The following is a 70,830-nucleotide window of genomic DNA, read 5'->3' as shown; positions in this document are numbered from 1 at the left end:
AATTAGGGTTTGTGTATTTGGTGCTAATTGTTACCTCTATGGTTGTGTCTCTTAATTAGCATTAATAGGTGTTACCAGTTGTGTTCCAACATCTAATTTCACTTTTAACAACAACAACTGCACGGATTTAGACCAAAGGTTCCTTCACATTTAAAGCTCCTCTGAGGATATGAGGTTAATGTTAATTGCCATGTTAATTAATGTATTAATTGCTCCTAGAATCCTTTTTTTTTTTTCTAACAGCACTTTTGTTCCGTAGTGATATGACTGGGCTGTTTGCTTTGAAATATTTCAGGTTTATTCAGAGAAATGTCTTGAGATAAAAAGACATTTCACTGTCTTTTTATACCCTTTTATATCAGGATATTTCCTCTAAAAAGGCATTAGTGGTTCCCACTGCTAACAAAAACACAGCATTATGAACGTTCTTAAATTGTGCAGAGTAAAATGATTCACAAAGTTCTGCTTCAAATTAAATTCAACCTATAAAAACACACAAAACCTTATCCGAACATTAGCTTAAACTTCTAGTTGTATCAATATTGCCTTCCTCCTGAAGCAGTTGCCCAAATCTGACAATAATGAAAGAACAGCACAGAGTTCTGCGGATAAAGCAACATTTTACATACTAAAGTTAATGTGTAAAGTTACAAGGCAAAAATGAGTTTATTCATGTATGCTTTAAACTAAAGTTTGATTTTAGAACAAAAAAAAAAGTTTTACTTATTAATATTTAAACCTAAGACACAACAAATGTACCAACTTGTCAAACTTGTTTGGATGTGTAGCACAGAAAGATACATCAGTTTTGTTCAGTTGTCAGTTCGTCGTCTTTTGGACAGTCGAAGTCTCTCGCTGTTGAGAAAATGTTCGATCTTAGAGATCTGAGCTCTGAAAGCAGACTGCTGGGTTTCCCTCTCCTGGGAACAGGACAGATCCCACTCCGACTCCGGCCCTGTAACTAGAGATGAGCTCTGAGCTTTGCTACACCTGGTATGAAGAGAAATTACAGAGTCACTTACAGTAAACACATTACAGAAAATTTGAGAAAAAAAAGTATGTACAGGATACATAGAACCATATTTATTTACAGAGCTTTGAAATCGAATTCCTTCCTCTTGAATTTTTCACATTTGCCCCTTTCCCATCATAAACTTTCATGTATTTTATTGTGCTGCACAGCAACACAAAGTGGTGAATAATTGTGAAGTGGAATTAAAATGATGCAAGGTTATTACACTATTTTATAAATAAACTGTTACACATCTAAATAGTTAAAATAATTTACATTTGGATAAAAACAACTCTGAGAATCTTTCACAAACATACTTACTCCAGGTTGGTCTGCAGTGAACCTTTGCTGCTTGCGTTAGAGGAGAGGGTCAGTGGAAAAGAACTGACGGACAAAGAAAGTGTTTTGTCCTGTCAAAAAGACGACAAAACAAACCATAAATCAAACACTTTTACCTTTTGGCATCTTTTCCTCAAATCATGTCTGTAAAATTGATGCGGTAGTTAGAGGTTTGATTCATTCTCAGAGGAAATGCAACACTAACTCAAACATAGATGTGAATCAAGAATCAAGCAGCAGCAAATGACATGTAAGAGGATCCAAGTGAGAGTAGCCAGGCTCAGACTGAACTCTGGTTGATGCTCCCAACGTTTCGAGTTTGCATGTAAAAAAAAAAAAAGAAGACTTTGCTTGTCACTGTTATTTATTAAACTTTTTTTTTCCCCCTCAGTGCTGTATTGACTGCCAGCGCCTGGATTTGATCAAATCGAGAATGACAGAGCAGAGTTGGTGACAAAGGAAAACGAGGATGAAAAAGAGGAGAACAACGAGCGGGTGGAAAGTGAGTGAGAGACAAATGATGAAGTGAGAGGAAGAGGGAAAGTGCAACAGATAAAGATGGAGTAAGTGAGAAAGAAGGGGTACCCGAGGATCATTAGCTAGGTTTTCTTCCACAGGTCATTCGTTCTGTCTGTCTGGCTGTTTGAGAATGTCTGTAAGGTCATTTAAGTTCTTTCACTCAACACCTGACTCAGCAGGATCCCCCAAAAAGAAACACTGTCTGAGCATTTCGTCTGGCCTGGGCACATACACAAATTTGCTCCTATATTTAAAGATTGTGAAAAGAAATGTTAAAAAGTCATTTTTGGGTCAGCGGAAGGCTCAGAGTGGAAGAACGAGAAGTACCCTTAAGGCATTTTACATATTTCTAGTTCATATATTCTCCTCTGAGGCTTTCATGTAAAAACGTTGCACATTCCTTTCCTGTTCAACGTCAAATTAATGTCCTTTCCTTTGGACAAGTACCTCTATAGCTTAAAATGAAACATTGCAATGATGATTTATAATACACAGAATATACAATATTTTGTTTTGTTGTTTTAATATAGAAAAGTTTCAATAAAGAAGCACCGAGTGGAAAACTAAGTCCATCCAACGAGTCAGCAGATTCTTGGATCATTTATTGCCGTTATGTCTCCCAGCGGTCTTTTTCTGAATGACTTTGTCAGTCCTCCACTCTTTACAGTGTTGTTTTGGTTTACTGATGTTAGCAAGCACTAATATCTGCACCAGAAACTTTTATCACTTAACAAGCCAACAGACTCAAAGAATCTTAAGCTTCTTCCTTGGCATTGTCACAACATACCTGTACTATTGGGGATCAGTTAATCAATTGATTTGTTTTGCAGTATATGGGTGTCATTTACTTTAGCGGATTCTGGTTTTTAAAGGCTGATTTTGCATCTTGGCCTTTTTTAATTAAAATGTTGAGTTGCTTTATCTCATTTGCTCCGTTACGTCTCAGTTGAATCTTCTTTCATAACAATTTACCGTTTCTGCTGGTTCCTCTCTGCAGGTTTCTTCCCTCTGTTGACCCGTCAAAGAGGATGTAGCTCCAGAAACACTCAATAGATCTGATGCTCTCAATATAAGCAAGGGGGCTTTAAAAAAAAGACAAGAATGTCAGAAAAACAATCATTATAGCACAGGGTAAATTATATGCAGTAGATGTACGACAGCGTATCATGAGTCATACAAGGATGAAAGGATTTCAACCATCACCTTTGTTGTGCCTGCTTTCGTTGAACATGGGTATAGTGCCGGGGGAATGTCCTGTGCTATCTGGTCGGGACACATCGGGAACCTGGAAAATCAGAGCTTCATGAACGCCACAGGAACCCCAGGCGTTACATACGTTTTATTTTTCGGCAGCATTTATACTTAATACATTTGAGGAAATCTGTGGTTTCTGTCTTTGTTTCTGTTTTGCTTCATGGCACCTTGTTGGTGGAAAGTGGTGCCCTCGTCTAATTTCTAATAAAACCTCTAAAATGTGCTGCTTCGGGTTTCTGTCTGCATGACTATGCGACTTATTCTCGTTTTTAAAGTTAGAATTATTAAACTAAGCTTTCTGAAATTTTTTGGTTGTCACTTGTAAAAAATTTTGACTAATTGTTATACAATGTAATATCTAGAAAGGTTTTGAACTTGCGTTCTAAAAACTTGCCTTTAGAATACAGATATCTTATTTTTTTAACTGTGTTATACCTGGTTTAACTGCAGCAGGCCGGATCCGTCTGACTTTGGTCGTTTCCTCTGAGCTGCCCCCCAGTCAAACAGAGACCTGCAGGGCTTTCTGCTCATCAGGGACAAATCAGAGGAAGCACCAGGTCTCTTCTGGTGAAGCTGCGAATGGTCAAGGTCTGGACATCCATTATTGTCATGACTTGGCCGAACAGAGAGATTCAGATCGCCTTTGTCTTGGGTTATTCCTTTAAGTCCAGAATCCTTCGGCGTGTTGGTTTTTGTTTCCTCCTGAATGTTTTCCCTTGAAACATCTGGTAGAAGGATAGCCTCCATGGATACATCCTTTAAACAGGATGTTGACGAAGGTGTATGCACAGTTTCACATGCGTTTACGTTTGGCCGAATCTGCTTCCTCTTTTGTGCATCGTCTTCATCATTAGCCACAGCAGACGTCAGCCGCACACTCTCCTTCGCTGAAATTTCCGGTGGTGGTTCTCTCATTAACTCAGACTCGCTACTAACGGGTGCATCGGTATTTTCGTCTGTTTGAATCATATCGGCGTTGACGTGTGGAGAAATACGTCTTCCGGTTTCAGTTTGGTTTGTTTGGCACACCTGCATGTTATGTTCTTGCTTTAACTCGCCAGCAGGATTCGTCTGGGAGGCGCATTCAGCGGGAAAAGGACCCGATGTTTCCCTGGATGGGTTCTCATCTTCTGGAATCTGGCAAAGTGAGATCGACTGAGCTTCAGGACATGAAGTCTGATCCGTTGTGGTTAAGATATGTAGCTCATCTTCAGCACTGATGCTGTGTTCATCTGAAGTCACTTTGTGTTCATTTGTGCTGACAGTAAATTCATTGTTTACATTTCCGTCCTTCTCTGTGGTTTTTAGAGAAACACTTTCTGTGTAGTTAAGGGGTTCACAGACGGTTGACGGCAGCTCAGTATCCATGAAGTCATTGACCTGCCCGCCGAGGCTCGCTTCAGTCATATCAGCAGTTGTGAGAGCTGGTATCTGTGTTTCTGGACTTTCTGATGCATGCTTTGCCGACTCTCCTCTCTCTTTCACTCCATCTGTTACTTCTCGCTCACCTCTAGCTCTCGTTTCTGGGTTACTGGTCCTCTCTGTCGCCTTTGCTGACCCTTCAGCATCCCTGTGCATATCTGTACTATCTGCCATTTGAACTGGGGTTGTTCTTTTTTCTGCAGCATTTCTTTCACTTTTCACATTTTCTTGAAGCACTTTTTCCTCCTGCTCTGTATTGTTACCTTTTTGCTATCCTCCCCTCTCTCATGCATCTTATTCTTTCCTCTTTTGTTCTTTTCATATGTTTCATATTCAAATAACTCTGTAGATCCATTCAGTAAAGCGCACTCAGGGTTTGATGTACCGACACAGGTAGATTTACTCAGCAAACTCTGATCAAGTCCAATTAAGTCCCTTGTACCAGCGGTTTCTGTGGTTTTTTCAGAGTTATCAGGGATGCTGCTTGTGAAATATGATGACTGTTTAATCATTTCTTGCTGATGATTCATCTCGTCTTGACCTGGGGAGGAAAGGTACAGATGTTGACAAAATATGCTGTTTTAACTGCAGTGTACTCAAAAATCGTTTCATCATGAACCGATGGCATTTTTGGCCTGAAGATAAATAAATTTAAGGTTCTCAAAATGGAACCAAAAACTATCCTTATCTCCTGTTTATATTCAGAAGGCTGACCTCCATTTGCTCCAGTAGCAGCAAGCTTTGAAGCTGTTCCTGTGTCCTTCAGACAATCCTGGATTTTGGCCTGAGAGGAAGCAGCGCACTGCAGACTGTCGAGGTCAGGCAGCTGAGAGCTGGAGTCTGGACCCTTAGCAGTTTCCTCAGCTCTGAATCTTTCCAAGACTGAGCTGAAAGGACTGAGCTGGGTCGCAACAAGAGGACTCTGACTGTTGTCTTTCATCTGTGAAAGAAAAATAGTCACTTAAATTCAATGAACTGATGAAATAAACTGTTAAAACCTTCAAAAACTAACGGGATTTCACACATATAGTTTATTTTAGACAGTTTAATCCTAGAACGGTCAACTTTTAATAGAAATATTGAGAACCTCAAGTTGGCCATGCAGGTCAAACATATTGCAGTGCATTAGATTAACATCAAATATAGTCTATTTTATACAATTAGAAAGACAAAAATTGCAAATCATTCAAATTGTTTTCTTTAAATAAGATTTTTTCTTTTTTTTGCCTGAATTGGAATACCATATTACTTAAGTGAAAACGTGATGATTTGTAGCACTGGATGCATCTGCAGCTAAACATGTTTCTAACATCAACATGTGAAAAACATGTGAAAAGCTCAGCCCTTTTTGTCAACACAGCTAATCTGTTGAGTATTTTTTAGATGAACCAATTAATAATTGGAAAGCAAAAGATGACAAAACTGGTAAATCTGAGACTTTTTGTGTGTAACAGAATTTGAACCATGCAGGTGAAGCTAAAACTACCTGAGGAGTTCTGGTTGGGACACATTTACAAAGAAGTTTGTTTTTTTTTTTTTTAAATCAATCAATCAAATTTTATTTGTATAGCAAATTTCAGCAGCAAGGCATTTCAAAGTGCTTTACATCATAAACACAAAAAAATACAAAGTCATGTAACATAGAATCAACAATCAAAACATTACATTAATGCATTATATATATATACACTGCTCAAAAAAATAAAGGGAACACTCAAATAACACATCCTAGATCTGAATGAATGAAATATTCTCATTGAATACTTTGTTCTGTACAAAGTTGAATGTGCTGACAACAAAATCACACAAAAATCACCAATGGAAATCAAATATATTAACCAATGGAGGCCTGGATTTGGAGCCACACACAAAATTAAAGTGAAATGTTCCCTTTATATATATATATATATATATATATATATATATATATATATATATTTATTTTTTATTTTTTTATTTTTTTGCCAAGTTCTGGCTTAATTACTACTCTGAAAATGTTTGCCTACACTCCCGCTAACAAATGATCAATTACTAAAGTAGTTGACGATTATTTCAATAATCAAATCAATTCATCACGATTAATCTGATTAATTATTTCAGCCACAGAAGTAGGTAAAGAGCATTGATTACCTGTGGTTTCCCAGCTTGCCGTACTTGTGAGCTGGCCTGCAAAATCAGGTCTGCGCATTTCAGCTCAAGGCCTTCATGAGCTTCTTTCAAGGCTTGAATGTCTGACTGCTCATTCTTAATTTGATTCAGTAATGTTTCTCTCTGTGTGATCACAAAAACAAAGAAAACACAAGACTGAAAAGTTTTTGCTCTGAAAAAAAAAAAAAACTTAGTCTTTACATCACCTTCACTAAAGCGTAGTCTCTGTTTTACCTCTTTGTCCCAGCTTGTCTTGGAAGCAGCGTAGTTCTCCATCAGTTCAGCCACTTTGTCTTCCATTGTCTTTCTATTCTCTCGCATCACTTCGCGTTCTTGCTTAAGGGCCTGCCGTAAAATTAATTGCCCATAAGATTTCAATGCAATACTAAATTTTTATGAGTTTATTTAACGCGAACAGAAGGTTTTAAACAGGGCCAAGAGAGAGAGAGAGAGAAAGAAAGAGATGGCACTGCTTGCTAATACAAATCAGGTGTCTTGTGTCATTTTAATAATGATTTTAATAAATTAATGAGAGAGAGAATTAAAATGGAGGGAGGTGGGGTGGCACAGAGCAAAGGAAAGAGAACAATAAACTGCAGAGTCATAAATGGAGAAAAACATACTATCATTCAGCTGCGGGGGGGATTTGATTCACAAATGTGCATGTTGTGATATACTGCACCATATTCAGCAAATTTATGAGATGGAACAGAGACTGGCATTTATTCATGCCTTTGTACAAGTGTTTTCATAGTAATTTAAACAGATCCTGAAGAATGTTTTCCTTGTGCAGCACTTAAGAAGGTGCAGGGTTTCCAAGAAGGGATGAATTTGATTGAGTCAAAAATAAAAACATACACCCCCAGGGTTCTTATGCAATGCAAAGAAACGACGAGCAAATAGGAGCACGTTTTTTATCTGTGCTGATAATTTTTTTATGTTCAACAAATGCTTGTAACAAGATGATAAATCCTGAATTGTGCTAAAAATTTAACGAGTCGTCACTCATTCTGGAAAGTTATATTTTTGTTTTTACTCAATAGCCCTGGACATCCTCTTTTGTTTCATCAGCAAATTGCAACATATTTCAATAGTTAATTCTCTTCTGTTTTTACATTATTCAGAAACTACATTTTTATTGATTGGATTGACTCTGCTATGTGCATTTTAGACAATCTTGAGAATAATTAGACTCGGAGTACAAAACAATTTTAACTCTCTGAAAGTCGATTGTAATTTGGCGCTCATGCAGCAGACCAGTGATGGAAATAGAAACTTTTCTATTTGCAAGGAACGGGCACATCTGAAAGGACACCAGAGGGCAAAGTAGTGGGACAATGAGTTGAGTAATGTGTGACAAGTATTTGCTGAAGCATCCAACTGTTAATAAAATTAGTGAATAAAAGTCACAAGGTGAATCTGCAATTGTCAGGAATCTCTTACAGAGCTCTAATGTTTTCAGCGTGAGGGAAACTTGTGTGACTAAATGTTAAAGTTGCAAAAGAAAAATCAGAAAAACTGAAAAAGTCTGACCTTGAACATTTGTGTTTGACTCTCTAGCTCCTGTTCGAGTCTCCTTACAGTCTGTGTCTGACTCAACAACAGCTGCTGGTTGTGCTGCAGGGCCCTCATCAACTTCTAAACACAGATTCACAGAAAAAAATAAGAGCATCTTTGGAACAGTCATTCTTTTCTTGGAAACCAAAGATCTTGTGAGACTCGAGATGAACTATGAAATGCTCCGTTTTGTGTTTCATCCTAAGTTCAAACATCCTTTAAGCTATTCAGTCTCAGGGGGTCATAGTCTATTTTATTTTCCTTTTAACATTCTTTATATGTTAAGAGAAGCCTAAGAGGTCAGCATAAGTAGCAATCTAGTTATTAGTATAGTGAAAACCATTTATTTTTCTTCTCCTACATAGCCAATTTAGTAGATTTTTTAAGCCGTTTTCAGCATTGCTCGACTGTACAGCTTAACGAAATCCACAAAAGTCACTGGCACAGTGACATTACCAAGTTCCTCTATTCCACTCAAGCTTTGCCCTGAATGGTACAGAGAATTTATATTAATACAATAAAGTCCACGTGATAAAACATGAAATTTCAATTTTATACTATTTTATAGGAAATGTGATTCTGTGCATTTTTCCATTAAATTTTCAAAACATTTTACAATTCTTCTAAACAAAAAATAAAAAAAGTTTGTCATGTTTCTTCTTCCTTACCTGCTTTTCTGCTCGTTCAGCAACATTCTCCTCCCTGAGTTTCTTGTTCATTTCAAACTCCTAAAAAAAAAAAACAAACATAAATTTGTTCAACCTTCCAAATGCCCAAAGACACTGCTTTGGGACTTATTTAAGATCCCTGTTTTACTGATGCCCATGTTACCATGTGGACTTTTTGTTGCAGCTCCTGTATGTGCTGTTCCCTCCCTAAAGGACTCTGGGTCTTCTTATGTCTGACTGAGTTCATCTTTTCCTTTATGAGCTTGTTACTGACTTCCTCCAACTCCTGAGAAAGAATCAGACAAAATGCAAAAACATTCAGACTTAAGACTTGTTGCAAAGTCAACATTTCAAAGTAATCAGGTTGGCATCTTTAGGAAAACAGCAGTTGGGTTATAAAACTAAAATGACCTTCAAATTTAAAACGGATTGAATTTATGTAGCACTTTCCCAGTCATTTTGACCACCCAAACCATTTTACACTAGAGCCACATTCACCCATTCGCGCACACATTTATGTGCGCCTATCAATACGCAGATTGATAGGCAACTTGGAAAGTTTTCATGGGAACATCGGCAGGTGACAGGAAGAAGCAGGAATGAAATCTACAACCCTCCGATTGACGACAACTCCCCCCCCACTGAGTCACAGTCAAATGTAATTTGTCTCGTCTTCATACCTTCTTAAGTGAATCAATGATTCCTTCTTGTTTTTCTCTGGCAGAAGTCAACTTGTTATTTATCTTCATGGCCTCATCAACTTTAGGAAGAATACATGTTAGATTGCCATCAAACATGACATAAGTATGAAGTCTGACAACACTGAAGTAGGACAAGTAGAAGAGACAATAAAGGTTATCATTTAGTCCCAGAGATTGTAAAAGTACTTCATCGTTTTCCAGATCCTAAGCTGCCTTGTGGGCTTATGTGTATTACAGCCAGAACTAATATCAGAGGACATAACTTGTCCAAACACAAAGATATACCATGAAAGCATGAGCAGGATTTTTAAAGGGCAGGGAACTGATATGATACATCGGTCTTATCTGGTGTCAGCAGAGAGGGAATTCTTTCTCGGCTTACGTGTGTTAAACATAGCTGCCAAAAAAGAGTGCATTTTTCATTTTTCACAGGTTATCAAAATAACCCCAAAGGGGCATTTAGACAAACCTGACAATGACCTCTGCTTGTAGCTTAAATTGTAAAATAATGATGTAGATTTGGTGCAAAAGATTGAGAGTCAGAAAACTTGTACGTGAACCAATGTGCTGTTGCAATACCACACGAGCCAAACAAAACTCCATCTTCAGTTTGAAGATCATTTTCAGCACTTTATCAAACAGCAGAAGAACGTAGCAGCAACACAGAGACAAGTTCAAGCGCTGAACTTGATCTGATTGTTTAGAGCTAACTTAGCCTGCATTGTACAGCCTGATTTATATAACATGTATAATACACATCCCCTGTGTGTTAATCATGAAAAATGTTTTAGAAAATGTTTAAAAATATTTATATATTCATATTTACTGTCCACAAGGGCCTGTGTGCTGCAATTCTTAGATGTCTCCCTGGTCCAACACATCTCAATTAAACTACCTAAATTACCTCTGATGTGCAGTCAAGTTCTCCAGAGTGCTACTACAAGAGTATTTGACTCATGTATGTTGATGCAGAGACACATAAAATAGATGCAGGACATTGATCCTAGAGAACTGTGATTACCCACTCCTGGTCTAGAACGTTTTCCCTCTAACTTTTCAAAAACGAAAAAGCCCAAGGATTTAGAAAATGTTGGAATTGCCATTTTAAAAAGCAAAGTAAAGCACACACATTTATAAACTAATACGCAGATTGATAAGCAACTTGAAATGAATTGCATTTTGAGTAGTATGAAGACCAAACAGTTCAATAATATAATTTACAGATGTCACTTCAATAAGAATATCAATGCTCTTTTGCATCTATTTTTTTTTTTTTTTAATCTAGTCATACATTACCATTCTGCTCCAGTTGGTCATGAGCCTGCTTGACCATAGCGAATTGTTTGGAAAGAGCACTGAATCTTTTCTCCACCTCTGCCAGCTGCTTCAGGTGGCTGTCCTTTGTGCGACTCTGCAGGGCTAGCTTCTGTTCCTGTGGAGGAGTCGCAGTTACAATGAACCAGAGAGGGGAAAAAATGTTTCAATGCGGACACATAATCGGCAACAGCAGGTTAATCACTGAAAACACTGGAAGCAGCTTTCTGATAAAACTATGCACCAAATAAAATAGTGGTAAAGATGTATTTTTATTCATCTTTATTTGAGAGTTTATTCTTCCCATTACTATTCTTTTATTCTTGTTTTTGCTATCCGGGTCATAAGGAAAGATGGAAACCTGACACACGGTATTTGAATGAAATTTCAGCATCACACCTGTGATCTAAACAGCTTCCAAAGACATTCACTATGACTACAGGATTACAGTGATAGGCTTATTTGACATTCCAGTTAAATGTATGTCTTCATTGTTGCTTTAAAAGAGTGGAGGATCTGGCAGGCAACAAGTCATCCACGTCAAAAGGTGAAAATCAGTTCACACAATTCAGCAAACAAATCAACTATGCACCCACATCAAAGCATGCTAAAGACCTGAACAGTGCTGCAGTGCATGCTTCATTGCCAAAGACATGATTTCATTAAACCTGTGATCCTGAAGCTGATGAAGGCAGCGGTTCCACTTTACTAAATGCCATCAAGAAAATTCTTCACAAATAACGAAATCCCCAAGATGTACTCGGAGGTCAAAGCTCGTGTGCAGAAGCAAGGGGCGGAAGGGAGTGTAGTTTTCCGCAACAGCTGATTTGTGGACTAGCAGTGGTGGCGGTGGAGAACCATACATTAGCCTCACAGCGCGTTTCCTCTCTCTGGAGAGGGAACTGAAGTCCTTCACTTAAGTATCTGCTCTGCCTCCTCAAACCCTCAGTCGGTTGTGACAGATGGCTGCTTGTACTTTATTCCTGTTAAAGGGGAGTTTTTTCTCCTTGCTGTCTCTACACGCTTGCTGTAAAGTCGGTGAATTTGACGCGAGTCCTTGTCTACTGCCGCTACGTTGTCCAGGAGAGTGAATGCTGCAAGTCAAGGGTGCAACCAGTTGGGCTTCCTTAGACAGACATTTTTTTTAAACTACTTTGAATAATTAACTGTTTGATAACTAGGATCAACCGGAATTGAAATTGTATTTTTGCAAATTTTGCAAATTTCCTCAAAATGACATTATTGTGAAAAGGCACTATATAAATAAACTAAAATGAACTTAATTAATTTTAGAATCATTTCAGTTTTTCGTCAGTTTCTGTTATTACCTTCTTCTAGGCCGTAACAAAAGTGCTCACAGAAAAAGCGTGTGTCTGTGGAAAAAAGTATTTTTAAAGGCAGGCATGAAGAAATGTGGAAAACGTGTCCTGAATTCTGTCAGACAGAGACACACAGATTACAACAGAAGAAGAAGCAGTCAAATATTTAAGATGACCCCTGTTTAATGGAGCTAGTGGCCGAGTGTTTCAGAAGCATGAAAGAATCAACTCTGCTCATGCTTCGCGGCACTTTATTGCTCTTCAAACTGCTGCTATAGTTTGATTGTCTATATCAAGCTGATTTTTTTCCCCACCTTCCTCATTTTACCTCCCTTCACTTTCATCCCTCTCTCCAATCAACCAGCTCTCCTGAACTCCCTCTGAATCTGCTGCCAAGAAGGTTAAACTGAGCGAAGACCAGTTATAAAATATTTTAATAGAGATATTTCCTCTGCTGTGGTGGCAGTTCAAAGAGTCACACACTCCCAGTCTGTTACTTGTGATGAGCTCTTCCCTCTCAACCAGTGCCTCCTTAGCGCCAGTCCCTCGTCTTCCTCGTTTAATTCTCCTCCCTCCCAAGAATCACCTGTCAACAGATTGTATAAATGGAGGATCCCTCCTTACCAGCTCACTCGATTTCTTCTCCAAGTTGTATTTCAGCAACTGTGTAAAAAAAAAAAAAAAAAAAAGAGGGGGGGGGCATTAAATGACACTTTCTTTTTTCTTTTAAACCAAAAAGTAAGGATGACACAATTTTACAGAATAATTTTTCAGAGTAAAACAAAGGAAAAAGAAACTAGTTAAATTGCTTTTGTGACAAATATTCTCCAGTGTCTAATAAAGCTGAATTAAGTCTTAGGCTTATTTATTTCCAAAAGAGAAAACAAACACCCCAAAAAATACAATAATTTTAATTTGGAGGTTTAAAGTGAGACAGGAATGTATGAGACAAGAATCAAATCACTAAGCCTCAGAAATTGTTAATATCCAGTTTCATCCTTCCTCAATGTTTAGTTTAGTTAAGGCATTGAAACTACTTGAAGAATTTCAGGAAACCTCAGAAGCGGAGTTTAAACATTGCTATTTTTTTTTCCCTCAACCTGGCACGCTCATTTGAAAGTACAAAACGAGTTGAGAGTTACGGGAGGCATGGTGGATTAATGCATCGCAGTTACACGCCGATTCACAGGAACTTTAAATGACCACCTGGTGAATTTCTATAGAATTAAGACTTCAGAGTGCATCTTTATACTGATGCTGGGCTGCAGGAGAGATTCATCCTAACTGTAGATTTTATCTGTACTGATGTTTTTACTCCAGTGAAAGTACTGCTGACTCGGTGCTCTTGTCCCCATATTTTTTAAATGTTTACATTTTTAAACCCTTTTAAATCTGCACCAGTGTCAGCTTGAAATTAGTTTAAAATTTGACTATGAATAAAATAAAAACAATGCTAATTTCGATTAAACTGAAACACTCACACGTGGTAAAGTTACATCATGTTTAAAGCACCTTCATTCCCGATTGTTATTCATGTGAAAATGTCTTAAATTAAAGAAATTTATCACACCAAGGCACACTAATGAACTTCATTTAAACCAAACACCACCTGCATTGTCTCCCAGATGGAATATCAAAAGCAGACTCTATTGTCTATGTAACAAAGCTGGGTTGTTAAAGTGCAGCCGGCCATGTGGACAGCGGTATATCACCACTGTGTTGTCAAGCCTGCAGACAAACTGCCCTCAAGTCAGACCTTTGTCCTCGACTCTGATCAAGCATGACTTTTTTTTTTTAATCTACCGTACTTGTCCTGTTGAGTGCCTTAATATGAATATGTTTTATTAATTTATAAATAAAAGGGGGAAAAGGAAGCATAAAGGCTTTTGCTTTTAGAAGAAAAACAGAGAAAAAGAAGAGACTGAATGTTGAACTTCTCAATACCTGCAATGACTTCAGCTCTTCCTTTAAATTGTTAATCTCCTTGTCCTTTAACTCTGCACTGACCTGGTATTTCCCCTGAAATGTGATATTATTATTGTGAGTGTCAAAATCAGCAATAAATACCAAAGCACGGCATGGAAGAATCCCCTCCAAGGGCCAAGACTTTGTGCCTGACACAAGTGAATTTACTACTCCACTTTAGCATTAACTGAATGAAATGCACTTTTCTCCCAAAATGTTTCAGAGAAGAAATAAGCTCGTCATACCTTCTCCTCCTCAGTGTGTTGTAATTTGACTTGAAACTACAAGGAGGAAGATAAATTATATTTAGGATTTATGAATTAATACTGTGATTAAAAAGCTTTGTTCGGATTTTAAAATAAAACACACCCTTTTTTTCACAGAGTCGAGTGAGTCGGTGTGCTGCTTTGACATGGTTTCTATTTTATGTTGAAGGGATTCCTGTTGCACAACGAAAAAAAAAAAAAGGGCTGGAGTTTCATTCATAAATCATTCATGGATCATTACATATCATTCAAGATGTACAACTGAGTTGTTCTAAAAGCCGACTGTGCAAAGAGGTTTGTTACTGTAAGCTGTACCTTTTCCCACTCCAGCTCCTGTTTCTCCAGCGCAAGCTTACTGATCTCATCCTCAAAGCGCGTCTCTGCATTCTAAAACATGACAAGTGATAATCTCACTAAAACCGACACCAAGAAAACTTGTTTAGAAAAACAAATGTCCTAGGCTCAAGATATTTTCTCCACAAAAAAAAAGAAAGAAAAAGAGGAAACTTCATTATATCTCTGATGTCACATTACTTACCGACCTCTGGTTAGTTTGTCCAATTTAATGGATTGCACTTTGAATGTGACAAGACATAGTGGCCAAAATCCCTAAACAAAGGCCAAATGTAATCTCAGACAGACTTAACGTTTTGTCACTTAAAAGCTGAAAGTCAGCAGTATCCAAACCTTTTCATCCGGAGGGCCGAAACTGGAAAATCTAAACTATTCACAGGCCACAAAATTCATTAAATTTAAAATGCCCATGCTTTAATAAAGACAATGAGACTGACGTTCATTGTCTTTATTAAGGCTGAATTTCGACAACACATACACGTTAAAGTACTGTCAAAGTCCAGCTAAAAATGCTATTGTAATCATATTATTCAGCAATAGCAACACATCTTTTCCCCATATTGTGCAGCGCTAATGTGGGAAACGGGTGTTTTTACATTTACCGTTTTGGTGCTGCTGATATTCCAGCATAAGTAATATCCGATACAGAGCCTCTGAACATGACATGCACTCATCACTGGCATCCACATATCCACTGTCTGTGCAGTTTGCAGCAGTCATTCACACTATGAACTCTGAACGGTTCACAGAGCCACATAGGACAAAGAACCAAGCACATACAAACATGCAGACCTAAGAACAATTTATTGAAACCAATTAACCTAACAGTCATGTTTTTGGATTGCGGGAAGAAGCCGCAGTACCTGGAGAGAAGAGAAGAACATGCAAACTCCATGCAGAAAGACCCCAGGCCAGGATTTGAAACTAACTGCACCATCATGCAGCACTCAAAGGCATACATGTTGACTTAATATTAGGCTTTAAATGAGCAAGAATTGGGTGCGTAAATTTGAATTTGCTGTGTTTTTTTATTCATCCATGCATTAAAAAAACAAAAACACTAACCGTTTCCCCTCTTACCATTAAAGGAAGGATATTATGATACTCATGCCCCCTAAAAACGGTATAAAAACTTCACACTGGCTCTGTAGATAAGAGCATCTCAAATGGAAACACTTTCTAAACCAGATCACCGGTTAGTAAATTTAAATGGGGATTAACACTCGGTGACTGCAGTCCAAGCAAAGTGTAAAATAAATAAACGCGTTCTCTCCCATTCTTTGGGTTAATAACTCTGGAGTTGAGCCACAACTGCAAACTGCTTTAAGTTTCTCTGGTTCAGTCCACCGTATCTTTTTGTAGAAGCCCCCTGTGAGAGCGGAGCATTAAAGGGGAGGTTATATTTGTGGAACGCCATCCCTATCCTCCCTCTTCCTTAGGAGAAGGCAGGTAAAAGTCAACAGCTCTCTCTGTGTATGCAGTACTTTTTATGAGCATGTGGGAGCTGGTTGGCTCTGTGAATTTATTTTATAAGTTCCTATTAAAGTATGCTACCAGCATGGCACTGCATTAAAAAAAAAAACAATAAGAAAGCATAGAATATAAAGCTGATATTTTTTGGGGGGCTGGGGAATAATTACAGCGAGAGGGTGTTTAAAAAAATAAGGCTGTAAAAACAAACTGAAAGGTTTTATTAAGCTTTGGAAACCTCATGAATCAAATTGTGATCTTTAAATATTTTTTTATTTTCCCAAATGATATCATGTATATTAAATTTATTCCTTCTGCTTAGGTTTTATTCAAAGAGAAAATCTTAAGAGCAGTTGACACCAACTGTACAAAAGTCAACACCAATGTCCATCTACATCATGATCTGCTTTATGAATCTTTTTTTGTTGTTATTTAATTGCTGTTACGAATGGTAGGTTTTAAGTAGGCAATAAAACCGTCAAAGCTATTGTATAAATTTGCATGGGAGCTTAAAAATGTGATAAATTTAAAGTTCAGTTGAAAGTAATTACAAAATTTATCCTTAAATTCCCCAGGATCACAGCATAGTTTTCATTTTAATCCAAATTTTCTGAAAAAAAAAAAAAAAAAATTCTAAATTTATTGTTGTCACAAACGGCCACCATTGAAACCAAATCCACATGTGTTTTTTTTTTGTTTTTTTCAAATTTGAAGCAGTGAGAGAGCAGTGTGCTGCACTCAGAAACTCCCTGGAATTTGACCTGCTCAGGAATGTCCAGCAGTGTTGTGTCACCCTCTTGATTCCTAACCCCTCCGCTCCGAACAGCACCACTGCAAAGTGTTATTTTGCCTGAGGATGATGAGATGCGATAATGTTTTTGTCAGAGTTAACAGGACAATAACAATAAAATCCAAATGGCAACAAATGACCAACATCCCATTTTTGCTCCTTTAAGCTTTAAGTACTCTCATGTTGAAAGTGCTTGCCAAAGGGGCAGCGGGAAGATTTATTTATGTTTCAAACAAGCAAGTTTACTCTATACTCAGTTGTCACAAGGGCTAAATGGCTTGTGTGACCCCAATCTTGTTTTCAAATGTATGTAACCCAGCTGGGCTCGTCCTTGATAGCCGGAAGCACTTGCTTGAGCAATAATATGAAACCACTTTCCTCAATATCTTAATGAAATCTCACAGCTATGATCGGCAAACAGCACACCACAGGCGTCGCACTATCATTCATCAATAGGAATTTTAACTGTAGAATTAAAAGAATCAGGCCAAAGAGGAGTGTCCTTGCTTTATTGCAATTACATAAGACATCTATCATTATCCATCAGGCTTGTCGCAGATTGTTATGTAGTGAAAAGTAGTTGACCAATGAGATTTAAAGCTTTTCTCCTAGTAGGTCAGTAAAAGGTTCAGTGACTACATTACCCTTCGAATGTGCAGCTCTTCAATGACGTCCTGGAGGCCAGTTTTAAACTCCAACAGCTGGAGTAAAATGGGTGTGCCGCTTTCTGTCTGACCGTGAGAGCTGGACAGAAAAAGCTTCTGTTCCAATGCAGGGTCTTCAACCTGCATCAGAAAAACAAATACAGTTTTATGGTCAGAAATATTCACTACAATGGTGAACAGCTCTCCTGCTTTTTGAAGCTCATCCTTACAGAGCTGCAAAAATAAAAATAACTGATAAAGTGTATTGTAGCACACTGAAAGTTAGATGGAAGGAAAACTTCAACAAGCAACATGGATAATCACAGTGTTGTGACGATTTCAAAGGTAGAGGGATATTCATCACAGGGTGTGGACTTGAGATGGAGTGAAATCTTGAAAAGCAACAACAAAGACGTATTTAGGATATTTGAAACAATGTCCTGAATATACTCCTGGTGCTGGGCTAAGGACTGTTGCTGAGTGGTTCAGAGTACTGCAGTGATGCTTTTCCTTTGGAAATCAAGTTCTTGGAGTATGGAAGAAGACTGGATAACCTCAAAACCCAAGTCGCTTCAGGTCCAGGCCATTTCATCTGCTCATGACATATGAAATGGCACAATGTGATGCAAAGTCTTTTTTTTTTTTTCATTTTGTCTGATCGATCAATATGTCAGTCAGTCAAGATTGATTGACTTTATTGTCTGTCCTAAAGGTGGCAGGGTTTAACAGGGCTCCATATTAAAAACACATACATCCAAGATTAAAAAAAATTTAAAAAACAAGTGACAATATTATTCACATTCATACAAAAAATAATAATAATTAAAACAATTCTACAAAGATAATGTAGTGGCCTTGTTTGGTAAGGTTACTGCAGAAAGGACAAATAATATAACACCTTAAGGTTTATGGGAGGGGTCCTCTCATCCAGGTCTTGAGGGCCAGTGTCCTACAACTTTTAGATGCGTCTCTAATCCAGCACACCTGAATCAAATGGCTGAATTACCTCCTCAGCATGCAGTCAAGTTCTCCAGATCTTTGCTAATGATCTCATTATTTTATTCAGGTGTGTTGAAGCAGGGACACATCTAAAATCAGTCCTGGAGGTCTGGATTTGAAGATCCCCCGCTTAAAGAAAACCATCAAAAAAACTTGAAAATAGTGCAAAGAAATGTAAATAGAAACAGATTCCAGAGAATAAGCATCATAAAATAATTGCAGCAGAGATTAAAAAACTAGTATTTTTTTCTTATCTTTTTCTGAATTGGGAAAGAAAACAATTACGATATTAAACAATTATGATATTTATCTTGAAAAGAGGCGACTTACAGCAGAAAAGGAGAGGGCTGTCTCAGACTCTGCTTTAGAATCCATTGAGAGTTGCTTCAGGGCAGGCAAATATCCCTCCGGGTCACTTTCTGCCTGTTAGCCGAGATTGAAAAACATTTTGCTGAAAAAGGTTAATAGAATAGGCATTTTAATAAGCACTAGCACTCTCCTTTTTAACACAGTAGTTTATAATTACTCCCTGATCTGTAATTTTTACTGCTAAATGATTTTTGTGGGAATAATGGCGTGACACATTATTGCCTCATAATGCTCATTGGTCACTATAATCTGACGTAATGTCTTTGAAATGACCATTAAAGGCTTCTTTCTTTGTTTTACACCACTTCCACTCCAGTGAGGAGATAACATCCTGATTTGTCGTCTAGGTTAAAATGAACCTGCCCATTGACACTAATAGGGGTCAGAGTAATAACACTGGATCGACAAATTGCACTGTCAATGCTTTTTAAATTATCTAGGTTATTTAATTCAACCTGTGCACGGTCCTCTGCAACTACTTCCATCACCTGCGAATTCACAAAACAATGAGTGACACAAACAAACACTCTTTACACACACAGACACACACCAAGTGGAAAAAAAATAATATTTAAGTGGGAGGTCTCCACTAACCACTGGTTTCTTAATAGAACAGACCTTTTTTTCCCCTCACATTTAACCTTTGCCAGTATCAATCGTGCTGTGGAATTAAATGATCCCTGATAGAACTGGATACTATCATAAAAAGACACTGTGACCCTAGGCTAAGGAGTGACTTTGAAAGGGATGGTGTGAAATGTTTCTGATGTGCACGGCGCGCACATGAATGGGTTTGTTAGCGTGACCACTCGAGTAAGAAACAATGTCTTTATTTGCTTTTCTGTGATTCACTTGAGCAGGTATTAACCAATTTCTACCAAGCCATAAAGACATATCAAAGGAAGTTCCAGTCATTAAACTGGAACATTTCTACAAAGAAACATAATGTTTAAAACAAAACCTTGAAGTAACTTTTGCTCCAACTCCTCTGTGCTCCAGCAAGATAAAGAAGACTCTTTGATACAATAATACCATAAAATCAGACCACAAAAAACAACAATAACAGTAATCCAGTAATGCAACACTGTACAACCTAGTTGTCTTTCCTCAAATAATAATAAAATGGATAACTATTTGTATTTTTTAAACTATATTTGGTGTAAAGGTCTAGATCAGGGGTCTACAATTCCAGACCTAAAGGGCTGGAGTCCTGCAACTTTTAGACATGTCTGAGATTTCAAAACAAATCTCAGGAGACACATCTAAAATCTACATGACACCAATCCTCAAGGCCTGGATTTGAGGATCCCTGGTCTTCTTATTCTTGTATTTTTACAGCGTTTGGCAAACAACTTAATGTGAAGGATCCCTGGTCTAGATAATTTGAGTCTTATGCTGCATCCTAGTTATACTCAGAACTGGGAAATTTTGATTTACCCAACTAGCCCACGTACAATTTGTAAGTTAAACTTTACATTTCACTAAGGCCGCACTTCGCATCAACCATAATAAGATGTGACGGAAACGTGTTTATTTTACAAGAGTGTGTCTAAAGTCAATGTTACATCAAGAGCCAGCAACCTTAAAATCCTTAAAATTTTCCTCCTGGTCAAAATACAGTTACTTTGAGTCATTTATATAACGTTGACGTACTGAAATTACGGCTAATTTTCTCTTAATAGAAACAGTGAGTCAGAGTTACCCAAACTGTTGATAACGTCACGAACCAGAGTACATTAGGTAAAAATGTCGATGTTTTTTTTTTTTTACCTTAAACAGTTTCCGTTATCACATTGATATACAGAAACATGATACACCAGAGGCTAATATAGCTAAAACGGGATTTTAGCCACTCACGGTGTTCTTCCAGTTTGTTACCTATCACTGGCATTCCCTCGATTAATGCGCATGCGTACCGCTGCAATATTGCGCGTGGAGCTGTTTCAACATTAAATGTAACCAACCATTCTGTAATAAATTTTTTACAAATAAAGATAATGAAAAATTGATATTTATAATTTATTAGATTACAAAAATACATATTTAAAACCTTGTGCGTGTTTATTTCCAGTTTAAAATATTTTTATTTTCAAAATGTACTTTTAATCTACGTGTGTCATACTTTACCTTTAATATATGTTCTTGAAAAAAAAAAATTAGTTTTTCAAATTTCCGTCCTTTATCTTGCGAAGACACATCGAGAGAAATAGCAGTGACATAAACAACATAATTTAATACATGACAGTAATTGCTTTTAAAGTTTTATTTGTTCTGTTTGTGAAATATTGACAGGCAGTTTACATGTGATACAGTATGATTTAAAAAAAATACAAAAAGAAATACAGAGTAAATGCGACTTTTCCAAATAATTGTACACAAATGTATGTTTTATCTCCTCCGAGCATCAGCATTTGCTTTTTATTGTTCCCATGAAATCCATAAGAGTTGACTAAGAACTCAAGACATCAGAAGAAAGCTTCCAAAAATTTCCAAACAAATCTCAAGAATGAAGAGGTTCACTGACCTAGTTCAAAGTTCAGTGTGAGCTTGATAACTGCTGCCACCAAGTGGCTAAATGTAAGTTTGCTCCTCAGCTACACCCTACATTTTCTTGTGCTATAATCTTATTTTTAAGTAAGCCTTCCTCTTTCTGCCACCAACAGAAAATACATGGCTATTTTAATTTTATGTAAATAAGAGATATCTGTACACATTTTAGGAAATCAAGATGTACTTAAATATACTCCATGACCTGTTTTAATCAGCGACATTAACACAAAATTTCAAAAGTCACATTTCTCAGGTTGTTTTGCGACACGGATGAAAGATAGGCTTTTCCAAAACTGGAACTGGCAATTTTTACAGAACGCGCTCTTTGTCCATTTCTATAAAGAAAATGTACAATGTATGTATGTAGTAATGTATTTTATTTACTCAATATAAAAGGTTTTTGAGTACTGTACTAACTTTAAAGAAATAGAGTTCTCAGTAATGTCTGTATGAAAAATGACACGTTTGACGTTTTAGTCAGATATTTTCAATGTTTTTTTTTTCCTGCTCTCCTCCTTTTTGAATTTAGTTTCAGAGGGCTCGACTGTTACGTCACAGTAGCTCCGCCCATCACAGGAAGTGTCCGGGTTGTTAGCGGATTGTTGTTAGCTGATGGGGGACAAAAAAGCCGAGCTGCGACGTAACTAAACCCGAGTTTTCCGTGTGGGAAACACAACCTTGCCTTTGTTGGAGACCTCCCACGACTGTGAGGAAGGTGTAAATAAATCTGAGGTAGCCATAGTGAAGCTATGTGTGAGCTGTGAGGGAGAAGCTGTGTCATACAGGGCTTTGTTGTTGTTGTGGGCTTAGAGTCGAGCTGCTAACTTAAGAAGTTGGGCTCTGCAGATAAGGCATCTCTTAACGCTGATCTTTGAAGGTAAATGTCATAGATAGGACTGCAGAAACAGATTCTTAAAAAAAAAAGCCTTGAGCTGGTTACTCGTGTCATTTCCAGCTCTTTAGCAAACCGATGATTCTTCCTCATCCCATGTGGATTACGTCATCAAAACAAACCTCCACATCTTCCTCAGATTGTATCGTGTTGTCCTCAGCACTCAAAACAGAGTCATCGTCATTGTTTTCATTTGGTTGGCTGTGAGCACCCATTAGGGGTTTTTAAAAAAAAAAATCTGCAGCTTGACGTGTCTGTGTCGCCTGTTATCCTGCAGAATCCAGCATGCCAAACGAGTCAGACCACTTACAGCGCGAAGGAGACAAGGAGTTAAAGGATGTATCTGAGGAGACTGCGGGGCAGCAGGTCAGGCCCAGCACGCCGAGCCCCCACAGAGAGAACACGCTGCAAGGTGAAGAAAGCATTATGTACAATCGTATTCAATAACTGAATAGAATCGTTAATTTATCTCACTATTCACATGATAGCCTTTATTTCTGATAATTTATTTTCTTTTGAATGTGCTGCTGGTTTTTACTTCATTTTAATGGAATAGTTTTATCTTGTATACTCTTACTATTTTCCATTAGTACCATAATTAACATTTTTATCATTAAAAATGTATATCAAGGTTTGTATACCTTCATATTTACTTGTATTTGTGTTCAAGTACTTTTTCCAAAGTTATTTATTGTCTATTGTCTTGGCTTTTTTAATCTTCCTCTTATAAATTTCAGAAAAAAATATGTCAGTTGATGCCTTTTATTAGTTTTTCAGGGATTCCTTGCTGGTAAAGAGAAAAAAATATCTTTCCTTCATTACAGTCCTGCTGCCATCTATTGTGGATCAACAGATTCAGATGATTTTTATTTTTTTATTTTTTTGGGGGGGAGGGGGGATTTTAACCTGTTTTTTAAAAATGTTTATTTTATTTTTTTTTAGATTGTTTTTATATGTATTTGTTTACATTTTGCTTTGGGTAATATAAAACAAGCCACTGCTAAAGAAGCTGGCTGTTTCACAGATTGCTCAATGCAAACATCGTAATGGGAAATTGAGTAGATGAATAGTGGATGTGTAGTAGAAAAATATAGACACTAATAGACTGAGAAGATTGTGAAGCTATACCTATTCAAGAGCTTGGGGGAGATTCACAAGACAATTCAGTGAAGCTGTTGCGTTGTACCTCTCTTGAACCAGAGACAATGCCAGAAGCATCTTATCCGGGAGAATGAAAAAAGGACTCGACTGTTTCTCAGTCATCAATAGTCAAACGAAAATGTATTTCACATTTGATTTGGAAACCTAGGTCACACATTCTGGAGGATGAGTGAAGAAGTACAGGATCCAAGCTGTTTCAGGTCTTGTATGAAGTTTCAGCAGTTAGTGATGATCTGGTGATGATCTGCCACTGTGGGTCTACTGTGTTACATGAAGGCTAGTGCAACCATGTATCCGGAAACTCTAGGGTACTTTATGATTTCTTCTACTGAAACGTGTTTTGCAGATGCTGATTTTATGTGCCATCATGATCTGGCACCTGCCCACATTGCTGAAAGTACCAGTACCTGCTCCAGTGATGATTTCACTGAGGTTGATCTAGCAACAAAGTGATCTAAGCCCAACAGAAAACTTCACCTTTTACATTGAAGTGTAAAAAGTGAATGAATGTGGACCTTCACTTTTTAGTGCTAGCAAAATACTATTATTATAAAATTAGATGGTACTCAAATCAAAAGATTACACTTTGGAGTTTATGCTTATAACAGTTTATGCAAAAAGTGGATGCATGAAACCTTCCGATATTAACTCTGTACATTTGTGTGGAAGTTGGATATGGTGCTGTCTCTGCAGAGGAGTCTATATGCTTTTTTTGGTCTTCCGCTTAACATTTCTGTAATGTAATGAATCTGTTTTCCTTTTCTTACAGCCAGCCCACCCAGGTTGGTTTCTGTTGAGGAGCTGATGGAGACAGCTAAGGGGGTAACAAACATGGCATTAGCTCATGAAATCATGGTCAACAAGGACTTTCAAGTAAAGCCCACAGAGCTTCCTGAAGGAAGGTATGGGTTAAAAGTTTGACAGTCTTCTGGACGTTTGCCTTTTGTTTAGATTTATTTGCTGGTACAGTATGAAGAAAACTACTCTTTGTCCTGGCACAGTTTGGAGCACAGAGTGAAGGAGATTATGCGCAAAGTATTTTGGGATCGTTTGGAAGCTCAGCTGAACGAGGATCCGCCTTCATACGAACATGCCATCAAACTCCTGGGAGAGATTAAAGAGGTGAGAATTGATCAGATCAAGGATGCATTATAACGCTCTTTAACACTTGATTGTTTATTATCTGTGTTTGTTTGTGATATTTTTCTTATTATCTGTCTGTTCAAAGAGTGTAGTCAGTAACTGACCAGTTTCGGAACATTTTTTTCTAGTTTGTTGATCCAGCTTACTCAGGCCAGAACATGTGTTCTACAAAGGCAGCAAATGCTGAAGTAAAAACTTTCAAATACTATGAAAGTATGAAAAAATAGTTTTCAAGGCTCCTATTAAATGGCAAGAAGCAAGGGCTACATACAGCTATTCACAAATACTAGGTTACTCATTGCTGCAAGTCTGGCTTCAAAAAGCTAATTCTGGTACACTTTCCCAAGTTGCGCTTTAGAAAAAGGAATTGGACGATGAGATCAACAAAACTTGGCTTTGTTTGAGTGACAACTACCTCCTTCATACAAATTCATCATCAGCTCTCCCTTTTTAGCACATATGGTTTATACATGACAATGTCAAAATGATATCTGTTACTGATCTCCTCCTTAGATTTAACGTTCCTTTCTCTTTCCAACCTTCCATCCAGACGCTCCTGTCCTTTTTGCTGCCGGGCCATGGGCGCCTGTGCTCCCGCATCGAAGAGGTTCTGGATCTGCCACTAATCCAGCAGCAGGCTGAAAATGGAGCTCTCAATATCGGCCAGCTGTCCCAGTTTGTCGTTGAGATGATGGGTTCTCTGTGCGCCCCCTGCAGAGATGAGGACGTCAAGAAACTGAGGCAGATCACTGAGATTGTTCCTCTGCTGAAGTGAGCCATGCACACACTATTATTGGCTCTGCACTGGTCAAGCTTCGGTTTATTTTTAGACCCTGTAATTTAATCAGCGTGCAAGTCTGCTCGTTGCGAAGGGATGTTCCCTTGGTTAAATGGCAGCGTAGATATGAACACAAATCATGAACATGCACATGTAGCTAGAGATTATTGACCGCCTTAATTCTGCGCTGCGAAATCAGAGTTAGTTGTTTTGTTTTTACAACAGTGTACATGTTCTGCCTCCACTCAGGGCTATTTTCTCTGTGCTGGACCTGATGAAGGTGGACATGGCTAACTTTGCACTGAAGAGCATCAAGCCGCATCTCATGCAGCTGTCTGTAGAGTATGAGAGGAACAAGTTTCAGGAGTTTCTGGAGAAACAACCAAGTAAGGAATGGTACCTTTACAAAACTCCTTTAGGTCGTAGCACATCTGTAATTGTGTTACCAAGTCTTTGCTGCTGCGAAGAATAAAAATGTCCTTTCCTGTTTAGATGCATTAGACTACACAAAGAAGTGGCTTGAGGAGACGGTGAAATCCCTGAGAGAAACGGAGAGCTGTGCCTCTGCCTCCAGTGACCCCCCACTTCACCCACTAAATGTTCATAATCATGCATACATTCGCCTGCTCAGGTGGGACCACGCTTCAGACCCTTTCCCAGAGGTAAATGCTCTGTGCTTCCAGTCTTTGCTCGCAAGTTTGGCTGAATTTTTATGTTTTTATTCTTTGCTCACCAAGGGAACCCCTTTTTTTCTCTCCAGACAGTGCTGATGGACCAAGTTCGGTTCTTAGAGATGCAGCAGGAGGCCAAGTGGTTAGTTCTGCTCTCCTCTGTGCTTCTGATTGTCTACACTACCACAGGAGAAGCCATCTCAGGCTTGCCAGGACTGATGGAGACTCTTAAAAACACTGTCAGTGCCATGCTCACAGAAATGCACATGCCGTGAGTACAAGTACTTACTCTGGAGATTCTCCGATGTGCAATGTTTTCAAGTAAACAATAGGCTTTAACGTCTCAGCAGCTTTTAAGTTTTTGTGTTGTAATAAGATCAGCTGTTTATAAACTCACCAAACCAGTTCCAAACTTTGAATTTCTGTGGGATTTAGCTTGACCTCTGTGGGATACATTTGTCTTCATTTGACTTGTTTTGAACTCCATATGCTTATGCACACACATTTTTTCCCCCACATTTTGTAATGATACAGCCACACACTTCGGTGTCTTTTATTTAGTTTGTGGGATAGAACAGCACAAAGGAATGAATAGTTGTAAAGTGGAAGGAAAGCAGATTGAGAAGTATTTTTAAAATAAAGCTTAAAAGTGTGACTTTTTATGTATCTAGCAACTTTGCACATCCAGAGACTCAGTTTTGCCCATTCGTCAGGACAACTTTTCCAGAATAAATGCTATTTTAGTTTCGCCTTTGAAGTTGTTAATGCTTGTCTTGGTACATGTGATTTGGGGATTAATGTATATCCCTACTTTCATAGGGACTGTATTTTTCTTGCACAAATCCCACACTGAAGAAATTAAATTGCCATCTTTTTCTTTCATTTTGACACACCTATCTTTTGAAGGTAAACCAAAGCTAATCCAGAGAAAGCTCTGATAAGTCTTAACTTCTGTAACTATGGGAACTGGATTTACATACCTTTACTCTCTGTAGTCTGAGTTTGTAATTTAGAGAAGGTGGGTTTTGGTTGTTTTTTTGTTTTATTGAGCTTGGAGTCGCCTTCTCAGTTATTCCAGACGGCGGAACTGCAGGCAACGAGGTTGAACTGTGTATCTTTTAGATAATCGAGACTGTAGAAAATCATTTACACAAAAGGTGAATTTTTTTTTTAAATGTTTATTGCTGTGGTCTTTTTTGGTGCTTTTTGTGTGTGCATGTAAACCATTTTGACCACTGCAAAGATATGTGCCAGAAAGCAGAATAAAATTATGAAGGGATTCTGTTCGTATTTCATTTATATGTAAAAAGGAAACAAACAGGTTCTTAACAGCAGTAATTACTTTCTGAATGTTTTACAGTGATTATCACCTTTCCGAGAAGCACGTAACTTTTTCGGCTGTGATTGGACAAGATTTTAAAGTCTATTTTGTTGCTTTTTCAGGTCATTTAGTATGCAGGAGGCCCTAGCAACCATAGGGGAGAAGCTGTGTGTTGAGCTGAGTCACTGTTTAAGCCAGCATGGCTTCTCCTCATTCTCAGCTGAGAGCAAGAGCGCTCTTAAGGGGCAGATCTCAGCCATCATCCAGCCAGACAACACAGTCCGTAAGCTGATGGGTACGGAGGCGCTCCTGGTTTCGTGTCTCTATTTGCTGATTTATGCTGCTTTTTTGCTGTGACCAAAGATCCCTCCTTCTCCCCCACCCAGACTCTCGGATTCAGAGCTACCTAATGGCTGCCCTGGAGTCCAGTCAACACAAGACGCCGCCTCCTCTCCCCGGAGGCCTGGCGCCGGTCAGCAGAGAACTAAAAGAGCTCTCGATCCGCTTCAGTCGCCTGGTCAACTACAACAAGCTGGTCTTCTCTCCGTTCTACCAGAAGATCCTGCAGAATATACTGACACCGGGGGAGAGCTCCGGCACAGAGACATAAACCCCCACAGATACGGAGGAATATCAGAGTGAAGAGTGGTCTGTGGTTTCTTTTTTCCCTCATTAGCAACGGTTTGGATGTAGAGATAAACGTTTAGGAGGCTGATCTTTAAGCTGGGAGGCAAGCCAGCCCTGCTGAGCGAGCACCTTCAACTGACTTGATTAAAACAACAACCATTTCACTTACATGTACTAACGCAGTGTTGTTTCTTCACTGAAATATCAGACCTCATAAGTGTCACATTTGCAGTACCTATGTGTACATTAATTTATTAAGCATAGCTGCCAGGAATGGATAACTTAACTCAGTATTGCAGTTGCCGTCACCGGGAACAGTACGACATATACATCTGTACAAAATTATTCACCTCTCTTGAATTGTTACACGCTTAGTCTCTTTGTAACCACACACTTGAAAACGGTACATTGGAATTTTCTTTGATAGACAAACACAAATTAGTGCGTATTTGGGAAGTGCAAGTGAAAGGATATGTGGTATTACCATTTTAAGCAAATACTTGAAAAGTGTGGAATGCGTTAAGACCATTTGTTCGAATGCTTTCTAAATATTCCGTCTACTGGGGTATGTTTGTTGCAGGTAGCATGTAGAGAATAAAAGTTTTCTGCTAATTCTTTGCAAAATAGCTAAAAATCAGACAAACTGGTGTTGAAAATTGATGTCAACATCAATTTTCAATTAGTGCAGTGTGTAACGAGTTTTCTTCCAATATTGCCCTGTATGTATTTTCATCCATGAGCTGTCTTTGTGGAATAACAACATCAGCCGAGCATGATGCTTCCACCGCCATGTTTTACAGTATTTTGAGAGTAATATTTAGCTTACACGCAAATGTGAAATGGAAGTTTTTATGGCTTTTTTTTAACTACAGCTTTCTTCTTTCCACACTTCCATAAAGTTCCAGGTTTGTTGTTTGAGAACATTGTATACTGTATATGTATTTAAATGTTAAAAATTATCAATATCTGAGTTACTTACTTCTTTGTACTTTTTTGGATCTCTCTAAGATACGTTAGTCGACCTTTACAGATAAATAAATGTAAAAGGAATAGCAGAGACTCAATGGTCCAATAAATAAACTGTAAGCCAGATGATCTTAAAAATTATATTTAAGAACATAAAAATTCCACATATAGTCTTGCCTAAAGTTTTTGTGTCTGGAGGCTGGAAGGCTTCCATCAAGATCTCCAAGTACAGAAACTATAATCTCCTCAAAATATAAAGGGTGGGAGTGAGTCTATTGACTCCTCAATTTATTCAGAGAACAAGTTTTAATGTTTTTAAATGACAACAAAGCAAAGGATGGATATAGACTCAATCCAATTCATTGAAGGGAACTATGGAATTAAGGGCCAATTGTGGTTTTCAGTATTACTCAGTTTTAGTTCCAATTTAATTATATTCACTCATTGTTAACTTATTGTTGATATTTTCAGATGTTCAGCATATTTTCCTGACAGTCTGACAGTTATTTATGTTTATGTTTGAGTCTAAAATGTATTTGTATCAATTTACCACATTTTTCTGTTTGCTGCTGTTCTCATACATCACACACTGATTATTTTTGACTCATTTGTCTTAAGGTGGAAATTGGATGTTCCAATAAAGCGTAGCTTGCCCTCACATTAATAAGTCTCTCTCTTTTTTAATATCCTTATAAATCCTTCATCTGCCAGAGATATCATCCTTAATATAATACACTGGAAGATAACTGTTTCTAACACCAACAAAATTAAAATTGTAATAAAGGATGGAGTTGCGTAATACGTTCAAGTTGTTTGCATGTAACGCACCTGTGGGCCGGCAGATGGAGCCAGAGCTCCAATTTAAAATCGTTTAAAAAACAAAAACTTCCAAAATGCTCCTTTTGTTACTTTTACTTTTAAGTTTTAACTGCAGTGAAAAAGTATTGTCAGTTTTTATTGCATATTACCTTAAATCAGTTTGCTCATAAGCAATAATATAAGAAGAGCCCATGCATGATGCCATAAAATGCATAAGAATGGATGTGAGCCAAATTTGTTTCATAATTCTGCATGTGTACTATCCCATCCTGAACTGGCTCCATTATAAATTGTCTCTGATTATCTTTTAAACAGCAGCTTTGCCAATAAACCAGAGGAGTTGGAACTTTTTTATGCCATATTTTTTTCATTAATGCCTATACTATTAATGGTTTTGCTGTAATGCCTCCAAAAGAAATTGGATGACCAAAAGGATTGTACTTTTATTTGGGGAAAAAGTGATTGAGAAGATTGTGCAATGTATAGATGTGCATAATTTCAATAGGCCCATGTTATTAGTCATTGCTACTCATTATTTGTGCACTCATTTGTTGTGGTAATTGTTTTCCCACAACACCCTTATAGTATTCGCTGAAAATTAATCCAGATATGATTAGAAATTGTTTTAGATTCTGTTTTGCTTAAACCCTAATCAAGTTCTAAGTCACAAAGATGATATAGAATGAACTCCTGAAGTGTGAACCTATCTTTAAAAGTTGTTTAACATCAGCCCAGAAACCAAGGCAATTCCCAGGAGGAAAAAATCCCATCTGTCTATGCCTTTGTAAGGATAAGTAGGTTTAGAAAATGGAAATGAGACAAATATTGGGCTATTTGGCCCACAAATGTGAAAAATGTTTGAAGAAGTCAAGATAATTCTTTCATGAGCAGGGACACTGTAACAACTGTCAAACATGATGTTTGTAGTCTCATCAAATGAACTGTTTATTGCTGTTGGTGCATTATTAAAAGTGGTGAGAATAATAAATTCTTACACAAAACAGCTAGATGGTTACAGTCTGACATCAGTGTGTTTCAAAATAACAATGAGCCCAAGCACAAATTAGAACAAGTTATAATTTTAAGACTTTTCAATATTAGAAAATGTCAGATTTTTCTCATGAAAATGTCTGATATTATTATGTGAATGTTTTTTTTTCTTAATCTGAAATATCTAACATTGATATTCTGTAGCTACAAAATGTGAGCATAAATAGAGCAAATAATAATAATAATAATAATAATAATAATAAACTTCTCTAACACAGAAACAAAAATTAAAACAAACCGTTTTATGCCTTTAAATCCAAATATCAATATCATGTTATATATGCTGTTTTAAAAGCACTCAGCTAACTACTGACTATTGAGTATTGAGGTAATTTTAGTGCATGGCTATATACTTCTGTCTTTATCTATCACGCTCTGTGAATTAGATACAAATGGAATATTAAAACAGGTGCATTTATTTTTTGGTTTCTAAAACGCCATACAAATTGCTAGTAGTGGTATAATTTCACTCGAAGCAAGAATGCCTCCAAAATGATTAGAAACCCACAATTAATATGACAGCCTGTATGTAAACTTATGACTGCAGTTAGCTCATGGAAGTTTAGAAATGTTTTGACTCGCCGTCAGTGTGACTCACAGCACTTTTACTCCTCCTCCTCCCCTCCCCAACATTCCACACATGCGGAGAAGCAACAAGCTACCGAACCAGCAGCAACAAGCTAGCCGCCAGCAGCTAACTCGGTCGGGGGGACGAGGCGTGTTAACATGCAAAAGTTTAGAAACTTCGATATTCGCCTCGACTAGACACGATATTAACGTTTAGTGAGACCCAAGACGGCCCTCTAAAACATGGACCATAGTTCGTTTTTGTAAATGCTGTTGTTTTTGCGTGGCTTGGAGCTTCAAATGTGCGAAAAGTCGCTCGGTGTGTCCTCCTCCTCGTCGTTGAACAAGATGGCAGCAGCAACAGCAGCACCGTTACAGAGTTTGGCTGTGGTGCGGGTGTTCGTTGCTAGCCTGCTCTTTGACACTTTGAGTGATGCGATTTTCTGGTCTTACTGAAGGTATGTGGTTCTATCTCTTTAAAACTATAGCCGAATACACTTTCCGTATTATATTTGTTGATGGGAACCGTTGTTTTAAGGTCCGTAGGACTTCGCTCGTAGCTAGCTTGTTTGCCAACTTCAGTGTTATCTTTTCATAGACCGTTACCATTGAAGGTTAACCAGTTTACTCAAAACGGTTTCTTTTAATTCAAGTAAGTGCTAATTTCTTGAGTTATATTTTAGCTATTGTTTGCTTGTAGTTGTGTGTATTTTTTAAATGTTAAAAATACTTTAAGTAATTGCTAAACAGAAAGTAAAATGGGCTTCGTTTGTTTATTGAAATGAACTCGAAATGGGTTCCCCCACACACCATCAGACAGCTATTATTTATGGTTGTGTGACAAAAGCACTTTCAACAGGTGTCTTGGTGGGGAGTTGCCCATCCCCCAAACTCGCACGTACTGACGGAGACACACACACACACGCAAACACACACTCCCCTTCTCCTCCCATATGTCAACTGTCACTTAGATTGATCTGTAGTAACTGTGAGGTGTTGTACACATTTACCAAAAAAACGCCAGCTGAACCCACGGACATGTATACACACTTCTGCATTTGTGTTTGTTTGCCCTCTGTGAAGCTGGATCTCTATTTCAGGCCAATCCCCTGGTATATCAGGCTACACAGTTTGGCAGGAGGTGTAACAGACAAGACTGTCCCTCAAAAGACTGAAAGCGAGCACAGCATGGATGACATATTTACACCACGCCAGCCCCATGATGGTCTCTCGTCTGCTGTGGTGGCCGAAATTCTTTGTCAGTTGCATCATTAACTTATTAACAGTGTTTGCTTGACTTGCAGTTGTGGGTGGTGATTGGGCGTAGTAGTTTCCAACAGTGCATAACTTGGTCTTTGCTTACCCATGAAGAGGGGTAATTATATTTGTAGAAGATGTCGGCTGCTGGAATTGTAATTAGAGAGCTTTCGGTGTGCTTATGGAGTTAGTTAAAACTCACTTGCTTTGCTTGTCACAAGAAAAAGAGGTGTGCTCCTTGTAAAGCTGGCTAAGAGGCACACCTCACGGCTTGCCTGCCTGAGCCTGTGTGCACAAGCAAAGCTAGTTTGGTAGTCCACTGTCTCATTGTTGAGCTGATTTTTATTTTTTATTTTTTATTTTTCCCTTTAAATTGACCGATTTCAGGAATGTTCATGTGACATTTGATTGAGCCTGAAACGTGAAGTCTTCCGAGTCGTAAGTCCAGGCAGGCACAATCTGTGTCTCTGCTTGGGAACTTTCAGGAGGTGTGGCTGTTGAACTGATTCTCTGCCAGTGTTCAGCTTGTTCACATGGTCCAGCAACTTTCTGCAGTGAGAGGAGTGCTCCTCTCATTGCATAATTTTCATATTGTGTATTTGGCTTTTTTTAAAAATTACACAGGTGCAGCAGTTTCCTTGCAGAGATGAGTCAGCCAGTTGCTCTGATCAGCAGGTCAGATACTGAAGAATCTGTCTTTTCTGTTCTTTGAAGGAGTCAAATCAGAGGTCGTGGTCTTAGTTCTAACCCAGCTGACATTCCTAGCACCATAAACATATCCATTATTTCTTACAGCTTCTCCTTTTGAATCTACACACAGAGAGAGTATTTGTGCCTAAAAGGATTAATTTTGTAAATAATAATAATCTGTCTTCTAATTTCTAAAAATGCAGAATTTGGTACAATTTCTTAACCTTGTCCCACACACTTTCATTGAACACGTTTAGAGAAGTATACTATAGTATTGTATCAATAAAATGTAATATGACAAAATTCATTTTATAGTATTAGAAATTACCATGGGTTGTTTTTGCTCCGAAATAATTTCCACTGAAAAAATGCAAACCTAATTTCACTATTTTGTTCTTGTTGTGAGTTGACTTTAATGGAGATAAATTGATCTGAATTTAGTAGTCAATTCCCGATCGTGGGTATTAAAAAGAAAAGCATTTAAATCAAAATTTTTTTTTTTGTTTTTTTTTTTTTTTTTTTTTTGCATCACCAGCATTACTTAATCAGCAGTGTCTTTTAATATGTGCGGCAATTGATAGCGTAAAGGTTAGTTTTGTTTTATTTTATTTTATTTGTCCAGCCAGTTCCTCAGTGCATAGGAACTGACTGTTAGATTTAGAGGCACAGTTTTTTCATTGTATTGCTTTGTTTTAACTTAGTAAAAGTCATGTTGTTGTGACCATACACTGAAATTCCTGACAAATAGTTAGTATAATAGTTAGTATATAATAGTTAATAATAGTTTTTTCTTTCTCTAATAGGTTTTGTTTTTGTTTTTTATCCCTAGCCTCCTGAGAACCGAAGAAAAAAAGTGTCTTCAAATTTCTGTTTTTTTGTGTGATTTCCTACCTATTTAGGCCAAAATGAACACCTTAGCATTTTTTTAATATATATTTTTTTTAAATTTTACAGCATGTCCATCGTAGTGGACATCAGGACTATTTATTAATTATTTATATTCTTATTCTATAAATAATTATCATGACAAAAATAAAAGAAAAAAAATATTTCACTCGTCTACCCTCTTTCCATAAGATGTGGTTTCTGGCAGGTAGGCCATTTTGATTTAGGAAAAAAGGGACTTCCCGGTATGCAAACCTATCACATGACACATCCCTGGAAAGCCCAGGATGTCCTCTAAAGAGTACTGTAGGGCTAGAAAGGGTAACTCAAAGTATGAACAAAAAATAAGCTTCAACAAAATGTCCATTATAATGGACATAGGTCTATGGGCCGGTTCTCAGGAGGCTAGACATTTCACACAACGACACTGAGAAATGTGTTGTCCATAATGGCATCATCCAACATAATTTGCTCATATTTTTTTGGAATTTCATGAAAATAAATTTATAGACAAAGTACATTGAAACTAAATGGGTATATTGTGGTTATTCCTCATTTTTCTGTTGAAATCAAAGTAGATTCTTTATCCAAGAACCCAGAGAACATTTTTTTCTTTTGTTATAGCTCCTAGATTAAGAGGCTCAGGCTATAAGGACAACTGGCAAATCTGTACTGTAGCGAGGTAAACATTGATCGTTACGTCTTTACTTATAAAGCTTTGTGGCCATAAAAATCTTTGTTTGAAGAACCAGGTTGTGCTGTTTTCTTTATCTTAAAAACTCCAGTTTCTTAGCATGAACACACCAAAAGTTATAGAGAGGGAGTTAAAATTTGATAGATGCTTCATTGCACATTCACTTGAGATTTTGAAATGGGGGAGAAATTAGTCTTTCTATTGTAACAGTGGAAAGTCACCAGGTTGCATCACTTTAGCTGTTGCATTGTTCAGATATTACTTCTGCATTTGACAATTTTTTTTGGTCTCCAACACGTCAAGTTAAAATTGTTGTCCTGAAAAGGTCAGATAGCGACTTTCTCTTCATAGTTTTTGTATCTCGCCTTCATTTTAAAGAGCAACACAAAAGTCTTTTCATATAATCGGTACATTTGTAAAGATGCCGCAGAGGTGGAGAACACTCATCCCACTTCATAATGTATCATTTTTCCCTCTGGGGTGCTGATTGCTATGTGCCGTTGGTTTGTGTGAAACTGACCCTGCTGTGTGGCGTGCAGGGACTAGCCATACATGTGCTGGGCTTCCCCCATCTCCAATTACAGAAGACTTGTTCCCTTTTCCAGTAAGAGAAGGCCGCCATTTATTTTTGCTTTGGTGGCTTTTATTATGGCTTTTTTTTTTTTTTTTTTTTAAGCCCACAACGTATCTCTGAAGATAGTAGGAGAAAAGGTGACGTTTTGAGTTTCACCACTTCCTTTTTCTGAACACTAATCTCAGGCAAACTTGAGCTTTTGTATCGTAAATGTTTTAAAATGTGTAAAAAAAAAAAAAAAGCTAATAAATGCATTTTTCTTTTAAGGTATGGCCTCACAAGCCTTGGTCTACCCATCACACCTGCACTCAGCTCAAACAAGTGCCTTAGGAAAGAGCAGCAGTGGTACCAGCAGACGCACAGGTGAAGTCCACCGCAGTAATAACACCAGCAGAGCCTTTGAGCATCGACCCCCGCTCAAGACATATGTGATTGGAATCAACTACGGTATTGCATTTCCCAACAACGTTATCCCGTCCTCAACTGTTGCTGACTTAGGAAGGGTGAACAGGGGGCAACCGGTTGGGGAAACGGAGCAGTGGACTTTGCAGACTGCAGGGATACAGCAAGCAGGACCGGCTGAGTGCCAGGATCAGCCGACTGTTGACCAAAGTTTTGAGAGGGAAGGCGGAGGTTTGGACTGCGGGCTTCTTGCTACAGCCTGTTTAGGAGCAGAGTGGGAGGAGGCTAAAAACAAAAGAGCACAAGTTAGAGGAGGTTATATTGGCCTTCTTGACTCAGGTGTCCCCCAGGTATGTGAGGAGAAGACGCGTGAAGGTGGGGAACAACAGCGGGAGAGTAACCGCATCAGAACCATGCAGATAGTGGAGGACGTACCTGCTCTGCCGTCACTTCCTCTACCTGTGGCCATGTTGCAGACCAGCACTGGGAACAATGCAGACACTGTTCGAGTCGGGGGCGGGGGAACTCTGACGGCTCAACACAGCAGGGTTGATGAGGTGACCGGCCTCGGCGTGGGGGTCGGTGGGACTGAAACCAGCACCAATGGCAGTAATGAGGTTGTGGCAGGTGCCACTGTAAACAGAAATGGATCAGGAGATGGTGACTATCAGTTGGTTCAGCATGAAGTCCTTTACTCGCTGAAGAACAGCTACGAGGTTCTGGAGTTTCTGGGTCGGGGAACCTTTGGTCAGGTGGTGAAGTGCTGGAAGAGGGGGACAAACGAAGTGGTGGCCATCAAAATACTGAAGAACCACCCATCCTATGCACGCCAAGGACAGATCGAGGTGAGAATGTTAAACACTTAGTAATTTTTGACCATAAAATGTGTTATAGCAATTTTAATAGCATTTTAATCAAATTTGGTTCTCTAATTGGCAGGTGGAGATCTTGGCTCGGTTGAGCAGTGAAAATGCAGAGGAGCACAATGTGGTGCGCGCTCTGGAGTGTTTTCAGCACCGCAGCCACACCTGCTTAGTGTTTGAAATGTTGGAGCAAAACCTCTACGACTTCCTGAAGCAGAACAAGTTCAGCCCACTGCCTCTTAAAATCATCAGGCCTATTCTACAGCAGGTAAGAAGGGCCTCTTTTGGAGAACTAAATGGCAGCCAAAGATGCACCAGTCAGGCTTTTACCTGCTGATACAGGTTGATGTTTTTTATTGGAGTGTGTCCTGCAGGGGCAGGCTTTGGCTCATTTGGATTTCTTTTTTTTTCTCTCAAAAATGCAGTAAAGCTATTTAAGCTGAGCAGGTATGCTGATGTGTTTACAGACCAAAAAACACAAAGTTTTAGTTTTGAAGTTTAATTAATAGAAGGCAGAAAGCATTTAGTTTTGATAAATTTGAGCTGCATTTCAACAGTGGAAAAAACTGATCAAGAATAAAATGGCAAATTTAGGTTTTTAGTTGACTATTTGATGCATCATTTATAAAATCTGGTAATGCACCAATCAGAGGCCTATTTTTTCTGGTTTCAAAACTACTACATCCATTGAAATGCCTGCAGCACATTTCTTTGCTCTTGGCCTTGAAAGAAAATAATATATTAGCACAGCCTTCAAAAAAAAAAAAACAAAAAAAAAAAAACAGAATCTGTATCAGCCAGATTTTTTTTCAATTGTACTTGCTGTAAGCTAAGAATGACGCACATAATTTATCATGATTAAAAAAAAAATCTTCCAATTGCTCAACAATTTTCTTTATATCTTGGTTTGTCTCTCCAGGTGGCAACAGCCCTAAAGAAGTTGAAGGATCTGGGTTTGATCCATGCTGACTTGAAACCAGAAAACATCATGCTGGTGGATCCATCCAGGCAGCCATACAGAGTCAAAGTCATTGATTTTGGTTCAGCCAGCCATGTCTCCAAGGCCGTGTGCTCCACTTATCTTCAGTCCAGATACTACAGGTAAGAACAGCCGACTGTTAATGCCCTGAAACACTTGGGATACGCCCAGTAAAGGGTGAAGACTGTGCTGGTTATTACTGTATGATTCACTGGTCTCTGTTCATCCAAGTGACTGTTATCCAAGGCCACTCAGTTCAAATGTTTTCTGATACAGCCCACATTTATTAAAGTAGAAAGGGCAAGTTGGCTTCTGGAAATGACTCGGAGCCGAAGTGACAACATAAAGTATGCCCAGAAAGGAGGAGTAGGATCATTTAAGAAAGGTCAGCTTTTCCGTAATGTGAAACGTCCTAAAATCTGTCATGATAACTTGCCAGTGTACCAGTCTGAGCCATTCCCACGGCTAATACTTGTTTATGTGCATGTTTCCCACAGGGCTTAGGAAAGTCTTTCCTCAGTGTCGGTGTGTTCAGACCTCTCCTCTAATATAAACTGGACTGTATTGACCTGCATGCTCTGACTGGCAGTTTCCTGACAAGACTTTCACTTTTTGTTCTTTGTTTGCCATCTCTCTACGTTCTTTTCTGCATGAATGCATATTTTCTATCTTTATCTCCAAGTGCATTCTTCCAGTTCATCACACCCTAATTTCTGCTCCTAGTCTTTATGATCAAGGGCAATCAAAGTATCTATAAGGACTGTCATACAAGGCGTGATATCCTGCTTATGGGTTAGGCTTTTAAACGTCATCAAACATTGTTGGGCAGAAAATGTCATTACATTTTAAGCCTGAAGCTTATAAGCTCATATTTTGACGCACAGTAAATTGAGCCCCGGGTTTAATTAAAAATAAATGAGACTATAAAAAGCAAAAAAAAAAAAGAAAGAAAGAAACATAGTTTTGCTATTGGATTCTTTCCATTTTGAAATGCGTTGTAAAATTTTTGTTGGTGTTGCATGTTTATTGAGGCCTAAAAATATTTGAAAGTCAAAGTATTTTCCTAATTAACCACACAGCAATAGGCTGGAAATTTAATTTATCTGTATTCCTGCTTGGACATTTCACCAACTGTTCCAGTGAGGCCTCGGAAAGTCTGCAAACATTGCACAATCTATTACACATGCGGAGAATGTCGACAGCAAACGCACAGCACACACCCTGTGCTCCCCTTTTGACAGCGCTGCTTTTATTACTGTGTAAGGAAGAAAGCAGTTCCTCTGTTGTTCTAACTTAAATTTCTGCTAGTTTTGATCTGATAGGGACTTGAAATTGAGACCTTCCTGCTCTGATGCAACTTCTGTTGAGCTAAAATCTAAAGCGTCAATGCTTGCAGCACTGAAATACCATCAGCAGTGGTGTGGGGAAACTTCCTTATTTTGTTAGCATGAGCAGGTCTCTCTCTAGACCTTCCTCTTTTTGAGTGCTGAGGCTTAGTGTGGCACATAGCTCTTATGTAACATGAAGGATTTACTCTGCATTTGACCTGGCTAAGTGCGTATGAGTGTGCGCTCATACGTGTCTGTGCGCGTGTGTTTGCGTGTGTGTTTTTTGACTTAAGCTGTGTTGGCAACACTGAGATCATAGTTCAGTTAAAAACAGGCTGGCACTGAGACTTGGGGAGGTCACTGAGGACACAAGAGGCTAGGGAAGAATGTGGTTTATGAAAACCCCACATTTAGATCCAGGAAAAAACATTCTGGCATTCCTGCCTTGGTGTTTGTGTTTTTGGGTGTGTTCATATGTCTGAGTTGACGCAGAGAATGAAATAAATGGGCTCGCCGTGCCTGTTGCATACTGGATCCTATTATTTTTCCCATTAAATAATGTCCGATATGATAAATGCCTTGTTTAATATCAGAAAATTTCACTTTAAACTACCAAAATGATTGTGACATGTGTAAGCTACATTAAACTATTAAGGTTCACAAACTAGAGGTGCATCGATTGCAGTTTTCTGGCCAATTGCAGATGACCGATTTTTAGAAAGCCTGATCTGCTGATTCCAGTTTTGGCCGTTACCATCTTTTTTTTGTCTGAAATGTCAGTAAATACAGCAAGAAAGTCACTGAGTTTGCAACAGTGGGGCGACTGTTTTTAACTGCAAATGTGCAGACATGACCCAGTGGTTTGTCAGTCAATCAAACCTCTCACGAGAAAGCAGGAGAGAACAGTGGTTGATTTTTATACCTTTGTTGAGGTAGATAAGATCAGATCCACATGTAATTATCAGTTGAGTTCCCAAAATTAAGGAAATCGGCACCGATAAATTGGCTGGCTGATAAATAGGTGCACCTCTATTGCAAACCAAACACTTTCATAATGAACTAATATATTTTACAGCTACTACTAAAATTTGATAAAACTAGAAATGTGAACTTTCTGAACTCTAATAAAGATACTAAGTGAACTCCTATACACATCTAAGATGTGAAAAATATAAAAATTTTGCCTGTCCAAAATTAGATGTAACAAATGTGACAAATCCTTTTTTTTTTTTTTTTCTTCTTTCTGTATGCGACCCATACAGAAAAAACAATCCAAATCGGCTAGATATTTGATTGTTTTCAAAGTATCTACATCCTTTCTTTCATGTAAACACTGACATATCAATAGGTACTTACCCACCTATATTTTTTATTTTCAAACCGTTTCAACTGTTGAGGTCTAAAATCATTTGTAGTTTGGAGATTCTAGGAAAAGACAGGCTTGGAATGTGTTATTTTGATAAGACCTAAGAGGTCCAGCAAAGATATTTCAAAGCGACCTGGTAGAAAGCAGTTCTTGCCTCTGAAGGGTCAAATTTGAGCCGTTTGTACTAAAATATTTTCACCGGAGAAGTAACGTGTTGACACTTGGTAACCGGTTGTCATTCATCTTGTTTCAATTTTTACAATGTTGATGGTGTCTTGTTGTTATCTGCTGGACTTTGTACTCGTCTGTGTTTTGTTTTTATGAAAGGGTGACTTTATGCATGCAGAAACCGATAGTGCTTGCTTTGTTGTTTAGTTCTGGGAGGTAGAAGTCCATATTCTTCTCACATGCAAGACAAACTGTTTTAGTTGTCATTTTACTTTAGGTTATTTAAACATTGGATGGCTAGGAAAAGGGGTTTGCATGATACAATGTTCTGGTGAGCATCTGAACTTTGTTGCATGATGAAGGTTCACACAATGCAAGTCTCAATGCAGTGAGGCTTGGAACACTTCTTACTTCATTTTCTTTCTTTTTCAACTAATCTGGGGTTTTCCCTGGTTTTTCCAGAACTATTTATTCAGGCAAAGGTTTTGAACACACTCATTAAAGCTCAAATGCGAGTTCGAAATGTAAACTGAAATTTAAGTGGGCGCTTGCAACCTTCACTAGTTTTTATGGTTCTTTTGAAGTATCTAGGACATGTATTTATGGTTAGAAAATATTTTAAGTGAACAATACATAGTTTTCCTCTGGTAGTGTCTAACAATGGATACGTCATCAGCACAAACGTTGTGCTTTCCAATTATGGATCTGTTTTCACTGGTTAATTTGTGCAGCTCTTCAGTGGTTACTGTTATTGTTAACCATACTGTGGTTCTCTTCCGTATTAAACTAGAGCTTACAGCAACAGTAAATTTACCCGATTGCTTTATTATAGGGTTGAGCAATAGGATAATAGCTAATGGAGGATTATAGGGATCCTACAAAGTTTGGAAAGAAGAGAATTAAAATATTTTAAATGTTGGGATAGGTGTGGATATTGAGCTTTGAGCACTTAAAGCGGTGAGACAGACCACAGTTTGAAAATACAGTACTATCATACCTTCTTTCCATTCTGTCTTTTCTTATTGGATCTTTTCACCTACCTGCTCACCGATCCTTTCCTCTCCATTCTTTCCTCACTGCTCTTCCATATTTTTTCTTTATACCCTGACCACTCTAGAAATATCAGCTAAAATATTCAATAATTGTTGACTTATATTTCAAGTGTTATGAACTTGCATACTAATTCATTATCCAGCCAATTGGACAGAGTCTTGTGGCAGCAGATGCTCACATCAGACACAAATTATGTTGCCCACAATGCTCCAGGTCACACAGTGATTGAAGGTAGATGAGAAACAGGGGAAAGAAGAAAAAGTCAGATATTGCAACTGATATTTACCATTAACACCATTCCTAAATTTTTTAAAATCGTGTTGCCCTACCATTGATGTACTGCTTCTTTTTTTGTTTGTTGTATAGGCTGTTCAAGATTGTTTTTGTCCTTTTACTTTAATTGCATCCAATAAATGACATTTTACACAAGCAGTGCTTTCATTTGAAATACTGCTTTTAGTTTGGTTAGACCGCCTGAGACTGAGTGTACTTCAAGTTGTCTGTCTTAAATGTCAGTTGTGCTTAACAAAAGTTAGTAAAATTGAACAAACTATAAAACTTGTTCAAAATGTTTAATGACCTAAATCCTTTGTAAGGTCTACCTCTTATGTCGTGAAAAACTGATAAAACTGAGTGTGATTTTCTTTATGCTTTGTAAAAATGGTAATATACTTTAATTTCAGGGCCTGTCCCTTCTTCATCCTTAAGGGTTTTTTTTAGCAGTTGATGTTTACCAGAAGAAAAACTCCAACTTCTACTTTGCTGTTCTTGTGAAGTTATGATGGAAATTTATGAAGAACCTAATTGGATCCACCTCCCAGAAGAAGACTCCTGTCAGGAACATTTTTGTCCTTTGCACTCATTCCATTCTGATATTTTACATACAGTAAAATCATATTTAAATAATAAAATTAAAACCAATTTTTTTATATGCTTGTTGAAGAAATTTTTTAATCGATCAGGTTTGCTGAATTTACTCCTATGTTTTTTTTAAAGCATTCTAAAAAAAACTTTTAAGCTAGATTTAGGTTATAGCATTTATACAAAGAAAAAAATTCAAAGTTTCCTGTGAAGTTGAAAATCTCAATTTATTGAAGGAGCTTCCTGCTTAGTCTCTGAAGGTAAAAATGCAATAAGCTGGTAGGATCTTGATCCGTTTGCTGAATTGTTTTGTCAGTGTTACTCATCAGGTATAGCGTTGATTTTCAGTGCTCGTCATGCTCGACTGTCGCTGCCATGGTAGCAGGGCTTGATGAGGTGACTCGTCTGTCGCACGGAGGCCAGTGACGTAAAACTACCCACAATGAAAACAGAGCAGAGGCCTTTATTAATAATTAATGTTCAGAGATCAGGTGGAAGAGAAGAAGGCTATCGTCTTTTGCAAGCTGACAGATTTAGACAGGTCGTGTTTAAGCTTTTCGTGATGCGATTTCTTAGTTACAGAGGTGTTTCTTTACTTTTTGTACCTTGTCTCATCACATTAGCACAACAGTATTTCCTCAGCTGTCGTGTAGGCATCCGTTTGTGTGCCAGCCTACGTGTGTTTTCCAAGTATCCTCAAGCAGATTTTTTTCCTTATGAAAAATTCCGAGGAGTGTTTACTCAATATTTCATGCAAAAAAAAAAGTGTTACAGAAAAACACAGGGAAACCTAGAACTTCTTTTTTTTAATTCAGCTTGAAAGTGAAACTGTGGAAAATGATGTTGCAAAGTTTGATTTATGTTGTGGGATCCTGTTTGGTTATGATTGTCAGTGGAGAAACATAATGTGACGCTGGAGCCCTAACAGGCTGCGTTTAAAGTGTGTTTACAGTGCTCAATAATGGAAACATAAGCACTCGCTGGAAGAGGCCTGTTTATGTAACATGTTGGCAGGCTCTCTGCTTTTACTTGCTTTGTCCCCTCCGCCCATCATCCTAAAACTGTCAAGTTTTTCTTTATATTTTTGCTTTTGAATAGCCTCATTTTTTGAGACTTTTGTGCTTATTCCCAGGCATTCATTCAAATCCAGTTTTTCTTGTCGCTCCCAGTCAAACTGTTTTGACTGGAGCATCGAGATTAAAAAAGTCATTCAAACTACTGAGCCCGAAGCTTTGGCGTGGGCATGTTTGCTGGTCATAATTTAATTTGACTGTCAAACTTTTACTGCACAACTCTTAGTCAGGCATCTTCCAATTGCGATATAAATCTGCATGAGCAAGTTTATTTTTTAAGCTCTCAGATGAGATTGAGCTCTGCTTCTTCAGAAATCACAAAGGGGAATAAAAAAAAAGGCTCTGCAATGGAGTAGCACTCCACTGTCATCCATCAAAGATTAAAAGTGGTCAATAATGGATGAGTAACCAGCTTCTCTTTCAGGTCTTTGACAGTTTTAATTTGGCTACTAAGCAGAGGGTTTACATGTTCTGAAAAGAGGAAGCTTTGTAGTGATGCAATGAGGTTTTTCTAGGCCATTTACTAATGTTGTAAAAACAAGGCATATTTAGTGATTATGAACATTTCCATACATCGTTCAAAGATGCTCATTTATGTTCAGATCGACACAAAAATGACCATGTGGTCTCTCTAAGTTATCGTCCTTTGGGAGAGTGCAGCAATAACATTGACACTTGACGTCTCCCATCCCTGCTGCAGCTCACCTGAACATTCATGGCTGAGAATAAAACAAGTTTTTGCTGAATGTTTTAAAACTTCACCAAAATAAGAGCCCAGACTTTCTCAGTATTTAGGTCATGATTTCCATTCATTGTTTGTAGGAGCTGCAGATGGGTGTGAAACTTCGAAGTAGGATCCGCATATTGCTTATTTACAAACCTTTTGTTGTGTAGTTCCTTAGCAAAAATGCTGCTCCCTCAACATGTTTCTACTTCATCGTAAAAACATTTATTATGTCAGGTGGTTTTGGGTGTGTCCTCACCTTACCTGGTGGGAACTTTCTGGCATTGAACTTGTAACAAATTTTCTGTTAGACTAGTTTAAATTTATGCAGTAGATACATTTGTGATTAAGAAGAATTGCACAAAATGTCAAATTTCAGTAGCTTTTACAATACTTTGATTACCTAGCAATCCCCATAGACTGTTGTGATGCAATGTTTGATGGGATTGTATATTCTTTGTGGTATAGATCCATGCTTGAATTTTTGAATTATCAGCCATTTACATTTTTTCAGTTTTGCTTGTTTAGGAGTAAATTTAATATAGATGAAATGCTACTATAAGGTTTGGTGTTGGTAAGTGCACTTTAAAATGTTTAATTTGGTTTCTTTTCTTTGCCAATCCAACTGTTCCCAAATTATTGCACAGAAATTTTCCTCCACCGCTTTCTGGTCTCGTTTCAATTAAAATTGTAGCTTAAGGTTCTGGTTCATTTGACGGCGTCTTGAAAGGGCACGTTGCAGCCATTCTGGCTTTTCCGTTTCAGGTCACATTCGCTCTCTGCCTGCATCGATTCAGTTGCTGCACACGCAAGCTTGTGCAACTTGAGAAGCGCTCTCCCAAATGTAATGTTGTGGGACTTGTTTGATATGTGATAATCATGGATCAGCTTTGTCTGCAGGCGTTAAAGAACAAGGGCTCAGATGTCCTTTAGTAAGGCTTCTTATGTTGAACATCAGTAATGCTAATAGACATGGTGTCTGCTGTGTTGATTCTGTTAGCGGCTCACACCAGCAGGGTGTTGCCATATTGTATGCGCTGTTTGTTCTTGTTATAGCTCTGTAGTGAGACTCGTTAGTTCTGGAACCTGGCCTGACAGCCCAACACTTGTGTGTGAGTATTTAGTGTGTGTTATGTTGCAAGCTGTTAGAGCTCTGGAAAGCAGTAGTAGCATATATGAATGTGGTTCCATAACAGAAGTAAAGCAAAGAATAGCACCATAGGCACAAACACTTGTGTCTTTTATAGCCTTCTTAAAAACTTTAGTTTTAACTGTTTGCCTGCTTCTCTATTTTTGCAGTCTGCACTTTAAAAACCACTTACTCCTCTTCAGTTGCTTTTTAGTTGGATGGCTTGCGCTTTGAATCCCAAAAAGTTTTTGTTTGGTCACAGTCCACCACTCAAAACTGCAGTGAACACCATAGACCTTGTACTGCAGATGTCTTCAAGGAAACCTATTATGCAGAATTCACATTTGCCATGTTTTTGTACTTCCATTTGGACCTTTATCATTTCTAAAAACAGGCCAAGCTCTTAAAAAGTAAAAAAACAAAACATAAAAAACAAAACATCTAGCAAATTTTTTAGCAATAAATTAATGTTTTTTGGTGTCTTGAAAATGACCCATTTTAAAAAAAAACCTTCAGCTGTAATGTCACAAATCAGTAGGCACTGCCCCTCACCTAGCAAACCCCGCCGGTTACCTAGCAACCCCAACAAATCTCAGCCTGTTGCCTACCAACCCAAGCTTAGCTCCAACACATTTGGTCAGCTGGTTTTACTGTTGTACAATGGCTGTTGGAAAAGACAAGTGGTGTGTTTGTTGACTTATTCAGAAACCACTTCCTACATTCTTGTTGGTTGTGCAGGAGGCTCTTCTGCTTTTTCAAAGATGCATGGTTATATAATTGTGTAACTGCTTGCAGCCATTTTCACGTGTGAGTGTAAATGTTGACTTGGGGGGGCGTGGTCAGCTGCTGCTTTTTTGGATTTTAAAGTGACAAGACGCCGTACAACATTCGGAAAGGATCTCAAAATGTGCAGAGCTGACCAAACTGAAATCTCATTATTCAAGAAAGATTTTGTGCAAAATAAAAATGCAATGATTTATGTCACTAATAATAGACCTATCCTAACATGTTCAAGGAAACAATAGGTCACCATTAATGTCTTGGGCAGTCTTTCATTGAACTCTTTGGTGTTTCATAACTGAACTTGTTCCTCCTACAACGGCAGTAGGAAATGAGTCCAGTCTAATTTCCTTCAGGCCAGGGAGGGCTGTGTGAAATGGTCGGTTTTGAAGTCTGCAGCTGTGTCTGCAGGCACATATAGAGTCATCCACCTGTATCCACGGAGAATAATGGCTGACGGGCTCTGTATTTAACCCTGCATTACTGCCTTGCGTCCAGTGGTTGCTGGGAAACGAGCGTTTCCCCTGTGGTCACCACAGCAGAGGTTGCTATTTGTGGAACTGTTGCTCAGCTGCTGTATTCCCGTCTGAAAGTTTGTTTTCACACACCAGTTTACACGACACCTGCACTGCAGGACTACGAGTCTCACAAATTTAACAGTTGGATGTAGTCAAAACTGTAATTGTTTGCAATTTCTTGGAAACCATGTAGAATGTAACGCTGTTTAAAATAAATGTGCAGAGATAACTCTCCGTGTGTATGTGTAAAAGCACATTTTTTTGATGGAAATGTACTCTTTGCACTAATATTTCATTTGTACATTAGAGAAAGATGAATGAAATGAATGTGCTAGCCTTGGTAGTGTTTAAAGTTTTGAAGTTGCGTTCAAATTTGTTTTGTCTGATGATCATAATTTATGTACTCTAAATAAAATAAAAAAACAATGCAAATTGAGATTTGTGTAGTTTTTGTCCCAAAAAAGTGGAATTTGATGTCTGTATAAAAATAGGAATGGAAAATGATGTGGAAAAAATATTTTGTATAGCATGGATTTATTCCCTGTCGAGATGTACAGAAGGTTGTTCTAGCTTTCCTTCACTCCTTGCTTCCTTTCTTCTTTCCTTGTTTGAAATGTTTACTGTCTTTCTTCCTACCTTGCCTGCTTCATTTAATTTTTTTCTCACTTCTTTCCCCCTTTACTGGGTCATTTTCTTTTTTGCTTCCTTACACCCTCCCTCTTTCAAATTTCAAGTTTCACCACTGCCATGCCTTTTTACGTCATATTCAGATTCAACTATAATAGTGATGAAAGGATTGGAAACATCAACCAGTTGAATCTGGTGAAGTGTAAAGTTTAGAGATGAAACCATGTTTGACATGTTGTTTTTCCTGACTCTACAGGTTCTAATCATTTTTCTGCTTTGATAAGTGATAAAAGTGATAAGTGTTGGAAACCTGTAGGTTTGCATTTCTCTCTATTTGTTGCTGATGAGTTTTCTGCTTCTCTGTTCCTGCAGAGCTCCAGAGATTATTTTGGGCCTGCCATTTTGTGAAGCCATTGACATGTGGTCGCTTGGCTGCGTTATCGCTGAACTCTTTTTGGGCTGGCCTCTTTATCCCGGAGCGCTGGAATACGACCAGGTAACACCTCCGCACAAGAACACACACATACAAAATCAGAGGGGAGATGAGGGAGACCCTTATAGTGTTTATTTGTTCAGGGTATTTCTCGCTCTGTGTGACTGAAGTTTAACACACTAAACAAAATATTCCTCTGCAGATCAACTGGGCAGAGCAAATCAGGAAATTGTCCTTGCAGTGTGTGATTATCTTCCCATAAAGGGGATAATGTGTGGTCTAAACTGCACAACTGGGACTCGAACTGAATCCCCAGGCAAGGGACCGGGAGCATGGGAAAAGGCCCCTGTTACATTCACAGAAGGGAACTGTCTCATCATCATGTGTTTAGCCATACACAACTCAGAAGATTTAGGATTATTACAGGCCTAATCAAAGAGTGTAATAACAAACTTAGACACCTGTTTGGTTGCTTTAAATCTAGAAAACAAGCCCATGTTCAGAAGCTCAGCTGATGTGTGAAATGCAATGTTTGTTCTGGACCTTTCGTTTATTGATGTTTCCAGTGCGTGTTATTTCCTCTACCCGTTTGACTGGTAACCAGTCAGAGATGGTGGCCTCGCCGAGCCTTGAAACAGGCCATGTCAGGACACACTCTTGCACGCCCACACGAGCACACTGAGCCCCCAAAAGCACGCCGTTCTATGCCAAGGCTCACTGTGGTTCCACTCTACACAGCAAAATGTATTTATAAACATAAGCCCGATGGTAGACGTGTGCACATTCGTGTACGCGCACACACATGCTAGCACGTGCACACACTCTGGTTCCCGTTCAGTGCATCATCAGCAGGTTCTCAGTCCAGTGCTCCCTGGTCAGTCTTTGTGTTTGTTCTAGGCTGTAGACATGTGCAAGTTCTCTCTCTCTCACACACACGCGCACACACACACACACACACACACCATGAAACCTCATTTCAGCTATTCTGTAATAATTTTATTGTGAGGTTTATGAAAACTTATGAAATCCAGAAATGTTATTGAATATTCAATTAGATTTCTAAAATGTTATCAAGAATCTTTGATACCTATAAAATGTGTTAGTTATAAAACACAGAACAGACCTTATTACTCCAAACTCTAGATCACAAAGCACAACATGAATTAAAACTCTGAGATTTTATTTATTTATTAGATATTTCTAAAAACAGACAAGTTGCTCAAATGATAACCAACTAATAAAAATATATTTCATTTTAGTCTGTCAGCTTTAAGTTGTAGGTAGGCTATGTTTTGTTCTGTTTTTTATCAGTGCCGTCTCTGGGTTGTTTTTGAAGATACTGGGGAAAATAAAATCTCTTTTACAAGTCACTCATGGTTTTTGTTCTATACCAGCCTTTTAACCTCACTGTGAAAGCAAGATGTCTGTACTTTCTTACTGGATCTATTGATCAAAATGGCAGAGGAAACCCACAAGTTTTGATCGTGCTGCTTAAATTCTCCTCGTTTGGTTACTTTCAGTTACATTTTCAGGAGGAACAAAGTTTTAAATACGTCTTAGTTTACCACTTACAACTTAATTTGTATTAATTTCTTGGTTTCAAGCAACTCAGAGGTGGATTGAAATTAGTTTCAAGCCACCTCTGAAGACCAGGCATATCTTGTGTGCTTGGTTTTCTTTCTTACTTGGCACCTTTACCTTGCTCAAAATGTTTGTCTGAGCATTGGTAAGTTTGAAACGCAAGAAATTCTAGTAAGAGAAATGGTATGAGGTTAGACTTTTACTACCAATTTACCAGAGATTGAAATTGTCCAGCAAGTCGAAACCAATCTTCATTAAATCGCCTGCATGCCATCTTTTTCAGTCTGCAAACACATCAATCACGTGCATGGATTTTGATTCGAGTTGTGTTGAATTGATTAAAGTTCAGAAAAGGGTGGCATCTGCTTTGGTGCATAGATTAGGATACAGTTGTAATCTGATTTATTATGATGGCTTTAAAACTGCTACATCTTTTTAAAGAAATCCTGCAGCACACGCCTCAGTAGTAGAGCAGGTGCACCGTATGCTCAGGCTATTTTGTTAAAATCCTTAGACTTCAAAGGAAACTGCAAATCGCTATTGGCTGATCAGTGCACTGCTTTTATTTTCTATTTAGTTGTCAACATGGTGAGAAAGGCACTAATGTGATCTTGAACTAACCATTTAGTTAGAGTAGCTATGAAGGCTTACCAGCTATTTCAATTTTTTGTGAGAGAATGATCACAGTCGACCTAAATGTGGAGTGAGGCATAAAATTTCCAATCAGAAAAGTAAAGATATGTTAAGCAAAATGTTGCATGTTTACTGGTTTTGTACTCTTATCTCGGACATCTATGAGAGTTGTGGAGGTTTGTCTTTTAGAAATGACTGTATGGGGTGCAGTGATGGCGCAGGGGTAAAATACAACCCACGTATGGAGGTCTTAGTCCTCGACACGGACGTCACAGGTTCAAGTCCTGGCCTGATGACCTTTGCCACGTCTTCCCCCTCTCTCATTACCCACTTTCCTGTCTAACCACTTGCAAATAAAGACTGCCCAAGCCAAAAAAAAAAAAACTTTAAAAAAATGACTGACGCATTACATTATCAGAGTGGAACTAATATGATTCAGTGACTCAAATTCAGGTTGATTATCTGAAAGTGTTCTGACGTTTTTTTTCTTTATTTTTTTTTTCTTTGCTTTTCTCCTTTTCTCACCATCTCTTCCTCTCCTTTCTTTCTGCGCTCCATTTCCTCTGTGTCGCTCTGCTCAGATCCGGTACATCTCTCAGACGCAGGGACTGCCTGCAGAGCAGCTGCTCAACAAGGGGACAAAGACCACGCGTTTCTTCACCAAAGAATCGGACTCTCCCTACGCCTCCTGGAGACTAAAGGTTTGTGGTTCACATTGCACAAATAAGCACAAACACACCATTATTAAAACTTTCTGGTGCTATAGGAGCTCATCAGGATGGGTATCAGAGAAGAGTAAAATTTGAAGAGGATATTTACTAGAAATTCTTCAGTCTACCAGTAGGAAACAAGTTGCATGAGCTTGTCAAAACAGGACAGAGCCAGAACAGCCTGCGGAAAGCTCACCAAAGCACAAAACTATGTTGAGACTGTGCTGAACTTCCTTTGTATCAAGTTGAAGTGAATTTCAGCTTATCTCTGTCTATGTCAACTAAAGACCCAGTACAAACCCTTTGATTAAGCAGATCTACATGCAGATGCTGAGTGTGAAACATTATCCGACATTCTGAAGAATTTGACTTGTCACTGCTCACCAGTGATGCTGATCATGTGTCTTTCAAAATTTTGCAAAAATACCGTTATATAATCTTCACTTGTGCTTATTTACACTTGTGTGAAAATAGCTTACAGGGAAAAAAAACCCCTCACTAATGTAAATAAAAATTCTCACATGCTACACTTCATAACCCTGAGGTCATTGACCTTTATGTCCGGCACTTTTTCTACAGACGACAGAGGAACATGAGAAGGAGACGGGACTTAAGTCCAAAGAGGCCAGGAAATACATCTTCAGTTGTCTGGATGACATAGCACATGTAAGTCCAACAAGACCGAGCTACAAAGTGGTGAATCTACTCTGAAAAAAAAAACAAAAAAAACAACTAATTTTAAGATGTAGATTAAAATCAAATAATTTTTGATAGCAAAATGTTTTCCTTTCACACCCAAGGTTAACTTGGTGTTGAGTCCTGATACCAGCGACATGCAGGCAGAGAAGGCAGACAGGCGGGAGTTTGTGTCTCTTCTTAAGACCATGCTACTGATCGACGCCGAGGACAGGACGGTTCCATCGAGCGTCCTAAATCACCCATTCCTCACCATGACTCATCTACTGGATTACCCCCACAGCAACCAGTAAGGAGATTTATCTGCTAGCACAGCCTGTAATTCCTTGCAAAAGTATTTTACTGTTGGACTCTCCTTATTTCTCAAGTCTTAACCACAAACATTCGTGTTACTGGAATTTTTGTGATAAACCCAAATACACAATCCCAATGATTAAACATGGCAGTGGCAGCAGTATGCTGTGGTGACTTCTGTTTTTTATAATTCATAACAGGGAACCTATTAAGGCTGACTGAAAATTCTCATCTCTGTATAAGCAAAGCTGGCAGAGACCATGATTATCACAATAGTAAAACTGTATATCAGAGCATAATTTTTTAGAAGGCACGTGGTTCTTTCTGGTTGAGAGCAAAAAAATAATTTATTACAATATTTGAACCTCCTTAGATAGAAACTGAGGAGTATGGGAGAATTCAGTCATAATTTATGAAAATGTATGATTTAATAACATCACATCCCTGCTTGGCAAAACGGGACACAAGATAAGGCTTAGTGTAAGACTTGATCCTAAAATAAATTGTGTTTCAAAACAAACATGAATCTGGAGCATATTTTTTTTATGACTGTGCAAACAAGGATTTGGTTTATAGAAATGTGCTTAGCAGCCTTGCACAATTCCTGTGTTTCTGGTAATAATTTTTGTAGTGATCAACGACAGCAGCAGGGTGGGTTGTACGGGTTCGTTTTGTTGCTTCACTGTTTAGTAGCTGTCTTGGCCTTCAGCTGATTAACATTTTCCTGCATCAAGTTGTACTGCAGTAGAGTAGAGCAAACTGGGATTTGAAACTTTGCAGCTAGGAAGCGTCTCGACTGAGCTCAGACCGACAGAACAGTTCTGTATGAGAAGCACTATTTGTACAGTTAACGTTAGATTATGTTGACCAGGAGATTTACCACTTCACTGTTGCAGATAAAAAGAACTTCAGATATTTTTAACTTCTTCTCAACCATAAGTGCCGTAGCCTTGGTGCAGCTAGCATACAGCTTCTGCTGGCATTTTTTAGTGAAAGTCCCTTTGAGCAAGACTTTTGCTGTGAATGTATGTTTCCTTTAACCTCCTTGTTTTCTCACAGTGTTCAGTCGTCTTTCCGCATCATGGACATGTGCCACAACCGTCCCAGCACCGCCGTTTTTGATGCTTTGAACCAGAACACGATTCATCTGTCAAGACCCCCTCTAGCTCCCACTGGAACTTCTGGCCTTCCACTGGGCTACAGCACAATTCAGGTACAGGTCCTACCCAGAAATAGTAACATTATGTGTGTTTAATGGTTTGATATGTCTTGTAGATTAAAGGCTTCATGTGTCACTATGGTTTATGAGCATAAGAATTGGTGAACCATATCAGTATGGTTATAGTGTTTGTTTCATTATTCAAAAGTTGATTCCTGTTCTTCCTCTTCTTCCATGTAAACTTATCCAATCCAGTCTATAACCCAATCCGCTCCATCCGTGTTGCATCCTGGGATAGCGCTAACAGGAAACGGGCAGTTTGGGTGCAGTGAGTCCTTCCCTCCTGCCCTCCTCCTCTGTCCTCCCACAATGCAAGGTTTGTACACTGCAGGTTTCTTTCTACAGTGACTGCTTGCTGCTTTTGAAATTTGATTAATCAGAAAAAAGGCTGGAAATGTTAAAATATTTATGTTCTTTTCAAAGGTAACCTTAATCAGCCTGCAACCTATTCTGTCCCCATGGTAACTCAAGCCCCTCCCATACAACCTCTACCAGTGAGACCCGGAGTAATAGCTCAGGTAAGATAAAGACTCAACCAGAAGTTGTTGAGCTCAAACCTTGAGATCATGTTGGCATTCCGGACCCAGAGTTCTAAATTTCATTCTATGAATAAAGTTTATTTGATGTCTGTTATCTTTCCTACTGGTAGTTTTTCGTGTTGCAGTTTGCCATATTACTCTCATGCAACATGTAACTGAACTGGGTGGGTGTTTGTTGCTGGTAACTTCCAACTTCAGACTGTGGCAGTAAAGTAAATTATGAGGGCTTTCTAACATCCTTGTGAATAGGGACTGTAAATATGTCAGCCATACTTTAAGGTCATGCAAATATTTCAAGAGTTTATTAATCTGCAAACTTGACTCAGTAGAAGTCTCCCCCCCACCCCCCGTCTCCTCTCTGCAGCAGGCCTGGTCTAGCCGAGGCCAGCAGCTCCTTGTCCCTACAGCGTGGCAGCAAATGACTCCTGTCGGGCCTCCACCCTCTCACCCGCCTCCACCACCTCCTCCCTCCCTCACCAGTGACACCACGGCTGGACCACAGAGGATAAGCGACTGGGGGTGAGTCACAAAAATCTGAGTCATCAAAGTTTTTAAGTTTGGGAAAATCCCTGCTTGTAAAAAATGCCACTGGAAGGAAATTTATTTGTATTTTTAACCAAATTATTTCAAAATCTTGCCAGTTTCATTTGAGTTGAGACTTTCTTTTACCCATTCATTGGTGCACCAGATCATTGAGAATAATGTGTCGGATCTCCCCGAGGGTGGTGAGCTCACCTCCTAATGATACCGTTGGCAAAGTTTTTATTTCCCTTGTTTCAGGAAAGCACACCCACACAACAGCCACTACAACACAGTGATGCAGCAACCGCTCCTGACCAACCAGATGCCAGCCCTCTCTGCACATCAGCCAATCAACATTGGCATAGCTCACGTTGTGTGGCCCCAACCAGCCAATAAACGGAACAGACAAGGGCACAACCGGTAAGGTTCCGATTCTGTGTCATGTATTCAACTATACGCCACTCCAACATACGTTTTTAACTTGATGTATTAAATATTTTGCATAAAAGGAACCTGTCCCACCCCAGCAACATCCACATTTCATCATGTCGGTCTCCCAAAATGACTGACATTGTCGGGCAGGCAGTGTCAGGAAGAGGGCAGCCACAAAAGGAGGCGCCCCTGGTGGAATCCCAGCGACCAGAAATGAAAAAACCAACTGTGGAACAAGATGGCACAGAGCTGAAGGAAAACTGCTTTAAAGAGGCGATGGCAAGTGGAAACAGACGGGTCGGTGTTCCGAGGGAGCCGATACGGGATGTGGCCGTCCTGATGGCCGACACGCCAAGTCCAGCTCCCAGCGTGATCAGCATCCGCAGTGATCTGAGTGACGAAGAAGATCGGGTGGGAAACGAAGGTCGTCAGGAGTGCCATCTGAATCAGTGAGTATAAATATCACAAAAGAAGCTGTTAAATTTTCGTGACATTTGAGCTATATTTTCATGTGAAATAAAACCCTAATATTCCACCAACAGGTGTAAAGGAGAGTGTGGATGTGAGGCTTGCAGAAACACCAGTGTGTCCATGGAGAGAGTGTGTTCTCTCAGCAGCCCCGACAGCAGCCTCAGCACCAGCTCGTTTGCCTCAAACTCTCTGCAGTCCAGCCCTTCAGCTTCACCGTGCAAGAGACCCAACAGGTAGCGCTTTGATGGGATTAGCCCCGATGACCCACAGACCAAAAAAGAATTGCTAACACCCTCCCCTTGTCTGGGGGTAAACATTAGTCAATATTTTTTAAAACCGTTTTAGACGTCTCGGCACAAAATCATTTCGCGTACCGAGGCTGCCACGCCTCTCAAAACGGTGGATATGCAGATGTACTATTTCTACTTGGCTCTTTATGAGATAACCAAAGTTGTAGTTTTCTAGATTTGGTTTGCGTTGTCAACATGCTCCTCAAATCTCTCTGTTCAGCATGTCTGAGGACGACGGCCACGAAAGCGGTTGTGACACGGTGGAAGGCTCGCCCTCTTCGGACACATCGACATCCCAGCGTGGCAACAACGCCTACCGTTACCTTAACAACAACAACCGCTCTCCTTTAGCTGCCGTGTTGGCACCCCTGACCTCCCCATCCGAGCAGGACCGGAGACCACGGGGCATCAGGACCATGGTAGTTCCACCGATGAGGGTCCAGACCAACAACAACACTCGCAACACGCAGGAGCGTGTCCAAAGAACAGGTCTGTGGAATAATATTTGTTTATTTGTTGATTAGTTTGCTGTGAAAATGTTAGTGATCTAACCCACCCAGAAACATGCTTTCTTTTTAACCACAAACGTTCCTCCTTCTCACCATCTGCCATGTGGTGTCACCTGTGCTTTGGCTGCATCTCCTTTGCAGGTCAAATGGAAGACGTAGGGTCTTACCGCCCCCTAGTGGGTCATAGAGGCTATAACAGGTGATCGAGAGACACCAGCAGAGATTTTAAGCTTATAGCCCCTTCACCTCATGGGTGCATCCATGGAAGGCAAGCAGCTGGCATTGCCTTTCTTAATGATTTCCCCTCTAATAAATATTGAGCTGTGTTCAGTACAAGACTTTAAGAATCATTTAAAATCCTTAATGTTGCAATTCTCACTTGCAATTGTCTACTTAGTTAAATAGGAGGAGAAAATGAGGAGTTTGTTCTGAGAAGACTGGCAAATATTTTCTGAAACAGTTCAGTCTCTGTGAGGGGAAAGGTGGATGCAGTTCATCCGGAGATGGGCTAAATCGGTTTTTCTTGTCTCTGCTGGTTCTCGTTTTGCAGCAGCAAATGTTTCAGAGGACACTGATGTGAGATCAGTTTCTACCTTTCTGTTCTTGCCAGATTGTTGGTTGTAATCACTGAAGGTTTTAAACTGATACAGATCAGAGTCCGTGGACTAAGTTGCTTTTCATGTGATCCCCCTTTCTGAGTGTCAATAATATATTTTTGTTTCCAAGGCTCTTTAAGTTCTTCCTGTTTACTTTTGAGATGCAGTGTTTGTTTTTGGATTCACAAAGTTTTAATCATTCTTTGATCTAAACAGAAGTCGAATATCAGGCTGAATTTTCACACTTTTCAGTACACCAAGGACACTGCCGTGTATTATTGTAGTTCTACTCAAAAACTCCTTTCTGGGTGATAACTGAATTTTTTTTCTATCAGTCATTTTAGTCTGATGTAGAGATGCACCAATCTGGCCGACACTGATATCTAGTTTTCTTCAAGGTCTTTCTATTCCACACTCCAGTAAAAGTCAACAGAAACAAGGAATTACAAGGTCATCCTAATTTGTTTGATTCTTGAGTAGCAAGCAAAATTACTCAGTTTTCTGCCTAAAACTCCTTGATTAGTTGATTAAGTAAAAATGTGCAGAATCCACTGTTTAGTCGATATGACTGGTGCACTTCTAGTCCTATTACCGTCTCTTTTCCAGATTGTTGTTTATTTCCTCCTTTTGTATGTTTTATTGCCGGATCAAGATTTACCTCCTTGTTTCCGTTCAGCCTCAGAATCCTGGTCCCGATCCAAAGGGCGCTGCAGTCTCGTAGGGCAACAGAGCACTGCCTCTTCCGTCCCTCTCCTGCCATCCGCCCCCATCCTGCCGCGGCAGCAGACGTTGACAGGGCAGCAGCACCATCTGGGCTTTGGTCAGGTTAGTTCAGGTTACCTCCCTTCCTGTGTCTGAGGCAGTTTTACCAGTAAAAGTAAGTTCAAAGTGAGGAAAAAAAATAGAAGTTACTCAGACCACCCAAGGTAAATTCAGGATGTCTGATAAAGCTGAGTTGGAAACGTTGGGAGGAAAATTTACATATTAACTTTCACCTGAGTGAAAAATTTGAAGTTTGATTTGAAGAAGATGGGAGGCTAAGTCCATGCACATCAGATGTAGTAGCCAATCTTGATGCTTTCGAAGCAGTACTGTTGCTGTTTTTTGATGCTTTTCCACTGTTCATCGTTTTTGTTTTGCGTCTTTCCGACAGGTGCAGCCGTACGGTTCAAACCACAGCAACAAGGAATGGAACGGCAACTATGGGCCCCTGCGACCGCACGCCTACATCCCTCCTACTGTCCACACACACACCTTCACACATCTGCACCACAACAGCCCCACACACACCTCGGCTGCCCCTCACACCCTGCTCTCCTACCCCTCCAGCGGGCCTCTCACCGCCACCCATCACCCCATCCTGCCCTCTCGTCCCCCACCCCCTCTCCTCCAGCACGGCTTTGGGCTTTCCCATCCCCAAGGCGGGGCGCTGGTCCACCAGGTCGCCCTGGGCATTGGCACGCACCCCCACCACCCCGGACACCCTGCCGCGTCGCACCGGCTCCTCCCCTCCCCAACCATCAACCCTCACCACCAGCCCGGCTACACCCACCACCCGCACCAGTTCAAGCCGCCTTTCCCCCCTCCTCCCCCGTACATGGCCTCCCCGGCCGCCTTCACAAGTTTCCACCTGAGCCCCACCAAGCTCAGCCACCACCCACAGTTCTCGTACATCTGAGGGGCGGGACGGAGGAGCCGCGCCTAACCCTGAACAGGAGGCTCAAGGAGAAATGGACTGGGTCTGCAACCTGGGCAGGGAGACCTCCCACCAGAACACAACATGAACACTTCTGTTGAGACAGAGAAGAATGGAGGAAAACAAGCAATGTTTTATCACCATGGATGGATTTGAAAAATTATTTTACCAATGTTTTCTGTAATCTGATGGGTTGACTTGACAGGCTGTTGATCATGTCTGACTGTCGAAGCAGAGACTGCCTGGAAAAATCATGTCAGGATGTGGAGGAAGCTTCAAATCTTTGTAAGAGCGAATGAATTTCTATGACAATTAGGAAGCTTCCCTCAATAACGTGTTTGTACATTACCTCCTGTCATCGATCTGAACTGATTCGAAGCTGGAAAATCATGGGTTTCTGTTTTTTGTTTTGTGTTCTACGCCGTTGGGGTTGTTCAGCCTCTCGCTCCCTTTATCTGTGTTGCCTTGCAACCCGCACACGCCGCTCTGATCTGCTCGTTACCTGGTCGCGAACCTGGAATCGAAGGCTCATGATGGCTGCCTTCTAGTGCCTTAAAACCTTTGAGTCTTTGACGTTACTTCAGGAGCATTTAGATTGTACGTTTTGAATTTAAACGGACTTGCAGCACTTAACCTAGGGACTCTGAACGAGACGGGCTTCTAAAAACCGACGAGGATCACGTGCACGGGCTTGTTTTACTTTACGCTTTCTAACTCCATGTGGGTTCAATCTAACTAGAGGCTGCACTTATAGGGCTCTGACTGAATTAGCTTTTAATGTATATGAAGAGTGATTTGATATTTTGATAATCGATTTCTATTCACTATAGTACTTAATTCATAACAGTATTGTCACTGTTTACTGTAACTGCAATACAATCTAGATCTTCTGGGTTGCTGTGTTTTTATTATCTTGCGTTTAGGCTAGATTTGCATTCATGCGTTTTAGATTTTGGGAGTGGCATAGACTTGTTTAATGTTTTTAACTTTTAAGATAATTCTCAGTGTTTGAAGTAACCTATCAACTTAACAGTATCACTGCTGGGCTTTTGAGTATTAGTCGTATCAGTAATTATTGTTGGAGATTTTGTGCCCCCTCCCCCACGTATTGAAACCTGTTGTCAGTTTTCATACATTCCTTCAGGGTGGAAGCGAAGCCTTGATTATTATTATTATTATTATTTTTATTTTTTTCTGTGTGTGCATTTTCATTTGTGTCGTGTGAGTCGTTTTCTTCACCGCCGGCGTTTCACTCCGATCAACACCAAAGACTCTCTTCGTTAATCATTTCGGAAGCACGGTCGATCATATTTCTGTCACCTCCAGCATATACTGTTGCAGTCGTGGGCTTAATTTTTTTTTTTTTTTTTTTTTTTTTTTTTTTTGAATACATTGTGAAATCTCTATTTTAAAAATAAGAGGTTGAGGTTTTATTTTTCTGAGCTGTTTGCTAATTGTATTTGGAATGTATAGATAATAAGCTGCTATATACTGATTATGCGCCACTCGGTAGCTGTGAATTTAGAGGATTAATCTCTTTCTGGTCTGCAGTCTCTCCTTTGTTATTGTAGTTCGGACGACTAGATAAAACTAAAGTGGTTTTTCTTCTGATCATAGAGTGTATGAATGCTACTCCTTCATGCTAGTGCCTCTGTATATTGGCTTTGTTGTTTTGAAGTGTTTCTAAACTGCTGTATTGGAAGTTAAGTTTTTCTTTTGGTTGTATTTTTTTTATTCTGTTGCTTTTTGGTGTGTGAGTGTTTTGTGTGTATTTAGCATCAGTATTTCAAACGTAGGCTGGGTTCGCTTTGATTCTGTAACCAGTGTGATGTATTATCGTTTTTCCTTTCATCGACGCGGCTTTTATTTCCGTTATAGGACTGTATTTACAACTCTTCGTACTGTATCAACTTAGTGCCTTTTCCTCAACCAGTGGCAGACGGGTGACGTCTGATATCAAAGCGGGAATATTGTAGGCGTGCTCCTTCCTGGAGTCGAATCCGATTTTCGCATCATGAAATCCCCAAAGTTTGTTCTGTAGACGAAGATGAAAACAATCCTGCATTTTTCTTCTTCTTTTTTTTCATTTTTATTTAAAATTTTTACAGAATCCTAAGAAAATCCAAATCAGGGAATGTTTTACTCACCAAGAACACCGTGCAGCACTAAGACATGGGGGCTTGAGTAACATTCACAAATGCAAAGCTTTATCTCACACCATGAATGTATTTGTGGATGTCAAGAAATCAGTCTTTGGTTTGCAAGCTCAACATTTGTCTACATTTGGGGTGTTGATAGCACTTGTATGCAGCTATAACCATTGGTAAATGGTGTATGTTTGGTAATGGGTTTGGTTTTTTGTTTTTTAAATGCTTTATCCATCACTCATAATCAAAATGTAGGTCCAAAGTTTTCCCACCCTGATCTAATTATTACATTACAGTATAATGGTTTTGCTGTTATTTAGGTATTGGGTGTATTTTGTGTGCTTGTCAGCTATGCTACTGTTTGAGTATGTTTAAATGTTTAAATTTTTGTGTTGTGCACACCAAATGTTTTTTTTTTATTTTTTTTTAGATTTTATATATATTGTGGTGTGCAGCCTCTCTTTGCAAACCACCCTCCTCCCTGTGTGTCAGCTCTGCACAGGTAATGCCCCATGCTGTAATCCCACCCACCACCACTTTGGATTAATTGCTTTGAGTAGATGAATCTCACATCCTTGCAGATTTACGCCGACAGTTGCATCATCAAAGACGCCGGTCGGGGTTTTTGGGGGGGTGTTGCCACGCAGTCCCTGATCCAAAGCTTAGCAAAGCACATGGAACCCTGCTGCCTTCAGCAACACGGCAGACTTACAAACAATGTTAATACTCCTAAAAGCTTGTGGGGAGATTTCTTTTTTTAATTGGGCATTGTAATACACGCACTTGACGACATGTAATGATACAGAAATACTTGCTTACAAGCCTGCTTTCACTGGGCACCAGCATATTATTAAAAAAACACGCAAAAAAAACCCCACGCCATATCAATTGACATGTACCTGAACATCTCATTTGGTTTTTGAGTTTGAATCTGTTTGAAATTAAACTTTTAACATCGTTATCGTACTTAGGCACAAAAATGTAGACACAATTGCAAAATTTAAGAATTTAAGCTGTTACTGTTCTATATGTGTAGATTTCTGTGGCTTTATGATTTGTATTCCTTGATTTTTGTTTTTGTTAATTCTAAATGCTACTCTAGTGTGACTTGTAGCAACTGCACTGTGCAATATACAACAATATATGAGGACTGGGAAAATAATTGTTTGGATGTATTGATGTGTGTCTTACCAGTTTGCGGTCATCGCCCCCCCCCCTCCTCCTTCCCCTCTCTAGTTCTCAGTGAGTTTCAATGTGACCAAGCCTTATGTACTTTGTCACAAAAAGCGGGTTCCTTATTTGGTGACTCTTATTGGTGAGTGTCAAATTATGAATTTATTGTATAATATGGTGAGATTCACTTTGAATTAAAAAAAATCTTTTGCTTCAGTCACTGTTGTTCTTTTTGGTCATTATGAAGGAATGAAGCACCAAATACTTTCTGGATCAATTTGATGACTTGATCCAGAAAGCGTTGTAATGCAGCTGTTGGATGCATCCCTGATTCATCGCCGATTCAATGCATGATATACGTCCTTAGCACGTGATGAAGTTCTACAGCGTTCCAATAACGGACTTGGTTATTAGATTCGTGTCTGTTGAAGCAGTAACATCCTTAAAAGTTGCTGGACATCAGCTGTCAAAGAATGGAGTTCAACAAGAAGAAAAGATGGAAAGTGCACAAAGGTAATAGCTCTGTCGGTAAATGTCTGGGGAAGAAATTCAAAAGCACTGAGCCAGGAGAGTATTATAGAAAAAAGTAGTCTACAATTTAGGTGGAAGTGGCAGCTCTGTCCAGGAAAAAGCCAAACACATTAGCACTGAGCTGGGAGCAATTTTTTTTTTTTTTAAGAAAAGAAAAACATGACAAAATTAATTGCAACAGCTTTGTTAGGAAAGAAACAGAAGCACTGAGCCAAGAGTATGCTTTAAGGGAAAGAAAATATGAGTGTACACAATAATCTGTCCAACAGTATACATGTCGTAGATAAAAACAGGCAAGAAATAGTACACAAAGGTACTGGCAACTGTTGCTCCTTATTAAGAGACCTGTATTAACAAGAGACCTCAATGGTCTCTTTGGAACACATGCCATCTTCTCTATGGGAATAAAACCAGTACATAGAGAGAAGCACAAGAGCATCAAAATAAGGAAAGTGGGGGTCTCCATCTATGTTGCAATAGAGATGGCTTCAAACTTGAACCATTTAATTTTTAGTAAAAGGAAAAGTTTTAAGCCTACTCTTAAGAGCAGACAGGTGGTTCATCTTGACTGAAAGGTTTTTGTCACATAATCGACAGCCTACATTAAGGAATCGCACCAAATTTACTAAATAAACATGCTGTATTTCTGAATTTTGTGAAAAATAATCAACAAAAGATGTTTCACAGAAAAAAAAAAAATGTTTGAGCCCCCCTGAAATATCAACATTTAGAAATCAAAATGGTGTGATACTGATTTCTAGGAATGGCTGCAACTTTGTTCTGGGTCTGAAATTTCAGCTTGGACTTTTCTTTTAGAAGTTTTCATATGCCCTTTTTCTTTAGTGGGCTCTCCCACATTTGGGGTACACGCATTATTTTCTTATTACGTCATGAAAATGACAGGAAGAAATAGTCTGATATTTGCCTGTTTACAGGTATTGGTACATCTGTTAATTTTGTTGACTTTTTTTATCAGATAAAACTGACAATCGTATGGGGAAAAATGTTTTGGACAGTTCAACAACTTTTGAGAAAATATGTTAGCGTGTTTTCAGTTCACGGCAGCCGTTGATCGGCTGACTTGTTTTGCCGTCAGCCGCCAGCAGGGGGCGCCAACTCCCAATGAAAAAGATACTCTCGATTATAAAACGCTACGATTCCTCGCACCCTAGTCTTACTTCTGATGTCGAAATGATGGAGCAACCTCAACATATCAACAAAACTAACACCACACGTGAGTTAATTTATTTAATTTTATTACACCAAAAAGGCAGTCTATTTACAATCTGCCTGAAGCTGCGTTAAGTTGGTCACAAGCTAACCATCCGCCGGAAATGACCTTCAAAATTAACAGCAAATCAAAACTTTCTCTTTTTTCCACAAAAGAATCTTATTACATAATTACAAATTAGATTAAAACTTATTCGGTTTAATGCTAAACAGAAAATTCAGAGTAACGTGAATAGCAATTACTTTTTTTAAGCAAATGGCTGTGGTGAAAACTGGTTTTTCTCCACTGTATCTTTATTTATAAACCTTTTTACAGAGTACAGCTCAATCTGAAAGTATTTGTCAAGCACCTTCATACAATCAATTATAAAACAAAGTGTAAGACTTTAAAACAATGGGGTAACTACACAAACAGACGACTCCAAGGAAAGAAATAATTATTAAACTGTTAGAATAGCAGTAACTGTGAAAAGGCTATTTTAAATATGGAGAAAGATATGAACAATATGCAAATATTAAAATTCAGCAACGTTAAATAAGCAACTAACCACAGGACAAATAAACAGAGGTCCTGAAACACTGTTAGCTTATTAATGAAATCTAAAATGGAGGTTAAGTCATAGATTACAGAGATATAATGTTGAAAAATAAAACTGGAATAGAAACCAAGCAGGGATTGAATGTACTTAACATTTGATTGTTTTAAAAAAGTGATTTTAAAAAAATAGACAGAAGCCAGACTGAAAAAAACAACTTCTCTGAGAGTCAGGGTAGACCCTGGACAGTTCACCAGTCCATCACAGAGGAACACAGAAACACAAAGGACAAATAACTATACTCATATGGATCAGTTTAAGAGACCAGCTAACAGTCGTATTTTTGGACTGTGAGAGGAAGCTGGAGAGAACCCACTCATGCATGAGGAGTACATGTGAACTCCATGCAGACCCATGTGGGGTGCAACTAAGACTGTTCTGCTATGCAGCCCACCCAGTGAAATGCCCTAACCCAGATCTGAATACAAACTTCTCTGGTGCTACCCACTGCCATCTCCTGGATAAAAGGTCCCGGGGTGCATAGGTTTTAGAATACTATTTCAATACAGAAAAATAACCTTCAAGTAGTTGCAATGTTATTCCACTAATACTTAAAAAAATATATGTTTTTGCATTTCAACTTTGAAAATCCGACCCTATATTTGAAAGCCATCCAATAAACCCCCCATATTCTACTTGGGTTGGCTGAAAAGCGTTCCTTAAATGCCCAGCTAATGGCATAGTTTTATTTTGAAATAATTCATTGCTGGCTTCCGGCCTTGTAGCTGTGCACTGTCGCTTCCAGCTGCAGTGGGAAGAAGAGCGCCTTGCGGTCGCGGCAGGGACTTCAGACCTTACCAGCGCTTCAATGCACAGACCTCCGCGGTCTGAGACGCGAACAGGGAGAGAAAACTAAAACCAGTCCGTCCTCCTGGTCGACCCATACAGCCTCCCGGAGGGCTCATGGAGAGCGGAGCCCTGCTTGTCCGAACCGGTGGCAGCTTGATCGGATGCCTTTCACCACAGCAGCGCCGTTAGATGATTTCCATTCGGGATTAATTGGTTGACCAATGGCTTCCAAACATGCGCTCCTTCGCAGAGGCGCCCTTGGGGACGAAACGGCGGTGAAACCGACGGGATGGATTCGGGACGCGGGGATGGTGGCCGTTTGTACGCCGAAGAGCTGGAGGTGGTCCAGGACTCCGAGCGGGATCATCGTCGGGGCGCTCCTGGTTCTGGTGATGCAGAGCTCTTTGGCCGCAGAAGGTAAGTCTTTTCTGCCTTTACTTGATCAAAGGTTATTTCTTCATTTAGATAAAAAAATAAAATAAACCACTATCGTACATCTGCATCAGATTCCCACTCAACCCCGATTGTTTATTTATACAGATCAGATGAAGTGGGATGTCTCTAGAACATCTCTTCTGTCAGTGCAGTGTTGGTTGACTTTACACGGATGCCTTTAAAACTGTTTAAGCGTTGCACAAAATCTAAGTTGTTGTATTTACTCTGCTCAAATTTAGTCCATGTTATTTATAAGGTCTAGTGTTTGTTAATCCATGGAGGGCCTCGCCGAGGTCTCCAAAACAGGCATCCGGAGCAGAGCGCGCTGTGAACCGCATACCTTAACCCACAGAGTCCAACATCTTTGCATTTGGAGAAAAAAAAAAAAAAAAACCTTTTGCAATTTTTATTAAAATACAAAAACAAATTTCAGAGTCGAGAGATCTAATAAACTATTGCGGATTTAAACTAAGACACGCAGAGAAGATATGTTTTCGACATCCTGCTTTTCCCAACAGCTGGTTCAGATCGACCTTGCAGACTGTAAGAGGAAAACTGTTTTCTAACAAAAAAACCCCAAAACAAACAAACAAAAAAACGATACAGACCCTCTTAAAATGATTTAAACAAGATCCATCAGTTTGTCACTGTTGCGTAAAACGAAACCAAATATTAGAGATCTGTGAGGAAAACACAAATTATACTTCATGGTTTTAATAACAACAAAACCCACTTTTAGTAATAATGGCTCTGGCATTTTGTGGCTATCAGATGGCCTCACATCTGACTCTTCAATGCCCAAGATACCCTGATCATGTAGCTGGAGAGAAAAATAAGCCCAGACCATCATCCTTCCGCCACCGTGCTTAAAATCAGCTGTGACATGTTTGCTTAGTTCCTTTCGAAACTGTGGATTATGTTCCAGGGTTGGAGAGACTTTGCAAAACCCAAATATTTATTTAAGCTTTTCAGAGAGAAGCATCTTTCTACATTTTAGCCCAGGGGTCCCCAAACTTTTTCCTGCGAGGGCCACATAGCTGTTCCTTTCTGTGGTCGGGGGCCGGTCTTAGTTTTTGCAGTAAAAAAAAACAAAGAAATTCTTGTCGACGGGGGGGGGAGGGGACGACGACACTTTTGGATAGATTTTTACCCAGAATGCAAATGGAAAAAACCGTGAGTGAAACGGTGACTGACGAGTATATATTCCATTGAGGGAAAGTAAGTTTCACATTTGCTCAAAAGCCCCCTGGTGGTTGAAGAAAAATCCACATATAAACCGGAAAATACAATATATGAAAAAAAACACTGAATGCTCTCTGGTATGAGCAGGCGGGCCGGATCCGGCATTGTTCAGGGGGCCGGACCAAATGACGTGGCGGGCCGGATCCGGCCCGCGGGCCGTAGTTTGGGGACCCCTGTTTTAGCCATTCCAAACATGCTATGTGATTTCTGCCTTTTTCTAATTGGTTGTCGTTGACTTTAATATTTGTCATGCTAACTGAGGCTTATAGAGTTTGTGCTGGATCTACTGCACTTGTTGCTTTTTTTAGTGGCCATGCAGGTAGCTAAACTCTGGCGGTGATGGGCGGCTGTAACAGCAGCATAACGGAGCTCTGATTGATTGGAAATACCACAAGTGTAGCTGGATGGACGGCAGCTGGGTACTACTTTATCTCTTAAATCTTACGAAAGTGCTATTTTAAAATTACCAATGCCAATAAATTAAAAATATGACAAATAATTAAAATGCAAAAATGCACATTTAAGTCTATAAAAATATGTGGCAGTTTAGGATCATTGTGTATTTATACCTTATTGACTGTATGAGGAGAAGTTTATCACAGTGTTTGGAAAACAGCAGTATTTCTTATTTTTTATTTTTATTTTTTGCTTGGCCCCTGAAGGAGAAGCAAATCACCCACTCAGACTCTAAAACATTTTCTCTTAAAAAGCACTGTTCCATTTACAAGCGAGTGTTTTCATGAATCCATTGAGAAGAGTCAACTCTCTCTCTTTCACCTGCTTACTCAGTCATTCAGTTATTTTTATTTATTTTTTTTTTTCATACCTTTAGAAATTTCAGTCCTGTGTCTTTATTTTCTACATTTCCATTTATAGTCGGGTTGGATGCTCGCGGGGACTTGTTTTCTGTTCTTGTGTGTGTCATTTATTTGCATTTGCAGCCACATGCAGTATGTGAGTAGGAGTTTTCTTTGTTGGTTCTACATCTCCCCAGTTGGTAGCTGCAACTAAAATAAAAACAGAGCATTTTCCAACAGTGTGCTTCTACGCCTCTCTATCATAAACGTCCAAACAGTTATAAAAGAGTCGAACTAATAGGCCATTCTTTTATTTATTTTTTTTAAGTTTTAAAATGAGCCTAATATTTTAACATTTCTCTATGGTCATCAGTGTCAGTTTGAAGTCATTATATCCCCGACACAGAGTGTAATCACAGAGCTGCAACACTTTTTTTCTGTTCCTCATTAGTGGAGATATATTGTCACCATGGGAACAGATCTGCAGCTTATACTTTTCTTCCCGAGTGTCCTCGTTTTGGGAAAAAAAGCCCCAAACATCTAAGCTCCAAGTTGAAGAGCAGTGCCTAATAATCAGCGACAGAAGATGATGCAGAGTGTGTGCTGAACGGTGGTGTATTTATGAATGAATCTGCATCCTGCTGCCAAACGTGCAGACACACCAGTGTTGTGTCACTGGTGTGTCTCAGTGCCTACATGGGCTTCTATTTTGTTAAAAACTGGTATCAAAGTATCTCAATCTGTCATTTTGGTGACTGGAGTTTTTTCCAGTTGGATGGCGCATACAGTCATGGGGTTTTCTCCTCCACCACTTATTGCTGCACACTGCTGGTCATCTGGCTGAAAGAAGGCCACCACACTTTTCCACTGCGTACAAGAAAGACAAATATTACTGTGGAAAAATACACTTAAAGCATCTACTTAGTTTTCTCTGCATGTATATGGAGTCAGGAGAGAGGCTGTTGTTGATCCAAGGGCTTTATTATGATGTCCCACTGATTTTGCAGCAATAGCAACTTCAACTCTTCTAGAATGATTTTCCATTAGGTCTTGTGTGGGGCTATCATATTTCTTTTTCATTTTTCTCCCATAAGCACATTTTTGAGGTCAGACACTGATGTTGGATGAAAGGGAGCTGGGTTCTTCATTATTGGATTAAGATCATACACACACTTAAGAGGTGTAACTTCACCAAAATGTGTCTTTTGGATGGCTTTAGTTTCTGACTTAAAAAAAAAAAAAAAAAACAGGAGTCATTGTATTTAGGAAGTTTGTTTTACAAATGTTTCTATGTTTTTTTTTCTTCTTTCTCCTACAGTTACCATTAAATTGATATTTGTTATGCAAATAGGAGATTATGTCATTTAACAACTTTTAACAACCAGCAGCCGCTTTCTTTATTGAGGAGTTGGCAACAGTGATGACAGCAGGAGCCTTCAAGCTTCTCGTCTCTGCAGAGAAAAGTCAGGCAGCAGAGAAATGCTGCCGTATAGTGAAGACAATCTGTGCAGCTGTCTCTAAAGAGAGACGAGCTGAGAGAGGACATAAATTCATTTGGACTTAGATCGTTTATTGGAAATTTTAAACTTGCAAAAAGCAAAATACAAACTGTAGAATTTGTTTGTTTTCAGAGAAGATGGATAAAAAAAAAAATCATGGAAATCAGGCGGGACGTTGCTGTTTCTATAATGCTGATTGTGGCCGGCGGCATGTAATTGTATGTTTTGAGGTTTTACTTGATTTTATCCAACACAGTCAATCTTAAGAAGCAGGACAGCACTGAGAAGAATCGAATGTCTGGCTGCAGAGTCAGTAATAAATCCCGATGCCGATGATGATTTGTCCTGCGGTAATCAATTAAAATGATCAATATCGCTGATTATGTACAGCACAGCTCGGCTCCTCTAAGTCTCCTGAGGTTTCTCATAGAGGATGATTTGGCCGAAGATCAGAGCTCTGAGAGCCTCACAATCCGATTAAAAGTTCGGTGTCTGTCGTGCTGCCGAGAAAAAAACAAGCGTTCTCCCTCTGCCAATAAAAGGTGGATTTCTTTGTTGGTTGTTCTGTATGCAAGATTATGCAAAACTAGCTGAGTTTTATGAAAAGTGCTAGAGAAGTAGAGCATGAACAAGAGCAGATTATGTTTTTGTGCAGCTCCAGGTCACGCTCTTAAAAAAAAAAAAAAAAAAGTTTTAAGGTTAGATTTCATTTTAACTCATTAGCTTAATGTAATTACACTAAAATGCAACTGTCTTTTATCCATTCTGCTGCTTTGCATTTACATAATCACTCGGATCTTTTGTTGGTGAACTTGGCTAAGGCTGTTTGCTCAAAGTTGGAGAAAGATGAAGGGAATATTTTAACTCTTTTCGATATAGAGTTGTGGGGAAGGAGTCACGAGCAGCCAACATTTCACCAACTGGGTAGTTTGGAGGATCTGCGTCAAGCTATTAAAACCAGCCTGACCCCTTTGGAAAAAGTAATAGTCTTCCAAACGTAACAACTGGTGGCACCAGCTGTGGAGGGGACATTTTTTTACCAACCCTTCTTTGCAGATGAGTTTCAATTCAACCACATTAGAGGGAGTTTAAGTGTGAATAGCTGGTTGATGGTCATACCACAGCATCCCATGTTCAGGCTTTGTGTAGGCCACTCCCAACATCTTCATTTAGATTTTCTTTCCGCTAAATAGAAATATCTTTAAACTTTTTCATACCAGTACATGCCAATGAATTTATTAGTTCATTTATTATCTGGTCATGATTTATTTTCTTCAGATCAGTGTATGACATGTCTGTTTTTTTTATTTTTTTTTTATGTCTCTCAGCGTATGTAATCGGACCTGAGTAAAATTGATCTCATGTCCAAAAAAAGTTGCTTAATCAAAGTTATTTCATGATGTACCAAGGGAGACATTTTCACAGTGTCAGAATTTAAAAAGGTTCATTAAAACTATTAGTTTTTTTTTTTTTTTTTTACATTAATAAGCAAAATCAGAATTTAAAAAACAGGTCTTCCTTGATAAGTTGTCTTTTAAAAATGTAATGATCTGAAACATTGAAGAGTGACAAAAAAACAAACATAAAGAAAATACGACTGTAAGGCACCTTTTTTTTTCTTTCTTTTTTTTAGCAACAATGAGCACTCTAGGAGTTTCTGTGTCTTTGTGCCAGACTTAGAAGATTTTATTCATAAATATCTTGAACTCTGCGAGCTTCAAACTACACTTAAAGCGCCAGGCTCGTGTTGGACATGTCCACAGTCTGTCAACTGTGATTCCTTTTGGAAACACTGATGATGGTTGACGGATGAGAGGACTTGCTCTGCTGCAACCTGCTGTGTTTGATGCCATTCATTTTGCTTCATAATGATTCAGGATCACACACACACACACACACACGTGCGCACATGCCCACACACACACTTTTAAGAGCCGTTCCCCAGTATAGGAACCCTGACAAATGGAGTGAATGGAAGCGTGCGGTCCGCTGTGTCCTCTTCGGCACTCAAGTAAATAACATTTCCGAGATTCAATCCAAAAGATTTGCAGAGCCCCATTTCACTTCTGCTCAATCTAGTTTGTGTCAAAGCATAAGATGGATTATGAAGAAAATGTGACCAAACACTGGAAAATAAAGTATAG

General features: G+C 39.0%; 3 protein-coding genes across 11 annotated transcripts in view; 2 read left to right on the top strand and 1 right to left on the bottom strand.

The window, feature by feature from the left end:
- LOC106961816 (coiled-coil domain-containing protein 73-like) overlaps positions 1–21,032 on the bottom strand; it is a 21,269-nt gene extending 237 nt beyond the window's left edge. The window contains exons 1-21 of one of the 6 annotated variants that reach the window (XM_015055844.1): positions 20,968–21,032; positions 19,072–19,164; positions 17,743–17,883; positions 14,800–14,871; positions 14,588–14,659; positions 14,464–14,499; positions 14,198–14,272; positions 12,878–12,916; positions 10,917–11,052; positions 9,600–9,679; positions 9,083–9,205; positions 8,920–8,979; positions 8,228–8,332; positions 6,929–7,039; positions 6,677–6,817; positions 5,261–5,486; positions 3,560–5,087; positions 3,074–3,155; positions 2,843–2,952; positions 1,334–1,422; positions 1–990 (exon numbers count right to left, since the gene is read on the bottom strand). The exon at positions 1–990 is cut by the window's left edge and continues 237 nt beyond it. In XM_015055844.1, the coding sequence (XP_014911330.1) occupies positions 4,765–5,087; positions 5,261–5,486; positions 6,677–6,817; positions 6,929–7,039; positions 8,228–8,332; positions 8,920–8,979; positions 9,083–9,205; positions 9,600–9,679; positions 10,917–11,052; positions 12,878–12,916; positions 14,198–14,272; positions 14,464–14,499; positions 14,588–14,659; positions 14,800–14,871; positions 17,743–17,883; positions 19,072–19,116 (1,785 nt within the window). In that variant the 5' untranslated portion in view covers positions 19,117–19,164; positions 20,968–21,032 and the 3' untranslated portion in view covers positions 1–990; positions 1,334–1,422; positions 2,843–2,952; positions 3,074–3,155; positions 3,560–4,764. Of the gene's footprint in view, positions 991–1,333; positions 1,423–2,842; positions 2,953–3,073; positions 3,156–3,559; positions 5,088–5,260; positions 5,487–6,676; positions 6,818–6,928; positions 7,040–8,227; positions 8,333–8,919; positions 8,980–9,082; positions 9,206–9,599; positions 9,680–10,916; positions 11,053–12,877; positions 12,917–14,197; positions 14,273–14,463; positions 14,500–14,587; positions 14,660–14,799; positions 14,872–17,742; positions 17,884–19,071; positions 19,165–20,880 lie in introns of all 6 variants that reach the window. The other 5 variants (XM_015055843.1, XM_015055847.1, XM_015055845.1 and 2 more) reach the window with 5 other exon arrangements.
- Positions 21,033–22,213: 1,181 nt separating this feature from the next.
- Positions 22,214–29,880, top strand: tcp11l1 (t-complex 11, testis-specific-like 1). 3 transcript variants are annotated; one of them, XM_015055856.1, is made up of 10 exons: positions 22,214–22,375; positions 22,830–22,964; positions 24,483–24,615; positions 24,715–24,835; positions 25,407–25,627; positions 25,884–26,020; positions 26,127–26,296; positions 26,395–26,576; positions 27,749–27,921; positions 28,013–29,880. In XM_015055856.1, the coding sequence occupies exons 2-10, from the start codon at positions 22,838–22,840 to the stop codon at positions 28,234–28,236; spliced, it is 1,488 nt and encodes a 495-aa protein (XP_014911342.1). In that variant the 5' UTR covers positions 22,214–22,375; positions 22,830–22,837; the 3' UTR covers positions 28,237–29,880. The 3 variants fall into 3 exon arrangements, with proteins under 3 accessions (XP_014911342.1, XP_014911341.1, XP_014911340.1); XM_015055855.1 differs by having other exon boundaries at positions 22,214–22,392; XM_015055854.1 differs by having other exon boundaries at positions 22,215–22,537.
- A 1,852-nt stretch (positions 29,881–31,732) lies between these two features.
- On the top strand, positions 31,733–59,411 carry LOC106961819 (homeodomain-interacting protein kinase 3-like). 2 transcript variants are annotated; one of them, XM_015055853.1, is made up of 18 exons: positions 31,733–32,113; positions 36,023–37,002; positions 37,097–37,288; positions 37,940–38,121; positions 47,999–48,122; positions 50,855–50,974; positions 51,563–51,649; positions 51,784–51,968; positions 53,033–53,186; positions 53,388–53,508; positions 53,616–53,710; positions 54,099–54,250; positions 54,512–54,673; positions 54,763–55,134; positions 55,228–55,389; positions 55,667–55,935; positions 57,228–57,376; positions 57,705–59,411. In XM_015055853.1, exons 1-18 carry the CDS (start codon positions 32,089–32,091, stop codon positions 58,227–58,229), a joined length of 4,056 nt encoding a protein of 1,351 aa, XP_014911339.1. In that variant the 5' UTR covers positions 31,733–32,088; the 3' UTR covers positions 58,230–59,411. The 2 variants fall into 2 exon arrangements, with proteins under 2 accessions (XP_014911339.1, XP_014911338.1); XM_015055852.1 differs by having other exon boundaries at positions 54,096–54,250.
- Positions 59,412–70,830: the final 11,419 nt, after the last annotated feature.

This window comes from Poecilia latipinna, unplaced genomic scaffold (assembly GCF_001443285.1).
Source record: "Poecilia latipinna isolate Pla-1442-1.1 unplaced genomic scaffold, P_latipinna-1.0 Scaffold1338, whole genome shotgun sequence".
NCBI lineage: Eukaryota > Metazoa > Chordata > Actinopteri > Cyprinodontiformes > Poeciliidae > Poecilia > Poecilia latipinna.
The sequence above is the reverse complement of the archived record's forward strand: the minus strand, read 5'-3'. Positions and strand labels throughout refer to the sequence as shown.

What these genes read in the sequence shown, in the direction of transcription:
- tcp11l1 (XM_015055856.1), top strand. Translation starts at nt 22,838, where the DNA reads ATGCCAAACGAGTCAGACCACTTACAGCGCGAAGGAGACAAGGAGTTA. An exon ending in CTTCAGACCCTTTCCCAGAG is followed by an intron (nt 26,297 to 26,394) that starts GTAAATGCTCTG and finishes TTTTCTCTCCAG; the next exon opens with ACAGTGCTGATGGACCAAGT. An exon ending in CACAGTCCGTAAGCTGATGG is followed by an intron (nt 27,922 to 28,012) that starts GTACGGAGGCGC and finishes TCCCCCACCCAG; the next exon opens with ACTCTCGGATTCAGAGCTAC.
- LOC106961819 (XM_015055852.1), top strand. Translation starts at nt 32,089, where the DNA reads ATGCGATTTTCTGGTCTTACTGAAG. An exon ending in GTCTGGATGACATAGCACAT is followed by an intron (nt 51,650 to 51,783) that starts GTAAGTCCAACA and finishes TTCACACCCAAG; the next exon opens with GTTAACTTGGTGTTGAGTCC. An exon ending in GATTACCCCCACAGCAACCA is followed by an intron (nt 51,969 to 53,032) that starts GTAAGGAGATTT and finishes GTTTTCTCACAG; the next exon opens with TGTTCAGTCGTCTTTCCGCA.